Source organism: Helianthus annuus, chromosome 8 (genome assembly GCF_002127325.2).
Source record: "Helianthus annuus cultivar XRQ/B chromosome 8, HanXRQr2.0-SUNRISE, whole genome shotgun sequence".
In the NCBI taxonomy this organism is placed as follows: Eukaryota; Viridiplantae; Streptophyta; class Magnoliopsida; order Asterales; family Asteraceae; genus Helianthus; species Helianthus annuus.
The window spans coordinates 87778682-87850770 of NC_035440.2; the positions used below are offsets into that span (position 1 = coordinate 87778682).

General features: G+C 40.4%; 2 protein-coding genes and 2 long non-coding RNA genes across 5 annotated transcripts; 1 reads left to right on the forward strand and 3 right to left on the reverse strand.

The window, feature by feature from the left end:
* Positions 1 to 658: 658 nt before the first annotated feature.
* Positions 659 to 1603, forward strand: LOC110871329 (embryo-specific protein ATS3A). The gene is made up of 2 exons (XM_022120148.2): positions 659 to 855; positions 948 to 1603. Exons 1-2 carry the CDS (start codon positions 742 to 744, stop codon positions 1398 to 1400), a joined length of 567 nt encoding a protein of 188 aa, XP_021975840.1. The 5' UTR covers positions 659 to 741; the 3' UTR covers positions 1401 to 1603.
* Positions 1604 to 7092: 5489 nt separating this feature from the next.
* On the reverse strand, positions 7093 to 7768 carry LOC110871326. 2 transcript variants are annotated; one of them, XR_002553648.1, is made up of 4 exons: positions 7739 to 7768; positions 7485 to 7571; positions 7296 to 7357; positions 7093 to 7203 (listed from the first exon to the last, which is right to left on the reverse strand). It is a non-coding gene; the product is annotated as an uncharacterized LOC110871326 (long non-coding RNA). The 2 variants fall into 2 exon arrangements; XR_002553649.2 differs by having other exon boundaries at positions 7700 to 7766.
* LOC110871328 lies at positions 7768 to 9010 on the reverse strand. Its single transcript, XR_002553650.2, has 4 exons — positions 8936 to 9010; positions 8758 to 8850; positions 8417 to 8545; positions 7768 to 7841 (listed from the first exon to the last, which is right to left on the reverse strand). It is a non-coding gene; the product is annotated as an uncharacterized LOC110871328 (long non-coding RNA).
* Positions 9011 to 11310: 2300 nt separating this feature from the next.
* Positions 11311 to 11871, reverse strand: LOC110870324. Its single transcript, XM_022119511.1, has one exon. The coding sequence runs from the start codon at positions 11869 to 11871 to the stop codon at positions 11311 to 11313; it is 561 nt and encodes a 186-aa protein (XP_021975203.1).
* Positions 11872 to 72089: the final 60218 nt, after the last annotated feature.

Consider the following 72089-nt stretch of genomic DNA (forward strand, 5'->3'; position numbering starts at 1 on the left):
CTTTTGAATGCTTATTTTTGTATATTAATTTTTTATTTTAGTAGTTCCTTTTATTTTTAAATCATGTTTCCCTTTTCATTTAATTTAATATTTATAATAATTTATGTTGATTAACTTTTTCTGAAACCTAAGTACGTAGTTGTCTTTAATTTTCCTTGACATTCCGTTATTAATTTTGTTAAAACGAAGTTGTATTCAAAATAGAGTTTGTATTTGGTATCGTAAAACGGTATAATGATGAATTGAAACCGAACCGATTATGACGGTTTGACTTTCTAAACAACACCCTTAAATTTCAAATAACATTTGTTTTACATTAACATTTGCTTTGTTTCGCTGCAACGCACGACATAAAGAAATCTAGTTTTAATTAAAGTTGTGTATACATTATTGTACATTTTAATAATCATCCAAATTATTACCATAACACCTACCTATAGTTTTAATTTAACAACCATTAACTTCTTTTTTACCTAAGACATCATTTCTAATTTTAAATTATTCTTTTTAGCTAAGACATCATTTCTAATATTAAATTAGAAAAAAAGGTAACCGAAGAAGGAGGCTTTAAGAATATGAGTTTTGAAGAAAGGAATGAGTGATGAGAAGAACCACCTTCACATTCTATATATTTGCATCTTCAATTATTATGTTATCCATATGTTTCGAGCTTAAAATATATCTTATGTCCATCTTATTAAAAACTAGAAAAAAAAACCCAAAAAAATAGAATAAAAAATCATGAAGTACAATTTCGGAAGCCCCATCATTGTGTTCTTGATTGTTGCTATTCATGTTATGCTTCCAAAACATTTGGCAATGGCATCAAGGGCCACTATCCCTCTTCATCTAAAGGTAAATATCAAATTCTTTATTTTTTTGTGTTTTTTACACTACTAATATCTATAATTTCTAACCAACAAAAAATGTTTAACACCGCGTCACAGAGAAATTGCACGTATGCGATTACAATACAAACGACTTGTACAAAGGGTGCAGAAACTTCCAACCATGTGAGCATACGATTCGGGGACTCAAACTCAAACGACGTCTTGGTGTATCGTCTCAACTCGAAGCATGTGAAAAGGCTTGATCCATTAGAGCCACAAGTCCTTAATGATGTGCCAATAAAACCGTTTGAAGTTTGCACGATAGACCAGTTTGAACACACAAGCAAGTGTGTGGAGTTACCCGTGTGCTATTTATACCTCAAGTTAACAGGTGATGACGATTGGCGCCCTGGTTTTGCACAAATCCGAGTGCTAGAGGGTCCACATCTTAGTTCAAATTACTTTTATTTTCGTCGGTATCTGCCAAGAAATATGTGGCATGGTGTTGATGTTTGTGACAATAAGGGTACCCCTTTTGGGCCAAAACACAAAAGGAAAGTGTTTGACTAATAGCTTTAGATCTTTTAATCTAGCTTAAGCATGTTTTAAGTAGAGTTCTAATAAATATCATTACCAATGCTAAAATTAGGATATAAAACAATGTGCTATTATGTTCTAAACATTCATAACTGAGCTGTCAGGTCATATGTTACAATGTGCTATTATGTTCTAAACCAATTTGTCGTTTTTTATCGCCTTTTTTTTTCACAAAACTAAGACTCTTTCTAATACGTCGGAATTTCGTAGGAAATGTGTCGCCATTTTCGTTTGTAGAAAATGCGTAGGAAATTTTGATAGGAATAATAGCAGTTTTCTAGTAATGTTAAGATATACTCTTTGTCTTTAATGTCAGTTCGAAATATAAGGCTCAATCTACAAGTTCAAACAATCTAAACCTTGGAAACCAACCAAGAAAAGTCAAACAAATTTTTATTAATAACTTTAAGGGGGGAGTATAATCAGTAAAAATGGAAGGAAGAGGGGTGCATTTAGCAACACCCTAATAATATTAGTTATATTTATATCTCCCCATAGAAAAACCTTAATCTTGAAATAAAATAAGGAAAATGAGAAGTGTGTGTCTTTCATTTACCAACCACACATATATATACAATGATTAGTCAAAATATAACTGAACATTTATGTAGTCAAAATGTAACTTAAGAGGGGAATTAGGAGGAGAATTAAGAGGGGAATTAAGAGGGATTATATCTGTATTTATAACACTCCCCCTCAGATATATATTATTATTTATTATACACAGTTAATAACATACTTCAGGATGATATTAAATAGATACTTCAGAACCTATATAATAAACTGATACTACTGGATCAGTTGTACTGCCTCATTAAAAACCTTACTAAGAAAACCCAATGGGACAAAACTTAGTTAAGGGAAAAAGAGTACAGTGTGTATAATTCTCCCCCCGAATTCAACAAACATCTTTCAATCTACGGAGACCGATCTTGTGTGATAATTGCTCGAAACTGTTTCTTGGTAAAGATTTTGTAAATAGGTCAGCTAAATTTTCACTTGAATTGATTTGGCAAACATCAATTTCCCCTTCTTTCTGCAAGTCATATGTTGAGAAGAATTTTGGTGAAATGTGCTTTGTTCGATCACCCTTGATGTAACCTTCTTTGATCTGAGCTATGCAAGCAGCATTGTCTTCATAAATAATTGTCGGCTCCTTCTTGATCTGTTCTAATCCACATGCTTCTTGTATGTGAGTAATCATTGATCTCAACCGAACGCATTCTCGACCGGCTTCATATAATGCAATTAGTTCGGCATGATTTGATGACGTTGCTGTAAGTGTTTGCTTAGTTGACTTCCAAGAAATTGCTGTGCCACCATATGTGAATACATAACCTGTTTGAGATTTTGCTTTATGTGGATCTGATAGATATCCAGCATCAGCATACCCAACAAGCTGGGACTTTTGATCTTTCTGGTAGAAAAGACCTAAGTCTTGTGTCCCACAAATATATCGGAATATGTGTTTTATTCCATTCCAGTGTCTACGTGTTGGGTTTGAACTGTATCTCGCTAGTACATGTACCGAGAATGCAATATCAGGTCTCGTGTTATTTGCAAGATACATAAGAGCACCGATCGCACTTAAGTACGGTACTTCTGGACCAAGTACTTCTTCGCCTTCTTCTTGAGGGCGGTAAGGGTCCTTTTGAGGATCTAGCGGTCGGACAACCATGGGTATGCTGAACGGATGAGCTTTGTCCATATTAAAACGTACTAACATCTTCTGGATGTAATTTAACTGATGTATGAATGTACCGTTGCGCAAATGCTCGAACTGCAGGCCGAGACATAATTTTGTTGTGCCAAGGTCTTTTATCTCGAATTCTCTCTTTAATATATTAGTAGTTTTTTCTATCTCTTCAGGAGCCCCAATGATGTTTATATCATCCACGTAGACTGCTATTATAGTGAATTTTGAGAGTGATCTTTTTATAAAAACACATGGACTAATTACATTAGACTTGTATCCTTCTTTTTCAAGATATTCACTGTGCCGATTGTACCACATACGGCCAGATTGTTTAAGACCATATAAAGATCTTTTTAGCTTTATAGCACACATGTCTCGAGGTATTGATTTTAATGCTTCGGGCATTTTTAATCCTTTAGGGATTTTCATGTAGATGTCATTTTCTAGTGTCCCGTACAAGTATGCAGTGACGACATCCATAAGTCTCATTTGAAGTCCTTCTGAGATTGCAAGGCCAATTAGAAATCTAAGGGTTATCGCATCCACTACAGGGGAATACGTTTCCTCATAATCAACTCCTGGGATTTGGGAAAACCCTTGTGCTACAAGACGTGCCTTGTATCGTACAATCTCATTCTTTTCATTTCTTTTTATAGCAAACACCCATTTATAACCTACTGGTTTGACGTCTATGGGTGTTCGGACTACAGGTCCGAAAACATTTCACTTTTCAAGCGAACCTAACTCAGCCTTTATGGCCTCTTGCCATTTTGGCCAATCAACTCTGTGCATGCACTCTTCTAGAGTTTTAGGTACATAATCATTTTCATTGATTACATCCGTTGCTATAGCATATGCAAATATATCATTAACACGTGTTTCATTTCGGTTCCATCTTGTACTATTTTGTACATAATTGATAGAGATCTCGTTTTCGTTTAGTACCAGTGTGTCTTCTGGATTTTCATTTTCCTCTGGAGTTATATTTGTCTCTTCTGGGACATTTACCTCTTCTAGGTTTCAGTTATTAAATTTTCACCAACTGATTTATTCTGCTCTTTTCTCTTACGTGGGTTTTTATCTTTGGAACCTATTGGTCTCCCACGTTTTCTTTGTATGGTAATCGCTTATGGGATTACTTCAATTCGAGCAGGTGCATTTGATGCTGGTATATGTGACTTTGTCACCCTATTTGTGTCTGTGAATGCATCTGGTAGTTCATTTGCGATTCTTTGCAAATGTATAATCTTTTGGACTTCAGATTCACATTGACCACTTCGGGGGTCGAGATTTGATAATGATGATGCATTCCATGTTAACTCTTGTGTTACCAGTCTTTCTTTAGTCTTATCTTCCCCTAAGACTGGGAATACTGTCTCATTAAACTGACATGTCACCCGTTAATGGTTCTAAATATTTAATAATAGAGGGGGAGTTAAAACCGATGTAAATGCCCAGTCTTCTTTGTGGTCCCATAATGGTACGTTGTGGTGGCGATATCGGTACATATACCGCACAACCAAATATTTTGAGGTGGGACAGATTTGGTTCTCTTCCGGAGACCAGTTGTAATGGGGAGTATTCATGATCGGCAGTTGGTCTTAATCGGATTAGTGCAGCAGCATGTAGAATAGCATGTCCCCATGCAGAAGATGGCAATTTGCATCTCATCAGGAGAGGCCTAGCGATTATTTGTAATCGTTTAATTAATGATTCAGCTAAACCATTTTGTGTATGAACATGAGCTACTGGATGCTCAACCTTTATCCCAATCGACATACAATAATCGTTAAAAGCTTGGGATGTGAATTCTCCTGCATTATCCACTCGTATGGTTTTAATTGGATTGTCAGGGAAATGAGCTCTCAGGTGTATGATTTGGGCTAATAGTCGGGCAAATGCTACATTTCGGGTAGATAAAAGACTCACATGTGACCATCGCGATGAGGCATCAATTAAGACTAAGAAATAGCGAAATGGATCACAAGGAGGATGTATGGGCCCACAGATGTCCCCTTGGATTCTTTCCAAAAATGAGGGGTTTTCTTGTGTCAACTTAGTTGGTGAGGGTCGAGTAATGAGTTTGCCTAGAGAGCATGGCACACATGATAAATCTTGTGATAACAAGACTTTTAAATTCTTAAGAGGGTGCCCATTTTCACTTTTAATTATTCGCCTCATCATTATGTTACCAGGGTGACCTAGTCGGTCATGCCATATTGTGAATGTGTCTTTATCTAGTACCTTACTAGTTTAAGAACCCGCGAGGTTCGCGGGTGGACTAAAACACAAATGAATAAGTTTAATTTATTAAAGTAATCGTTATTACCCGTGAATACTCACAACGTAATGATTTAATTAAAGAAATGAAAATACTTTTAATTGTTCAAAATTAAAAATAATTTTCAAATATAGAAACAATGTAATGATTTAATTAAAATGTACGATGTGGGGGAAAATAATTATATTTATAAATTAAAGAAATACTAACTATTGAAATGTTAATATTAATATTATCATGTTATAAAAGAAAACGATATAATTCATAAATTTATAAAGATTTATAGTTTAAGTCAAATAAATAACATACTTTATTGACCAGTGTACTTCATTGGTGTGTACTACATTGGTTGAATCACAATTCTAATGTCAAATAAAAAAATGTTCATGTTATGGTCTAACTTTCGTCCCTTTCATTGTTGAATATTTATCTAATATTACGAATTTAACCTGTTAAAATAGAGCACAATCCAATCAAACACAATAAAAACAAGTCAAACTACCACCTCTAGATGTATCTATTATTACCCGGTCCACTCATGTATTTTCGCCCACGTGTTGTTGCACATTAAATGACATAGCTGGTTAATTTTGCATGACGTGTTCGGACGCTTCAAAAGATTATATTTTTGTTATAAAGTTCATCAAATAAATACAAATATAAAACTTGGTATATGTTTCACTATCAAATATACATGTATAATAGATAATAGATCTCAAAATCTATTCCACTAATCAATGCTTAGTATCGAATTTTAAGGTCACATGGTTACCAGTCTTCACATGTATTAATGCTAACACCTTGTCCATGTGTCAATATCAGTTATAGCCAATGGCAACTGCAACAATTAAAAGTAATGAGAGATTAAAAGTATGCATATTAATGTAACTAAAGCGACTTTTAAAAAGAAACTGAAAGGCGATTTTATTAAAATCAAACAGTACCCAGGTACATAGTCTTGGAATTTCTCCTCAACACTTGTACTTAAACACTATATGATTTCTCTAAGTACTTCATTTTCCAATACTCGATCATAACCGAAAGAATGACACAAATTGAAGAATCATATATACCGCCACTACCGATTACTTTTGGTAGAAAAGTTTTATGTTATTTATCGTAAACGAACTGTACGCATGAACTTATTATGGCAATCTGAATTTAAAGATTCAAAAAAACGAAGCATCGTAGTACAAACATAACAAAAGGGAATTGAAAAGTAAATGTAAGAAATACGGTTTTCGGGTTTTAAATATAAACTGAAACTCTATTATTCTAACACTTCTGCTTGCTGGAGTTTCGTAACCAATAACCTCGATTCGTTTTAGACCAGTTGAAAAAACAATCATCACCTAATGAAATAACCTTCAAAGACGTAACATCATACGCTCATAAATGCGAAGATTTTAAGAAACAAAGATTGTGTTCTATGACCGCATACTAAGATATTGCTTTCTGAAATGAAAATACCTTAGTTGTCGCGCTAATAGATATAAAAACTCAAGTTTTTTGAACGCATACAAATCAGGTTTGACTTTGACCAAATGACTTCATTATTTTATAAATTAAGAAGTCAAAAACACCGACCTATTGACCATATGCATTCCCATATATCCTGAAGCCACATTTCCACTACCATAAACCAAAGAAACATTATTCACATCACAAAAATATTTAGTCTAAATGTCTATTGTGAGGAAATTTGTAATAATAGCCATTATTTCCACTACAAAAGGATAACAGTTTCATGCAATAAGTTGATTCACTTCAAGATCCCACTCAACTCTATCGTCACGAATCTGCGATAGAAAAATAACCTGTATTTTTTTACCATGTCTCTTCACGAATCATATGTTTAACGCTATTAAATAATATTACAAAAAATGAATACCTGCTTCTGAGAGCCAATAGAATATTTACCATTTGGATGGAAAATATATATGCTCCAGATGCCTAACACAAATAAATACACCCTAATGAGGGGGCTCATTTTTTAACATGTACAAATATACAATTGTTAGGTAATATAACAAAAAGATAACGAAATGAAATGCTATAATAATAGTTATAATAAAGTTACCTGTAGCCCTGGAATTCCATCAAATGCAGCATAAAAGGCATATGATTGCTTCAAAGAGGCATCAATCTTTCATAATAAAGCATTAGTCTGGTAAGATACACAATAAATTATCAAGCTCAACCATGTTTATACATGTCCTAATATTATAATTTGGTGTAAATGAGCATAACAGTTTAATGAACCATGTGTTTTCTTTTTGTTTTATCGAAAAGTACCCGCATATCAATCATAGCTATGTATCTTTGCAAACGAACCTCATATTGACAGACCAGTTGCATCACCCTCTTCTCCTAATTTCCATGATCAACAAATAACCGTGTACGCGCCTTTCGTGTTCTGCCCTCTGCTTGATTCAACCTGTAACAATACACCAACACACTTCAACAATTTTTAATAAACACATGTGTTTCAGATGCTTTGAAACACGATCAACAGATATTAGTGTACGAAAACTGAAAAGCGAGTATGGTGAACGGTGGCTTGCAAATAATCTGATCGTTGGCATAAGACCCGTCTCATCAGCCATTGAAGGTTCTATACCATCATCCAGAATGGAACTAAGAATATCCTATCCCTACGTCAATATTGGGTCATAATTTATCAACCTCACTAATGATCTCCTCCTTCATCTATATTGGGACGAAAACATACAAAATATAATCCAAGTTACTATTTTGTGTTATCATATTGGGATGAAATCTAAATCCCTAAATATAGTCGTTGGCAATGATTATACAAACGGACACGAAATATAGAAAATTAATATTAAATTATAGCTAATCAAGCAAAACAAAGCTCTTGATTGAAGCAACACCCACAAATTTAACCCTCTATACAAAGATAAAACTAAAAATAACTCAAGTAAAACTCAATAAATCATAATAATTAACTTCTGCAACTTCAGTTTTAAACATATGGTGATATCAATTTACCTTGATCCATAGATTTTTCATGTGAATTAGGTAATTGATGGCATCGAAAAAAAGAGTAGGAATTCCCTGTGAATGATACCCACATCTCTCCGATAGTGTTGCTTGAACCACACCTGATCTTCTACTCGACTATTCGTAAACAATCAAAGCTAATTAAAATCCATGTTTTATTCATCAAAAAGTCATGAGAAAACAGGAACAACGAAGTTCTTATAATATAACCAAATAGGTACACAAAAATTTAGTTGAAAAATATGTATTAAAAGTTCCCAAAACAATTGATGATGTGACAAACGTATTTTTTTGTAAACCATCGATATTAGATTGCCATTAACGTTTACCTCAACTACCGTCATCGATCACCAATGGCAGCGGTGGTGTCAATACTGAGGAAGTCTTGAGTACATTGGAGACTTGAAATTACCAAACTCCTGCTGGTATAGTTAATATTTTAGAACATAAATCTATAAAGTTAATGTATTGTCCCCAAAAAAAAGTTATTAAAACTATCATTTTTACCAAGAATGTTGCTGATAGTCCCCGTGGGAAGTCAAACTCGCTCGAACAAAATCGACAATAGTGAGAACCACCTATGTAAGAATAAAAACAACCATCTCATTGCATATTTTTAATTCGTTGATTAACATGCAATTATGTACTAAAGTTACAAAATAAGACATTTAAAAACCAACCTATATATATACAATGTAAACACTAGTTGTTGATGCTAACCATTAATGGGTTTTTTTTTTTTTTAATATTTCAAGAGGATCAAATGTAAGAGCTGCTAATAATAAGAGCTCTGCAAACAAAATGGAGATGGTATAGTCAACAAACTGACATTGAATCAAAAGAAGATATAAAATTCAAAAAAATATAAAATATTAACGGGTCATGACGTGTTACCCAACCCGCTCAGTTTATCTTATCTCATTTTTATGTCAGCTATAACACAATATGTATCCGAACACTCAGAATGGCCTGAATTAGAGGTGGTGGCTAATACGAACTGGAATCAAACAACCTCAAAAAACATAACAAACACAAATAAAAATAAAAATGCAGACATAAAAATCAAAAGATGAAAACATACCTGCATAACAATACGACAAACGCTGAGTTGAATGCAGAAACTACAGCTAAAAAGACAACGACACGCCAATCAAACCTCAATCGCAAAGCAATAACCCAAACCCCCAAATCCCCAACGGAAATGCTGAACCAAAACCTTAGTTCACAACACGTACCTATTAACCTGTAAGACCAAATATCCAAGTATGGATCCAAGTATCCAACACGTGTAAGAAAGGAATTTCCTCATTAGTTTGATTACTATGCCTTTTATCATTCTTGTTAATTTCCTCATTAGTTTAACTTGAGTTGCTTCTTAATAGTTCATTATTCTCAGATTGCATTTCAATTGAATAAAGCCTGTTAAATCGTTTTTTTTATCAAATCCATTATTCAACGTATGAAGAATTAACAGTTGTCCCAAAAAATTGAAATTTCTCTCAGACATTTCATCAAACAGTTGCAGTGCATCTAACACCTTTCCATCTTACAATTCACATTACAAAACAATACCGGTAAGATAAGAACAATTAAGGTTGAAAATCAAACATTTTACAACCATGAGAAACATTTTATAGATCTTTCCACTACATTCTTACTTTTCCATACCTGAAAAAAACGTGATCTCCAAAACACCCTTTCATAAGGCTTCAATATGTGTTTCCAATTGGATCCTAAACGATATGCAAAACAGATTTACAAATCGAAAAAGAAAAGATGAAAATCTTACCAGTTGGATCCTAAACGAATGTTTATTCAAGAATCGTATGAAATTGAACCTGCATTATATGAAATCGAACCCTAAACACATGGTAAAATATGAAATCATACGAAATCGAACCCTAAATTATACGAAGATACTAATTGAAACCCTAAAAATCACCTTGAACACCCTTAAACTCAAAGAATTATCCGTCAATTTCGATAGAATGTTGTCGCCGATGGTACTGAGAGAGAGACGCAGAGGATTCTTATTCAACAGAGAGAGATTAGGGTTTTCTAGTAGATGAGGAACGATTAATGAGAGAGAGAGAGAGTATAATTGAAGCGTACATGAGGTATATTGCCGCTCAAATCACAATTGTAAGGAGTATTAAGTTGCCAGGTGGTAATTAGTGGATTAAATTTATGCCAAGTGGCACTAAAATGTTTTGTTTTAATATAGATAATAGATAGTTACTCACTACCATGTATGATTCAATAGGAGTAATATTGGTACAATATAATCCAGAGGATAAAGCTTTTAGCTTTTCTACAATGGTATCTTTACCATTTTCATTTGAAGTAATTTGTAAGTATTCAATATTATTTTCGCATGTTGTTTTGAGGTGGTAACCATTTTGTCGAATACTTTTAAAACTAAGTAAATTTCGTCTTGATTTACTAGAGTATAATGCATCATTTATAATTAGTTTAGTACCCGATGGTAATATGATGCTTGCTCTTCCAGAGCCTTCTATAAGATCACATACACCAGAAATAGTACCAACAAGTGTCTCTGCAGGAGACAACTCAGAGAAAAACTTCTTATGTTTGAGAATAGTGTTGGTAGTACCACTATCTACGAGACATTCATCACCAATAATAGCTTTATTGGAGCTTGTAAACATATTTCCTCTGGAAATAATGAAATAAATTAATATAACGAACTACTTGCTTGAGTAAAAAAAAATCACATCACACAAATATGAATCAAACATCACAAAGATTTTAAGTGAAACCATAACAATAGTTCAAAACATAAAATAGCACTAGAGTTGAAATAAAAACCAAACAAAGAAAAAAAAAATATAGTCTAAAAAAAATCATCACATAACACGCATTTAATGATTTTGTAGTATGAGCTTGTTGTTTTGTTCCGCGACCAACAAACATGACATTAGCTCAGAATATTTTTTAAAATTACGTTCCCTATACTGCTGCACCAGGAGCATGTTTGATAAATGGAACGTTGAGATAGTTTGCTCAATCATGTCTTTGTCGGTGATTTGTTCACCACATAATTTAAGATCAGAGGTGATGCGAAGAAAGGCAGAGTTGTACTCACTAACAGTCTTATGATCTCGTAGCCTTAAATGAACCCACTTGTAGCGAGTTTTAGAGAGAAAGACCAACTTCAGGTGGTCAAATTTTTCTTGAATGTTTTTCCATAACTCGAGAGGGTCCTCGATAGTACGGTTTTCCCTCTTTAGGTCTTTATGAAGATGAAGGCGAAGGAATGCCATAGCTTTAGCTTTTTCTTGAAGGGACGTTTTATTCCCATCAATGATTGTCTCCCCCAAACTCATTGCTTCCAGATGAGTTTTAGCATCAAAAGCCCAAGAGGGGTAGTTGTTGCCCGAGATTTCAAGTGCAGTGAATTTGAGATTTGACAAGTTCGACATTTTTTTTTAGCTACAAAGGAAAGATTCATGTAAAAAAACGAGCATGTGTATAAAATAAATATTGCATGAGAACTTCGAATTCTCTTTTGCTAGAACTGCAGGTTCTAAACTTTAAGTATGTTTATAAAATAAAGAAGGAAAACAAACTCGTTTATTAACTTTGTATTTGTAATTATGTTGTAACATTATAATTATGCGTGTCAAAAATTAGTGTTGTAAATTAGTAATATTCGAATAAAGTAAAAACTCCATAACAAATTTGAATTCAAAGGTATATACGAAAATATATATATATATATATATAATAGAGTAAGGTTAACATACAAAAAGCCTTATCATACATAACGTAGGAGACAATGGTAACCGTTGGATCAGGGGTATAATCACGCATGGGACCACATAATCACACATGGGACCACATAATCACGCATGGGACCACATAATCACGCATGAGACTATAATCACGCACGTTCTATGATAATAACGCACGTTATATTTTTTGTCATGTATGTTAATGTAGGTTAAGCCCTGATGTACATTATACTTTCTCATATATAATATATATGAAACTTTTAGTGTATAGAATCTTGTGATGGAATACTCATGTTATGCACAATATCTATTAAAGTATTTTATTGAATTGGGTAAAAAAGACTTGTATTATATTATGTAATAGTTTTCGATCAAAATCAATTATTAAATAATAATAATATGAATTATAGTAATCGTTAGTGGGGGACAAATGTGATAGTGTTGTACAAGATATTTTATAGAGTAATGCATTTAAATATAGAGAAAACCATAGTCTCAATTTCTTTTTAATTTTGTTGGCTAGAAAAAAAATATGTAAAAGAAACTTTTGAGTTTCAGTTTCAAAAAAAATTAAAAATAACGGTAGTGGGAAAAAAAAACGTGTCCGTCGCTGGATCAGTTTGGAAAATGTGGTCTTAGTCATAGATTGGGAAAAATAAAATAATATATGATAGGGTATAAGGGCTTTCAACAAAACAAAACAACCGACTTGAAAAATGCTATCACATTACTTCTTCCAGAAAAATCGCTCCGATGGTTTTATCTTCTGGTTCTAATATGAACGGTTGTAGGCCGTAACTGTCGCGTAAAACTCGCCATCATGGGTGTGGTGGGTGGCGACGAAGCTCGTCACAATGGGGATTCCCGGAAACAAACCAGAGAACTTGAAAACGAGAAAAAAAAAACAAATATCGATAAATTCTCCGGTAATGGGTTTTCATCAGCAACCCAAAACTTAGGGTTCCGGCGCAGCAGGTACGTTAAAAACGGGATCTCCATATTCACATCAAGGTAGGATATATGATGGTTGTAAGTAGTTGTAACCATCGGACATATTCTTGTAAGACCCCCTTTTTCTTGTTAAAAAAAAAAACTTGATCTAAAAGCTTGTTTCTTTTGTTCTGAATGGAAGAGAAACGGTTGTTGATGATTTTGTTAACTAAAAATGATTTTGTATAATCCTTTGTTGGTTCAGTTCTGTTTGTGCATGAAGGAAAACAATATAAATCATACCTGTCACCGCAGACAGTGCAGAGGAGAATCCAGTGAGAGAAGACGACATGGAGTTCGACATCTTTGTCAAGGTGATCTGGTTCCTCCTTAGGGTGCTAACTGATGATGGGGACTTAGAAACCGAAAAGGGTATCGATTAGGAGAGGAGGTTTCGTGATGATGTTATGGCTAATGGGGTGTGTGAATTGTGTAATTGAGTAACCCCAAAACCTCCACATAACTCTCCTTATATAAGCACTCAGGAGGAAACCTAATTAGTTACTAAGGGTAATATGGTCCATCAACAATTATCAACTAATTAAATAATAGGTTCTAATATATTTTGATCTCTATAATGTAAATGATTATGATGGCTATAGATTAAATATTAATACGTAATATATTTAATCTTACATTCTCCCACTTAGCCGAGTAATCATTTACTATGAGTATTAGATAAGCCTGATCAGGAGTTAACACTCATTTTAGCCTTAAACAAGTACTATAGCAGAAAAATACAGCCGTTGAATCATTATGCGACTCAGGACCCCCATTAATCATACTATAGCCTTAATTTAAAACCTAATCATCATGATCAAAATACGCGTAAGCCCTTTGTTTGATTTGTAACTTTTATTTGTCTATATGCCATTATACCGGTTGAACATATTCTAACAGACATACAAAATCAAACTTGAGGAAAATTAACTAATACTTAGTCATTCATAGTACGATATGCGGTTGCGCATGGCCATTTATTAATACCCGTCTATGAGCTCTCTTAATAAGACTTATGGGTAATAGCCCTTCAGTTATAGGATCCTTAAGCATATCATGAATGTATTCGATACAAAACTTAGTTTCCTCAATTCGTTCATAAACGAATAATTAATTGCGTATCGAAACTTAATGCAGCACCTCTTGAACTGTTACTGTTCAAGGAGTTATGGTAGCTGACTTTATCACACTAATTCTTCAAAACATTATATGGAGTTAATAAACTTATGAGTCCACTGATTAAATTTCCAACAACATTTAGTGACCATGTTATGTCGTTATAACTTAGGTTGTTAATATCAGTGCATTATGACTCCTCCATGAAATAGGTTTTGTCTGCTGACATAAAGATATACCTGAAACTGCATTTTATAATCTTTGAATATCTCAAAGTTAGAGTAATAAACCGGTTTTAATTCTCACTTCTTCTTTAAATTGTAGTCTCTCGTTTCTTTTAAAGATATTGTAATACTCCATTAGATGCTACACATTAATCTAGACATATCTAGTGTGTTGCAATATGAGTAATATCTAAACGAGTATAGACTTAAACTTACATAAGGCTTCTAATTAATGAAGCGTAAATAAATAATCTCATTTATCCTATTATCCTCTAAAGGAGAGCAATATTGATTGTTACATATGTAAGGACCCATTTAATGTTAAACTTATGGAACGAAACTAATATCCCATTGGGTCTATCTCAGTATGTTATGATATCAATCACGTAAGAGATATCTCTGAGTTTTATTATATCAAAGTTTGTGTTAACAATGCTTTGACTTATGTAACATATGCTTGTCAAAGAATGTCATCTATATAGACAAGTTTATTTTAGTTGCTCCCACTCATCTTGAGGTAGGTACATTAATCCACTTGATTCTTGATGAAAATAATTACGTTAGCTTTTCATCACATTATGATGTTTGCATTAACCCATACATGGATATTATTGGCTTACAAATAAAGTGTTCTTTAACCTTCAGTTTGAAACTTTAGGTTGTTATCTAATGAACATGTAAATGTGTCAGCCATTTATTAGGGAAAATCGTTTTAATGTTCATCTAATGTAGCTTAAAACTATTATAAGCTACTAGAACAGTGATGATCCTCAAAGAAATCTTTTGTTAGATATGCAATAAAGAGTCTTTAATAACTTATCTCTTCCTGAGTACAACCTTTGACAATCAATCATGCTTTTGAGTGTCTTAACGCTTATATTAGGATTTGGTTTAGTCATGAACACTCTTAGGTAACTTAATCAAATCCCAAACGTTATAAGAACACACAAAGTCAGTTTTACTAGAAAACTGTTTTATTCCATTCAAATGATTGATTTACACTAATGGCTTAATTTGAAGAGATAGGATCAGTAAACATTTCCAAAATCCATTTCAACTTCAATTAGGGAGGTTATGTAATCATCAAAGTTAGTAGGCTTTTAAACCTAGATGACCTCCTGAGTTGATTATTGGGTTCATTAGAAGTTTCAATTTTATGGATTAGCTCTTGGTTAGGTTGCTATCATTTTCATTCTAAGTTTGTAAGAGTTGGTGCAGTATAGTGTACAAGAGGTGTAATCGGAGTTAAATTCGGAGTGAATTTAATGACACTCTTCCCCCCGCCTCTTGTATTCCTTGCAAGTTATAATAAGGACTTTGACTGCTCCCACTAACCTTAGAAATCTTTAGGAACTCAGCATGCTTAGGGTCAATACTTAACGACCAACAAATTCTAATAGAGAAAACAAATTAATGACATTAGTCGTTGTAGTTTCTCTTGTTGAGGATTATGTTAGTTTAGGTAAGAAATCTAAGTGCGCCTACAATTAAGCAACAATGAAACTTTTGTAAGAGTAGCATTAGATTTAAGGAGATAAGGTTTGATTGAACAGTGTCGTGATGGAGCGATGTCTTGTACAAGAGGTGGAAATTTAAAATTTTCAATCCCCCATTTCTTGCAACTATTGCAAGTTATTATTAAGACACTTAATGCTCCCACTGATCTTTAATATCTCTAGAATGCTACAAGAGAAGTTTCAATGAGCTACGTGACGTGGGAACCTATCACATATACGTTAGACTTTATTTGATTTCTTTAATGTCCAGATATCATAAGAAACTTTAAGGACATATTTAATAGAAATCTGATTAACTACATATATGAATAGAGTTCTTCTAAGACCGTAGGCCATATGCGACCAAATTTAGATACAAGTTGATAGTCTTTCAAATGATAAATGAATTATGTCTGAATATTCCATTTGGAATAAGTTCCACGAATGTCAATGAATGACTTATGATGGACCCATACTTATTCCTTAAGCCAAGTAATATTTAGGGCTGTAACGTCATGATTTAGAATCACTGAAAATGAGATTAGATGAAAAAAATCATCCTCATTAACCATGTTATGATTTCTCATGAATTTTGGTTCTAATGGATGAAATTTATAAGTCTCATTTTCCTTTTGTCAAATTCTCATTTGCATGATGACAAAAGTTGTGAAAAAGTAAGGTATCATCTAGTTTCATCACAGTAATGTTTCTATCCAGATATTTAGAACAAATAAGATGAGAATTTAAGATAAGTGTGACTTTATGTTGACTATGCAAACCTCACAACCTTCATAACATTGCTTAATTATGATACTATATTCTGATTAATCAGAATATATAAGGTATCGAAAAGCGTTGTTGGAAGACTGTTCATTATGGTTCTTATAGTCTTAACATTTAATTTTGTCACTAACTCTCATGTTAGTTATTTGTCGAGTTCTGGTAAGGAAACGTATGGAACTAGAGTTAACTAATCATGTGTTAGTTGGAATATTAAAATTATCAGACTTAAATATCATTAGTAAGTTACTATCTAATCAATTTATCCAACTGTTCTTTAGAATAATGGATAGTCTCGTTGCTTATGCCTAGTCTAATGACATAATTATGCAGTGAGATTTTCCCTTGAAGAACCTTAACGTTGGGATTAGCACTTGTAATTTGTCTATGGACCTTAGAACAATCCTCTTGTAAAGTTCTTAGTGGTTGTAAGGTGAATAACATCTTATTTTCCAGTTTCAAACATTTATTTCTATGTACATATGTTGCTTATCAACACACTCGTTATACTTTGGTACTTTTGAGTGTTATAGCTGATTTATAATGCATCAAATTGTACAAATGAAAAAAAAAACTTAGTATGTAATGTACTGGAAAATGTACTTATTTCCATGCGTAAGCCCTTAACTTTACAGGTCATGGTATTGTACATTATAATATATTCACATATACCACTTAACCTTATAATTTATAATTTAAATGAAGACATGCACCTTAGGAGTTCTTGTGATTATTCCACAATTATAGATTAGTCTTAGGAAAAACTTAATCTGGAATAACTTTAGTGATAGCAATTATGTTAGAGAGTTCTTGATTATCATAAGAGACATCATGTTCGATTTATCCTAATCATCATGCTCTACTTTTCTTCCGTAGTGCCTTATCAGAAGAGAGCAATAAGGTTATCGTGTCTTAAGAGATAATCAAGGATTTAATTTAAGAGCTAATTCTTATAGACACTTTAAATAAAGCAAAACATTTTAGGCTTAGGAATTAGAGTGGATGAGATATAGATTTATAGAAGAAAATTATAGTGAGTAAAAATATGGGTACTAAGAATAAGGCAGACAAAATGATCACAAAATTAATTGAGGATCATTAATATAAGGATCATTATGTGAAGAGGTTGTGATATGTCTATTACTAACATCAAAATAATAGACTACTTAAAGTTCTACTTAAACGAAGACAAAACAGCTTTGGCCAGAAGTGTAATCATTTAAGCATATGTGCAAAGTGGTTGTAACAAATCAGCTTTGGCCAGAAATTGAGACAAACACTTTAGTTATGCACTTGTTGAGTATGCCATCTATGAATGAATTAAATCAGCTTTGGCCAGAAATTAAGACATTCATGCTTATGATGCACACACAACATAGCTTTCGTAATACTTGGATGATAAGTAGATGCATCAAGTCAGCTTTGGCCAGAAATGATGCATCAGAAGCTCATTCAAGTAAAGCCATTTTGGTTTTGTAAAACATTATTTGATCCTCATTAATTAACTAAATAATTACAAAAACCAATCATTTAATAGCAAACCACCCGTTAGCGCGGATCGAACTATGGTCTCGAGTTATCACGTTATGGTTTCGAGTCGCAACCACGGTCTCGAGTAATGACGTTATGGTTGCGAGTCGCAACTATGGTCTCGAGTTATCACGTTATGGTTGCGAGTCGCAACCTTTGTCTCGAGTTATCACGTTATGGTTGCGAGTCGCAACCTTTGTCTCGAGTTATCACGTTATGGTTGCGAGTCGCAACCTTTGTCTCGAGTTATCACGTTATGGTTGCGAGTCGCAACTACGGTTTCGAGTCGCAACCTGATGATCTCGAAACTTCCTGTTACAGCTGTTAATTGTGATGACATAACTGAAAATTCGAAAATTGAGAATTGTGATATAGTTTCCAATTATAACATTGATCTATTTTATCATAAAATTTCGAAAACATAATCTGTTTATCCTTTTAACAGATTTCGAAAAAACTTAATAGACAAAATTAGATCAAAATTAGGGAAACATTTAACAATTCAAATCACATTCCAAATCATAAAGGAAAAATTCGAATTTTGACTAAGAACATTATGAACCCTAAATAAAAATTACTCAAACATTCATCCGAAATCTCTGAAATATTATTACACATTTAAACATATTGACTTCGGAACAGTAAAACTTCCTGAACATATTCATCCGAGATCCATGATTCATGATTCAGATCCGAGATGGCATAATTCAGATCCGAGATGATATTTCGGATGATGATGACGAAAAATATTATGGTTTTATAATTCTGTTTTCCAGATTTATTCCAGATTTCGGATACAAAAACAGAACCGACTAATCAACATATGCTCTGATACCACATGTTGGTTCAGTTCTGTTTGTGCATGAAGGAAAACAATATAAATCATACCTTTCACCGCAGACAGTGCAGAGGAGAATCCAGTGAGAGAAGACGACATGGAGTTCGACATCTTTGTCAAGGTGATCTGGTTCCTCCTTAGGGTGCTAACTGATGATGGGGACTTAGAAACCGAAAAGGGTATCGATTAGGAGAGGAGGTTTCGTGATGATGTTATGGCTAATGGGGTGTGTGAATTGTGTAACTGAGTAACCCCAAAACCTCCACATAACTCTCCTTATATAAGCACTCAGGAGGAAACCTAATTAGTTACTAAGGGTAATATGGTCCATCAACAATTACCAACTAATTAAATAATAGGTTCTAATATATTTTGATCTCTATAATGTAAATGATTATGATGGCTATAGATTAAATATTAATACGTAATATATTTAATCTTACATCCTTTAGAATGAGATAAACAAACAAACAAAACTAAACTAATGCTCAACTATAAAGAAGATGACAGCCGGTTTTTGTTTGAAACAATTAAAAAAAAACTTATCAATTTCCAATCAGAAGATGTAGATCAGTGGGTTTGACGTGTGCGCTGTCAACCCAAATCAAACAGTGTTGTTTTTTATTTCTTTTTAAAACTAAGATATATGCTATCTATGCACATGTTACGTGTCTATCTAATAAAAACAAGTATATCATCCAAATAAAATAAACCGGAGATTTAAGGCTGTTACATACCTGAATGGATGAATCTGGAAAAAAAAACTGAACGTATGGAAATAGTGGAGTCAAGTACAGCAACTAGCAAAAACACCAAACTAGAGAATGATGGATCTTCAACAATCAAAGAATTATAGAGCAGTCGTGCTGATAACGTGAAATAAAATAAGGAAAATGAGAAGTGTGTCTCTTTCATTTACCAACCACACATATATATACAATGATTAGTCAAAATATAACTGAACATTTATGTAGTCAAAATGTAACTTAAGAGGGGAATTAGGAGGAGAATTAAGAGGGGAATTAAGAGGGATTATATCTGTATTTATAACAAATCTTTATTTATCACCATGAATCAATTATTAATTCTCTTGCAAGTTTTCATAGTTTGATTGTATGTTTGACCTTTTAGTTCTTATAACACTTGTGTTGGTGATTGTATTGTTATTATCTTCATTTTACTACAACTAGATTTTGCTTGAGAAAAAAATATGAATTAGGAGTTGTGTAACACTCGTTCATTGCTATTTTTATTTCATGTACCAATAAACCCGAGAGTTGAAGGCAGAAGTGATCCCTTGGTGGGGTCTTGGGGGAACTCCCCAGACGAGGTCTAGGGGCGGCATCCCTGGTGGGGGTCTTGCACTGTCTAGATAGTGAGTGTCATCCTCGGTGATTTTTTTGTTACCTTATTAAATACCACTTGATGAAACAATGGTTAACCGGGCAGGGTTAACACACTGGTCTCGTCAAGAAGGGTTAATCCCTTCCTCTCGAGGATCGCTGGCTGGATCACCGGTGGTTGATCTCCTGCACAAGGAAACAAGCCGTGACTCGTAACAAGGAGGATGGGGTGGGGGGTGCTCCTTGTTACCACTCTCCGGCGTGAGAATCAGTAGTTTGCTTGGGAAGCAAAGTAAGATAGTAGTAGTAGTGAGAGAGTTGTGAAGAGATACCTCAAACCTGGTTTGGGGTTGGTATTTATAGCCGAGGAGTGAAGGAGGATGATGATGGATGGACTGACGACGTGCTGTACCTTTGCAGGTGTGTCAGGCTTGTCGGTTGTGGAGGTTACGCCACGTCAGTCCATTGCTTACGTAGCTCTGACAGGTAACTGCCATTGGTGCCACTTGCACTGTGGTGTCAGTCCCACTTGTTTGAGTGCATAGGATGCGGTGCAAGCCGCATCGCTACGTGCGGTAACATCTGAAGTTACCGCGTCTCCTACTTGTGATCAAGGAATACGCGAGATGCGGTGCTAGCCGCATCGTCGTCTTGCCTGCATCCCTTGTCGTGACGAAAATGCCCATATGGTGCGGTGTCAGCCGCACCGTTACGTTCATCTTCTTCTATGCCTAAGGTAAGGCTTTCTTGTATTGATAGAAGTGTTCACTGGATGCGGTGCGATGCCGCATCGCTGTGAATACTTCCGTTTTCATACACCAGATGTGATGCTATGTCGCATCACTCTACCGTTCTCATGTTCCATGTAAGTCCTCCTTCGTTACTAGATAGATTGGATTCAACCCTTGTGCCGACGCGTTCTCGCATGGGCACAAGTAGGTTGTTAGCTAGTGGGGGTTTTGATAAGGGTAATGGTCACTCGCGGTCAATGCTGACGCGAGATCTGGGACCATACCCCTTCAAGTCCCCCCAGTCTAGTGTTGCTGCCACATACAAGTTGTATGTGGGAGGAGTACTGGACTATGGTGTTTGGAAGGTAGTTTGGAGTCTGGAGAAGATCCTAGACCATGTGTGGTCTTTTCTGTATGTAAATCAAGCTGGAGGTCTGGAAGGGTTATCTGACGCCTCTTCCGTATCGGTGAAGGAATCTCGTCGGACGCGAAATTCTCAGCCGATTTATGTCACCAGGTGGCTTGCCACCTGCTGTTGTGCCGAAGGTCTCTTGGAGACTTTGTTAGTAATGCTGCACAAACTTCGAACCAACCTCTGAGATGGTGGTTTGAAGGTATGCAGAGGTTTCCCACCCTTTAAAGGTGGTCTTTTCTTCAAACCAATTGTTGAATTGGTGCATGAAGAAGAAAAGAAACTTTTGGACCAATCTTTGAGACTGGGATCAAAAGTAGTTGATGCTTGCAAGTGCTTTGCTCAAGCTCTATGTTCAGCATCTAGTCATGAGATGACGATCCCTTTTTTGTTGGGTTTTCGTGTTCGTCGTCATAGCTCTCTAGTAACCGCACGTTCTTTGCGGTTACCTCGTTGCGTCATTGTTGGCCATGTTTGGTCGAACAATGAATATTCGTACTATGGGTAAATAAACATGGTCATAGGCAAGGGTATGCCCACCATTGTTTATTCTATCCGGCCCATAGGCGGGCAAACAAAGTCATAAGCAGACTTGTTACCGCTGTTCGGACGCTTGCTGTTCGACAAAGGCTCGTTTAGAGCGCTTATCTGCGTTCGTTTTGTAGCCGCTTACCTTCCCGCTCCAATACCGAGTTTGCCTTGAAGTAGCATTGCTCGGTGATGTGGAGTGAGCTTGGCTCTTCCGTAGCAACCACTCTGCGGAAGCTATGGTTATGTCCGTAGCTCCTCGTGAGTGTCTGTGGTTTTGCATTACCACATTCGCTCGAAGCGGGTGTGTTGCTCGGATGTAGCTCTTGAAGGTTCAGGAGACAGGGTTGCTGATGTGCGTTCGCGTGCATTCCCTTCCTTCCTTTTGTTAAAGAAGGTGTTCATGTACCCTCTGCGGTTGTGAACCGGACAGGAGGGATTTGAAGCTTGAAGAGAATGAAGGCAATGCGGTTCCCCTGTGTCTGAGATGCGGTTCAGTCCAACGGACAACGCTGGTTCTGAGCATCTGACACATCTGAACGGGCTCGTGTGTGTCATGTCCGCATATTCCACGTGTGCTCGTGGGTAGTGCGGATAGGTATTATACCCCCTTATAGTGTAGAGATATATATAATTACCTATTTTTAGGGGTATGTTAAAAAACGACATGCGGTATGGGTTATGGTGCGGTATACCAGAGAAACCGCATGCCGCTTATAGTTGGATAATGTAGTCGCTTTTTGTTGCATACGTGGCTGATCACACGTGTGAGTTGGTGGAAGTTGGTGAGATCTTCCTGGCATGTGCTGAAATGAAAGGACGTTTGCACTGCCCGAGGCATTAAATGCACTGTAGCAAAGAGTGTAAACGTCTCTTTTGTCAGGCGCGTGGGCGGCCACGCGCGCGTGATAACCGTCAGCGAAAACGGCGCTCGACACGTGGTGTCATACGATTCGCTCTTTTTGAACGTGATGATTTGTTTTCTCCCTCCGCATTAATTGCGATGGGTATATAAGGGGAAACCGTTCGTGGTTTCCCCTCACTTGATCGAAATTTCAAAAATTTGCCGTTTAAGAGAGAACTTGCTATCTGTCTTCTCCGACGATTTTTTTTCGAAATTCCGGTGAGGTTTCTAGTTTTTCTGTTCACCATCTTCTGTTTCTTTGATATTCTTGATGGCTGAACCATCTAGTCCACACAATGTGGAGGGTGAAAACCCTGAACAACCGGTAGTGGCTGAAGAAGAAGAGGAGGGGGCTGCCGGTGGTGGATTACCGGCGTTAAAGTGGACCAGAAAAAGCTTTGATCGTCTTATGCTTGATGTCCAAATGCCCCCTGAGTATGGGGCTCAGTATCCATCGGAGGGTGATACTGGTGCCGACGCTCCGGCCGGTTATGTGACCATGTGGGCCGACTTTTTTGGTGACTGTAATCTCCGGTTACCGTTGACGGTGTTTGTTGTGGATGTCTTGGAGTGGTACAAGGTCCACATTTCTCAAGTGAGTCCGTTTGGTATGATTCGGATTCGTAATTTTGAGTTCACCTTCCGTGCTCTTGGTATAGAGCCTACCGTCGGAGATTTCCGACGGTTTTATCAGATGACTGTGTCATTGGGTTTCTTTTCTTTCCGTCAACGAGACGGTAGCCCCAAGCTGATGACTCCTCCCAAGGGGATGACGATGTGGAAGAAGAAATTCTTCTACGTCAAGGCTGCTGCCATTGTTGCAGACATGACGTTTCGGAACGTGACCGAGACGATCATAGGGGAGACCATTGCGATGCCCAGCTTAAAATCAGTGCAGTGGTTTCCGCAGCTTCAGACTATTGAGTCTGTGAAGCTGACCAACACACAACTGTGGTTGTTGCGTATGATGTTGACGAGGAGGAATAAGAACTCGAGACCCGTGGTGCGGGAGAAAAGCGGTGGTACGTACTCTTCATGTGTTTAAGTTCCCTATTCTTTTTTGCGGTACTGACTTTATGTTTGTTATCAGAGGATGCTCCCGCATGGAGGATGTTTGCCCCGGATTTCCTTGGTACGGTTGAGACCGTAGTTTGTGCGGATGGTGAGGAGGATCATAATGCTATCATCCGTAGTAACTTCCGGGTGCCTACTGAGGCCGCACTGGCAGTTGAGTTGCCGCCCGGCAAAGGTATAATTTGGAAGCTTTTTCACTTGTGATGATAATGTTGGTTTATTGACTCACCCTTTGGATTGATTCCATGCAGGTGATCTTGGGGCCTTAGGGGACCCCGAAGCGAAAGGTGTGCCAAAGAGGCAGACTGTGAAGGGCGTGCGCTTTCGCCAAAAGAAGATAAAGGAGGTCACTGCTGTGCCTCATCTGGTGCCGCAGGCGGCAGGTATCTCTCACTCTTCTTTGTGTCGATACATGGATTATGTGATAGTATCTGATACCCTTGAGGGTTTGGGTACAGCTGCGGGGTCGCGTTCTGGTGCTGCGAAGAAGCAGGCAGAAGAGACGGCCGCGGGAGGGACAGCTGCGGGTCCCCCTGTTATTGGTGAGAAGAGAAGGCCAGAGAAGAAAGCTGCTGGTGGTGTTGAAACCAAACGTCGGAGACTGGTAACCAAAAGGTCTGCTCCGACGCAGAAAAAACCTGCGGTTGTCGTTGGTAAGTGTAGGCTAGCTTGTCTTAACTGTTATGTGTAACTTGTTTTGATAGCTATTTGACTTTGTTTTTTGTAGAGCTTCAAGATGAAGATGTCTCTATCTTTGATGCTCCAGTGTCACCCCCGCGTGCCACGGATGCGGGTGCAACTGAAGTGCCATCGACACCCCCTGCCAAGGTGGTGTCGGAGTCGACGGTGCGGGCAGAGGGTACCGTAGAGAATGCTGCGACCCAGATATTTGACATTGTTGACTCGTCCAACAATCTGATCTCTCCCGATGAGGGAGACAATTTGAGTGTGCGGTTCGCCGATACTAGGAAGCAACATTCTGCTGCCGAACCGCAAAAAACTGGCGCTGAAGCGCGGCAGCATGATGCTGAGCCGCAGAAGTCTCCTGTTGATAAGGGTACCGGCTCGTCTGCCGGTGGTGCGGGGTATGATGGGCCTCCAATTCAGCCTGGGGAGTCTGAGTTGGAGTATTACTATCGCACTTACACCCAGGGTCGCAGTACTGTGTATCACCGACCCCCCTGGACTGTTATGCAGGGGGATGATATTTCCAATGACCCTTCTACATGCAAGGAGATTTTGGGTGGTTTGGGCACCCCTTTTGAAGTGGAGCGAGCCCGCGCTGCACCCCGTGAGCTGCGCATAAACCAGCTCTCAACAATGTTAGTAGGGTCTTCTATTGTGGCGAATGCCATCTTGGAAGACTACAAGGTGTTGGGTCGCCGCGAGGAGGAGGCTGCTCGTATGCGGGCGGAAGCGGAAAAGTTGGTCCAGGCTGCTCGCGCGGGTGCGGAGCAGCTCGAGAAGGACAAGGCTGCTTTTGAGAAGCAGAAGCAGACTTCTGAATGGGCTGCCACTGCCCAGCTGAAACAGGTGCGTACCCTTGCTAAGCTTCTTGCTGATGAGCGCAAGAGTTGGAATGAAAAAATGTCCAATGAGCGCAAGAAGTGGAATGAATCTTGGGCTAAGCAGAATGACATTCTGTTTCATGCTCGGCAGGAGTTGACAAATGCCAGGGCGGCGAACGTTACCTTGAGCCAGGAGAAAGCTGCGGCTGGGGCCATTTCTGTTAAAGCGCTGCAGGCGAAGGCCGACGCCCTGAAGGCGCTTGAAGAGGCCAAAGAAGCCGGGGCTCGTGCCGCGAAAGCCCTTGAGGAGGCTGAAGAGAGGGAGAGCCGTGCTTCTAAGGCTCTTGAAGAGGCGAATGCGGAGCGCATTCGTTTGGACAAAGTTGTCGCCAGCCTGCAGGTATGTTTCTTTAACTTTGTTACTTTCTTCCTTGTGTCGTAAATGTTTATCGTGTAAACTGTTTACTGTTTTTTGACAGGCTGAGGTTCAGGCCCGGGAGGTCGCGGTTACAGACCTTACTGCCCGCGTGTCTGTTGCGGAGAAACGGGCTGACGCCGCTGTTGAGGCCAAGGATGCCTTGGTGTCCTCTTTTAACCAGCTGGAGGCTGACCGTGAGTGGTTGCGGGCTCACGGTATCGCGCGTGTAAGTATCCCTTTTCTTTAGATTTGCTTGGACGAATATCCGAGACTTATGATCCTTGTGTTGCAGATTGTTGAGGCTATTATGAATGCCCCTGAGACCGCGGCTGGTTTGGATCTGGTCAGGGATCGCGCGCGTGATGCTGGCTTTAAAGCTGGTTATAACCGCTGCATTGGGCATATCAATGTATTATCCGCAGGCGGTTATACTGATAAGCGATCCGGGTTCCAAGGTGTGGACACCGAATCGCTTCTTCAGGCGGCCGAAGCCTCCTTTTATAATACGTCCCTTGCCTGTGTAGAGGAACTGGACGATTGTTTGGATGCTGCGGACTATGTTGACCGCTTGCGGATGCTTTATCCGGATGCGGAAGAGGAAGAACCCGCTGGTGGTGCCGGAGGAGATGCGGGAACCAGCGGTACAAAATAGGGTTTAGGTTGGCTAGTGTGCCTCCTTTTTGTGTTCCTCTTGTATAGAATAGGAACTTTATGTAAATTCATTAAGCATCACATGGGTGCTTGAATTTTTTGAATATAAAGTTTTTTGTTCAGTTTGTACAAGTGTTTTAAATTCTTGCATGTCTGAACGTATGTATGCGTAACTCTACCCATTTGTGAATGGGGTCAAGTAGACTCCATACTTTTTGTCGTATGAGGACGCGTCAATTCTGTTATTTACCGCGTTAGGGTTTTAGAATTGTGTAAGCTTTGTAAAAGCTTATATGTCCGGAACTCTACCCATTTGTGAATGGGGTCAAGTGTACTCCATACCTTTGTCGTATGAGTCCGCGTCAATTCCATTGTTTGCCTTTTGGGCTCAGGAATTGTGTTAGCTTTGTAAAAGCTTATATGTCCGGAACTCTACCCATTTGTGAATGGGGTCAAGTGTACTCCATACCTTTGTCGTATGAGTCCGCGTCAATTCCATTGTTTGCCTTTTTGGGCTCAGGAATTGTGTTAGCTTTGTAAAAGCTTATATGTCCGGAACTCTACCCATTTGTGAATGGGGTCAAGTGTACTCCATACCTTTGTCGTATGAGTCCGCGTCAATTCCATTGTTTGCCTTTTTGGGCTCAGGAATTGTGTTAGGTGTTAACAAAAACTTGTTGATCCGGCCGGATAACTATGCAAGTCTTTTTGCCTTTTGCTGGCCTATTACAATATTTGTGTGTGGTCACCACTTTGTATGGGTATCGCGAATGAAGATTTTGCCAATCTGTTTTTGGGATACCGCAAAGTGGAACACGCATTTGTAATAGTAATATCAAACAATAATGTGTAAAATTGCTCATTTATTTATTTGCAAATGGCCTGCGGCCCGATAGGTTACATAGAGAAGTGTAAGAACATGGCTTACATATAACAGCGTCGAAGCTGTTGAGCATTCCATGTTCGTGCGATAGGTTCTCCTTCTAGCGTTTGTAATTTGTACGCGCCTTTCCCTAAGACCTCTTTGATGAGGTAGGGTCCTTCCCACTTGGGGGCGAGTTTGCCTGGGCGCTCGGCATTAGATGCCTCATTGTCGCGTAGGACGTAGTCTCCTGGGTTGAAAGTACAAACGCGGACGCGCGTGTTGTAGTACTTTTCAAGTTTGGATTTGTATTTGGCCTCATTGATGGCAGCGTTTTCGCGCCTTTCTTCCAAGAGATCCAAATCGATCCTGCGTTCCATGTTGTTGTCTAGTTTTTCAATAGCCAACATTCTAGGAGAGGGGAGACCTACTTCTGCGGGGATCACCGCTTCTGAACCGTATACTAGGCTGAAGAGTGTTTCCCCATTGCTTGTTTTTGGGCTTGTACGGTGAGCCCATAAGATACTTGGGAGTTCATCGACCCAGCCACGCCTGGCCGTTCCCAACCGCGCCTTGATCCCTTCGACTAGGCTTTTATTGATACTCTCAACTTGGCCGTTCCCTTGCGTGTGTGCGACTGATGAGAATATGTGCTCAATATGTAGTTCTTTTAGCCATTTTTGGAATTCGTCGGCAGCGAAGTTGGTGCCGTTATCGGTGACAATGCACATTGGTAATCCGAAACGGCAGATGATGTGTTCCCAAATGAACTTTCTTGTTATCATAGCAGTGGTTGAGGCGAGCGGTTTTGCTTCCACCCATTTTGTGAAGTAATCAACTGCTACTATGATAAATTTAACCGCACCCGGAGCGTCAGGGAATGGTCCCACTACGTCAATTGCCCATTTCTGAAAGGGCCATGCAGTTGTGACGGGGACTAAGTTGTTCTTTGGCCGCAAGGTTTTTGGAGCATGACGTTGACAGTCAATGCACTTGCGCAACTCTTTGACGGCGTCCAGGTGCATGCCGGGCCAGTAATACCCGGCATTCATGATTTTGGCCACTACCATGCGTGGTCCAGCATGTATGCCACATATGCCCTCGTGTATCTCTCGGATGAGGTATGTGGCATCCTGGGGGTTGACGCATCGTAGTAGTGGCCCGAGGTATGATTTGCGGTACAAGATACCGTCTCCCATTTGATAATGGCACGCTTTGTATTGTAGCTTGCGTGCTTCTGATTTGCTTTCGGGAGTCACACCTGACTGTAGATATGCGATAATAGGTGTCATCCATGATGTTGAACCGTATTGAATGACGTTGACTTGGCGGAGGGGTACCGAAGGATTTTGCAAGATTTCGATGCGTATCTCCTTTGCCAAGTGTTGGAAGCTGGTAGATGCAAGTTTTGATAGTGCATCTGCGGACTTGTTTTCGCTTCGATTAATATGGCGAATATTGAACGAAGCGAATTTGGATTTTAGTTGCAGGGCTTGTTCGAGGTAGAGGATCATGATATCCCCTTTTGCGGCATAGTCGCCGCGTACTTGGCCTGCAACTAACAAAGAGTCGACGTGTGCTTCCAGATGTTGCACGCCGATTTTGACTGCTAAACGTAGCCCCGCTAACAGGGCTTCATATTCTGCCTCGTTGTTTGTGCTTTTGAATTCGAGGCGGATTGCATATGTGAGCTCTTGGCCGTCAGGGCTGACGAGTCGCAGACCTGCACCCGCACCTTCGTCGTTGGAGGCACCATCTGTGAATAGTGCCCATGTCCTGGAGGAGGATGGCGTTGGTGCAGGAGTTTGTGCTTCTTCGCATTCTTGGATGCGATTCACCGGTACTTCGGCGGCGAAATCAGCTAAGATCTGGCCTTTAATCGCGGGGCGCGGTTTATAGTGTATCGTGTGCGCGCCCAGCTCGATTGCCCATTTTGCTAATCTCCCAGAGATGTCGGGTTTGGATAGGATCGGGCCGATCCTGTAATTGGTTAGCACTGTGATGACGTGGTTTACGAAGTAGCGTCGCAACCGTCTGGAAGCGTGCACTAATGCTAGCACCAATTTCTCCATTATTGAGTATCTCGTCTCTGGGTCGTTGAGCATCTTGCTGATGTAATAGATGGGTGTTTGAACCCCCTTTCGCTCCACTATTAATACCGCACCCACCGCGTTATCCGCGGCGGATAGGTATAATATGAGTGGCTCATCTTTGCGTGGTGCGGTTAGAGTTGGGAGTTGTATCAAACACTCCTTCATTTCCCGAAAAGCCTGTTCAGCCTCTGCGGTCCACTGGAATTGTTCTTTCTTTGAACAGCTCCACAGGGTCTTGATGAACGGATAAGACTTAGCTGCGTGGTTGGCTAAGAATCTGTTAAGTGCCGCTAGCCTGCCGGCTAGCCGTTGCATATCCTTCATCGATGAAGGCGATGGCATGCGCTCGATCGCCTGGACTTTCTCCGGGTTTACCTTGAATCCATCTTTAGTGACGATGAACCCAAGGAATTTGCCTTCTTCCATTCCAAACGAGCATTTTCCTGGATTGAGCTTTATGTTAACGCTGCGCAGAGTTTGGAATGTTCTTTCAATATCTGTGAGCATGGTATCCTCTTCCATGCTCATGACGACCAGGTCGTCCATGTAGATTTCGACACTTTTGCTTATTTGGCCGCGGAAAGTGTCGTTCATCAATTTTTGGTAGGTTGAGCCCGCGTTGCGCAACCCAAACGGCATTTTTGTGTAGCAGTAATTTCCGGTGGGAGTCCGGAATGCCGTTTTGTCTTCATCCTCGATTGCCATTTGTACTTGATGGTACCCTTTGTAGCAATCGAGGAAACACTTCCACCTGAATGGTGCGAGATTATCGACTTTTTCGTCGATTTCTGGAAGCGCGTAACAATCCTTGGGGCAGGCTTTGTTAAGGTCTTTGTAATCGACGCACATGCGCCAGCCCCCGGACGGTTTTTCTACCATGACTGGGTTGGATAACCACGTCTGGTATTTGACTTCCCGCAGGATGCCTGCGGAGAGCAGTTCTTCGATCTGCTCTTGCATCGCCTGATTTTTAGCTGACCCAAGGTGGCGTTGACCTTGGATCACTGGCTTAATACCTGGCAAGGTATTCAAGTGATGTTGCGCCATATCACGTGGGACCCCGGTCATGTCTGCGGGTGTCCACGCGAAGATGTCCTGGTTCCTGAAGAGAAGCTGCTTCAGTTGCGCTTTTGTGGTCGGGGATAAGGCGTGACCCAATGTGACCTTTTGTTCTGGTATCTCGCATTGAGAACCCATTTTTCTGGTTGGTCGTTAGGAGTGGGCCTTGCGACCTTGGTCGGACGTACTTCGTCCGACATCATGACGTCCCTGCGGGCATAGATTATCGCGACCCCCGATTCGGTTGGGAAACCAACCGCAGAGTGGGGGACGGACGTAATCATATTGAAATCTCCTTGGGATTCTCTCCCGAGGAGTACGTTATATCTGGAGGTGTGAGGTAAAACCATGAAGTTTACCTCTTCTGTCCTTGTGCGGTTTCCGCTGGAAAGACGCACAGGGAAAGTAATCTGGCCTAGGGGAAAGACAGTTTCCCCTGCGAACCCGGTTAACGGGTAATCTACTGCTTGCAACCGATCTTTGTCCTCCTGGTCGAACTGGTTGAAGCATTGTTCGTAGATTATATCAGACGTACTGCCCGGGTCGATGAATAGACGCTCGGTGCAGTAGTGTGCCAGTTGGCCTGAAATGACGACGGCGCGCCTATCGCGCGGTCCGCCTCGGACTTTTGGAAAGACGACTTGCTCGTCTTTCCAGTCACATTCCGGCCTTCTTGCCGCTTTGCGCGGCCTGCCCTTGCCTCCGTGGATCATGTGGGTGGAGCCACGTGCATGGTTCTCTTCCCGGAGGAGGTACCTTCGCCATGAGGGGTAATGCGCTTGGTGGGTTTTTGCCCACCTGGCAGAAGGTGTTGCAGTTTCCCCTCCTTTAAGGCGCGCTCAATCTCCAGCCGGAGACTGATGCAGCTGTTGGTGGTGTGGCCCGAGTCCTTGTGGTACTCACAGTAGAGTGTGAGGTCCTGATTTTTCTTGGACTTCATTGGTTGGGCCAGTCGCAAGAACTGTGGGTCCGCAAGGAGGACCTCACTTGGCGACATGGTGATCTCGGTCCAGTTGCGGTCCCGAGAATCTTTTTTTGACGCCCGACTGTCTCGGGCGGGGTTGTAGTTCTTTGGGTCGAACGTGTTGGTGCGCGGGAAATATGGTTTGGAAATATCGCGATTTCCAACGTCCCGGTTGCGTTTATTGTTACGCTTGGACCCTTGGTGGGATGTTTCGGCTTGGGGCTTTGCCTTTGTCACATGCGGTTCAAGTGACCGCTGTGTCTGGGCGTATGTCTTGACCGCGGTCATGACATCTTCCCATTTTTTGGGCAAGCCCTCCTTGCCAGAGATGGTCATGATCATCTCTCTGTCTTTGACGGCCCGGATGAAGTGGTTTCGTGCCATCTGGTCTGCCACGTCACCTATCTCCAGGCACTCTTTATTATATCGGACGACGAATGCTTCGAGCGATTCGTCGTCCCTTCGCCAGATGTTCATGACGTCCAACGAATCTCGTTCGTGGCGTCGCTGCTGGCTAAAATGGGCGAGGAACTTGGTACGCAAGTCCTCGAATGAATCCAGTGATCCCACTGGCAAAGAATCGAACCATGCCCTGGCCAGGCCCGTAAGGGTCTGGGGGAAAAAATTACACCAAGTGGGTTCATCCCACTGGCCGTTGATGCCCGCACCCATGAAGATGTTCATGTGGTCGTCAGGGTCGGTCGAACCACTGTATTTCCCAACGTTGAATGGGAACTTTGTCGTGGTGACATGGGCGTTGGCAATCCGTGTGCCGAACTTGGAATTTTCGGCCGCTGCCTTTGGCCTGTATGGCTCGTTCGCAGGGCGCTTTGCCGCCCTAAGGTATGTGTTGCGGGGGTGACTGGGAGGAACATAGTTGCGTCCTCCCGGTCTGTTACTGGTGTCATGCGAATCACCGCGGTAGCTATGGTCGTCAGGGTCGGTATGACCGTACCCTTCGGTGTATGGTTGTGGGCCCAATCGGCTCTGAATGCCTGGGCCGCGTCGGGAGGTTGATCGCCTCCTGTCCTCGCCATGGGGGCCAAGGCGGGTATGTACCGGTCCTCTGGTGTGGGACCCATATGAGGAATCATCCTCGTTGAGGGTGTGGACCGAACAGTAAGACGATCCCCGTTCTTCACGTCGACTTCTTGAAGCCGGGCGTGAATGTATCCTGCCGTCGTATTGTAGAATACGCTCAACAGGGGTGTGTGGTGCTGGGGGAAGCCCAGCTCGTATATTCGCTTCGGTACAAGCGCGGTTGTATGCTGCGGTCAGCATGACTGCCTGTTGCTCGTACCAGGTATGAACGGTCATGCCTGGTGGGATCACAGATGGGAACTGTGATAAGTCATGTCCAAACATAAAGGAGGGACTCCTTTGTGTGGACGTGCCGATGTGTCCGGGTTGGGAGGTCGAGGCATTGACCCCTACCGGAGATGGGATTGGAGGATTTTGGTTATCCGTAGTGTTGTTTTGGTGATCAGTCATGATCGTGAGAGAGGAAAAAGGATGGTTTAGAAAATGCTAAGAGTAGCGGTGGGCGCCAATGATGAAACAATGGTTAACCGGGCAGGGTTAACACACTGGTCTCGTCAAGAAGGGTTAATCCCTTCCTCTCGAGGATCGCTGGCTGGATCACCGGTGGTTGATCTCCTGCACAAGGAAACAAGCCGTGACTCGTAACAAGGAGGATGGGGTGGGGGGTGCTCCTTGTTACCACTCTCCGGCGTGAGAATCAGTAGTTTGCTTGGGAAGCAAAGTAAGATAGTAGTAGTAGTGAGAGAGTTGTGAAGAGATACCTCAAACCTGGTTTGGGGTTGGTATTTATAGCCGAGGAGTGAAGGAGGATGATGATGGATGGACTGACGACGTGCTGCACCTTTGCAGGTGTGTCAGGCTTGTCGGTTGTGGAGGTTACGTCACGTCAGTCCATTGCTTACGTAGCTCTGACAGGTAACTGCCATTGGTGCCACTTGCACTGTGGTGTCAGTCCCACTTGTTTGAGTGCATAGGATGCGGTGCAAGCCGCATCGCTACGTGCGGTAACATCTGAAGTTACCGCGTCTCCTACTTGTGATCAAGGAATACACGAGATGCGGTGCTAGCCGCATCGTCGTCTTGCCTGCATCCCTTGTCGTGACGAAAATGCCCATATGGTGCGGTGTCAGTCGCACCGTTACGTTCATCTTCTTCTATGCCTAAGGTAAGGCTTTCTTGTATTGATAGAAGTGTTCACTAGATGCGGTGCGATGCCGCATCGCTGTGAATACTTCCGCTTTCATACACCAGATGTGATGCTATGTCGCATCACTCTACCGTTCTCATGTTCCATGTAAGTCCTCCTTCGTTACTAGATAGATTGGATTCAACCCTTGTGCCGACGCGTTCCCGCATGGGCACAAGTAGGTTGTTAGCTAGTGGGGGTTTTGATAAGGGTAATGGTCACTCGCGGTCAATGCTGACGCGAGATCTGGGACCATACCCCTTCACCACTGAAAGTTGCTTTGAATTTGCATCATTGATGGAAAATTGTAAGAAAACGAAATTAACTACGATATTTTGCCTCGATTTCTTCTTTCACCTTCTCGTACATTTCTCTATCTTCGTCTCCAAGGTGATCGTTTTTCATAGCGAGGAATTTCATATCAGATCGTTTTTCTTTCGACAAGTCATTCTCGTTTTTCAAATTTATTTTTCGTTCGAAAACCTCTAGAACTTTTTCTTTGTGGGTAGAAGAGACTGTGGTAAAAAATGGTTGAATAGATTGGGTTTTATAAGAGTTAATAATTTTTTTTTAAATTGAAAATCTTTTTTCTTAAAAAATAGTTGTTGGGGTCCAACAGTTATAACCTCAGCCAATTGAACCACGCCACCTCATCATCACATTTCACTCCACGCCGATGAAGATGTTGCCACCCACACACAACACCGCCCTCCACATCGTTCGCATGCCGACGTGCCCGACATGGAAAGGCCACAATGCCAAAATTCCAGGCTCACTTCGTGTGTTCTCATGTTTTGCCCATTTTACCTGTCAATTATATAAATCTATATAAATAAAGTTTCTAAACGAATGGAATTATTTAATTGAAAGTTACTACACGTGTACCTCGAAAGAAAAGGTTAAAAACATTCCTGTTGGATACGAATTACCACGATTAAAGTGGATTGTTATGTTCATTCAACTCTTTTTCTGATTTCATTTAAGGAAGTGTCATGTTGTCTCTCAATTCATTCATAAAGATCCATAAATAATTGAATTACTTCTATGTACCTTATGACAAAATGTACTAGTTAAAATATAATTTAATAAATTTTTAATTCATGTTGTACAGTGTCCATATCACAAAATTGCAAAACAAGAAAAGAATTATGTCAGAATAAAAAAAAAAAAAACTAATTTATCAGTTATTATGTAATAGATATCAATGAGTAAAAGTAATTACATGCAGTTTTAGATCAAACAAATCGTAAAAATTTCGTGAAAACTTACAAGGTGATGGGTTTTTTATGATTCATTAAAAAGTGAGTTTTGTATAAGTAGCTTAAGAATGATTGTGGAAATGATATGTGACACTCGTTATAAGTAGGATGGAAGGACATTTAGGTCCTAAAATACAAACTTTCACCCTTTTGTTTTCTCAAAAAATACAACACAAATTTTAGTAAAAAAAAAAAAAGTAGCACAAAAAATTTAGTACAAAAAGTTAAGTTCAGCATAAAAATATAGTACAAAAAATCCAGCACAAAAATATACACAACACAATTTTTTAGGTTTTATAAAAAAGTTATGAATTTTTAAAAAAAGTGAAAAGGGTTAGTATGCATGTGTCTTGCATGTGGAGAAAAAAAATCAATAAATAGGTTATTCCAAAAATATCTTACCCCTCTTTTTCCTATATATTCATCTTAGTCATTGATTTTGAAAAAAAATAAATGTTAAAATCTTTTCTCATCCTATTTAGGCAAAATGAATTTTTTATTTAATGATACTCGTACTAAGTTAGAATTGACTAAAAGAGAAAAAAGAAACCATATAGGCAAATGTTGAATCAAGTAGTATAGTGATTCACACGGTTCTCGCAAAGAGAAAGTACATTGGGCAAAAATTTGAATTCATATTTTCTTTTGACTTTACTTAAAATTTAAGAGAATAAAAATACACTTTTTTTTTTCATTAGCCAACCAAGCATATTGCTGATATTGAACCAAAAAAAAAGAAACGGTAGGTACAACTAGGCCGTGAACAACCAACCATCGCATTGTAAAAGTTGGATAGGTTCGATCTATGGTCATTGAGTCCTGCTAAAAGATCTACTAAATTCATCGAGTTGTGTTGGAAATTTTGGTGAAAATGAGTTTTCACGAAATATTTTGGACATCAATAATTATATTTATATATGTGTGGTATAAATAATAATTAGTGGGTTTGTGTTCTATGTTGTGAGAGCATCATAATAATGAGTCAAACTATGTCCAAAATGGAGCTAAGATGAATAGAATATCGATGCTCGAAGTTGAGTGATTGAAGGGAATATTTCTAAACTTTGATGACTCTAGTATAAATTCATCCTTGTCATATATTGGTGGTTTTATGACTTTTAATCTCTATTCAAGAGTCATGATGTAAGTTTTATCATGTCTTATTATTTTATTTAATATGACATTAACATGAAATTAATCCTTTTTGACTCATAAATCATAATGAAGGTTTTTATTGTTATAAATATCTTTAAACAATATAAATTAAATATAGAGTTTTAGTTTTGAGTTTAAAATGAACCTTATGACTATTTGTTGGATGCAAAAAGAAAATAGAGAAAACTTAGATGAAAGAGATATACTAGAGAAAAGTTTTATAGAGAGGAGTATTATCTAATTCTTCCACCATCACCAACTTATATTTTTTATTCTCAGGTTATTAGATTTTAATAATCCTAAGTTTCACCTGTTGGCCGATAATAATCCCAACTTTAAAATTTCCCTCCAATAATCCCAACTTGTAAAAGTTTGGCCGCCATTGATCCTTTTCTAACATAGGTGCACTTAAATCAATTAAGGAGTCTCTATATGTAATTGAATCTATTGAGGATACCAAATTCTTATATGTTTGAAAAGGATCAATGGTGGCCAAACTTTTACAAGTTGGGATTATTGGAGGGAAATTTTAAAGTTGGGATTATTATCGACCAACAGGTGAAACTTAGGATTATTAAAATCCAATAACCCTTTATTTTCCCACATAAATTAGAACCATGATACCCGATGCTATCTCGGGCGCGAGTGCCATCTCCGGCAGTACACATACTGTTCCGGTTGTTGTACCCTGGGAGACAGAACCGTCTGAGAGGAGGTGCGGAATCTGTTTTAAGGAAAGCGTGTTGAACACGTGACTCAACCAAAACCGTCAATAATTTTGCTTGTCTTGCAACGGAGTTTCTGTTAGTGCATATGTCTATTGACTTCGTCTTGTATCGAGTCATGTAATAGGATAGATAGACCAGGACACGTAGTACGAGAGAAACGGGAAACAGGTCTGAACCAGCCACTTCACACGAAGTGACCAGTTCGTGCGACCTGGACCAGATCGTATGGACTGTGGTTCGTGCGACCGGGATCTCTTATAAATAGTGAGTCTTGGGTCTTCATTTGTAACTTCTGATTCCGGTAGCGAAGCTTTGCCGAAGTGTCGCCAGCTCGTGTAAACAGTATCAAATCAATACAAACGACATTTAACCTACTTCTAAGTGCAAATCAAGCTGCAATAACATCAATACGTCTGATTCCGCCTTTCGTATTGATCGAGAGCTCTTCTGAACGTCTGGTTTGATCGATTCACCGATCCTACAAGTGGTACCAGAGCTCAGGAGGAAGAGTTCTTACCATTTCAGCTTGATTTCTTCAAAATCAACTTCTTTCTACACTTTTTCTTCAAAATTTCAACGAATTTACGGATAAAATGACCTGATTTTGTGATATAACACGTAAAACTGATTTTTAAACAATCCTTGAACAAATCAGAACCTAATTCAACCTAAAACCTGATCAAATTTGACAAAATGATGAACTTTTGAACCAAATCGCGCGAAAACCCTTCAGATCGTGTGAAATTGAACCAAGTCGTTTGAATTCGGTTCAGATCGCTTGAAATTGAATCAGGTCGCACGGTTTGAAATTTCAGGTCGCACGGTTTGACCCAGACATCACGAGTTGTTCCAGGTCGTTTGAGTTTTTCATCTCAGCCCGTACGAGTGATTCAGATCGTTTGAAGATTAGTCCAGTTCGTTTGAAATCATTCAGATCGCACGGTGGGAGAACTCAAATCGTTTGAAAGTATCCAGTTCGTTTGAGGGTATCCAGGTCGTACGAGTTGAAAGTATTCAGGTCGTACGAGGAAGGTTAAGATCAGATCGTTTGGTTTTGTGAATCCAGACCGCACGAGGAGGATTAAGAACATTCAGGTCGTTTGAAATTATACCAGACTGTTTGAACTTCAGGTCGTGTGAATCTTTTCATCGAAACATGGACAACGAGTTTTACAACGCTTTTGCTACTGCTCCGGTTGCTCCAGTTACCGTTGCCGAAACTGTCGGTATCGAGAACGAAACGGGAACTTTCCAAAAGCCTCCAAAGCTTATGTACATTGAGAACTTTAAAGGGTGGCAAGATCGTTTTGAAAACTGGATACAAGCGAACAAGTTTGATGCATGGGTTTCTTTAGAGAAAGATTATACTTTACCGAAAGATGACCTTGGAAATGAAAAACAATTAAGTCAATTTTTACCGGATGAAAAATTAAAATACACAAGTGAAAAAATGATGATTAGCATTCTCCAACAAGCGGTAAAAGAAGATATTTTTGTTTTGCTTCAACATGAGGGAACTGCTAGATCAATTTGGAAAGCGTTGATTAAAAAGTTTAAGGGTAGTGCTGATATGATAAAAAATAAACGAGCATTACTAAAAAAGTCTTTTGATATGTTTACAGCTCTTGAAGGTGAAACAACAAGAATGATTATTGAGAGATATTGTCATCTTGTCATGGAAATGAAAAGATTAGACATCAAGAAAGAAGATGATGAATGGGTTGATAAGCTAGCCGACACGTTACCACAGAATGAATGGGGAACATATCTGTTGATTTTAAAGCATAACCGACAATTTGAAGATATGAATTTGAGTATGTTTATCCAGAAATTGGAAGAACATGAGCTAGCAATTCGAAAAACTGCTACGATGAGAAGTCCGGGTGCTCAACAAGATGTTAGTTTATACTATAGAGGAAGCAAAGTTGAGACCACTCCGAGTCCAAAGATTCAGACTGCATTTAGTGCTGATGGTACTTCCGGAACAAATGCAAACAAGACAAATCAGAGCAGTGGATATTCTTCGTCTTATTCAAGTTTTGAACCGAATTTCTCAACACCAAGTTCTCAACAACAAAGTTCAACAAACTTTAATGGTCAAGTTTTGCAATGCAATGTTACATTAAATATTCAAAATGGTCAAAATTTCTCTCCAGATATTGCGAAGCAACACATGGCATCACTTGTTACTGTGTTAGAGTCGTATGAAAGCTTGGTTGCTGGACGAATTGGCAATCCGATGCTCACTAAAGAGGATTATGACCAGATTGATTCTGAGGAACTTGAGTTGATGGACATCAAGTGGTGTTTAGCTAGCGTTTTGAGAAGAGCAGAAAAGTTCAAACAAATCACCGGAAGAGATGATCTTCGTGAAGCTGCAACATCTCAGCTAGGTTTTGACAAATCGAAGGTTACTTGTTTTCGTTGCCGAGAAAAAGGGCATTTTAAACGAGAGTGTACAAACAGAGAAGCAACCGGAAGACAAGATCCTTTCGGAAACAATGATTATCATAGAAAAGCAATTTATCATCAGGTTGCTCAACAACCATATCAACAATAATCTTCACACTCACATACTATTTCGATTGAAGAATCAAAGGGTAAAGCTTGTTTTGGTCTATTAGATCAAGAAGATGAAAGGATTCCGAAAGATTTCAATTGGGATGACTATGATCCTTCTAGACTTTCAGTTTCTAAAGCATTTGTTGCTCGATTCTTTGAAGATTCAAACTCTGAAGAAGAAACAATCAAATCTAAGAACAGTCCTAGAAGACAACCGATTTTTAAATCTTCAGGAAGTGATGCTGATACTGATGATGAGGAAGAGTATATTAACAAAGCTAGAAAACAATTGGATCCTTATAGTTTTAATTTGTTTTTTTGCAGATAAAATCGAGATATTGAAAGAGAAAAGGGATGCTAGATTGAAGAGAGAAATGGAAGCAAGAAGGATTGCTGGAGAAAAGGCAAAAGTTGAAGATAAATCGACATAGAAGGTCGAGGTTGAAGAAAGTGAAGTGAAGATAGAAGTTGAGAAAGAACCGATGGTGATTGAAAAGGTGGTGGAGAAAATAGTTGAAAAAATTGTCGAAGTTGAAAAAATTGTTGAAGTGGAAAAGATTGTAGAGGTTGAAAAACCTTGTGCTAAGTGTTTAGAATCTTGCAAAGATTGTGCTGAAAAAGATACAAAATATGCTGAATTGGAGAAGCTCAAAGAGAACTTATTGCATAATGTGAGAAGCATAAAGGAATCATATGATCTACTCAGCAGCAAAGTGAACTTGTACAAAGGAGCTAGTGATGAGGATATTCAGATGAAGAATCTTCTGAAAGCAACAGTTCTTCAAAAGCAAACTGCAATCAACAAATACATTGAGATTGTTGCAGGGCTAAAACAAGAATTGGCAGCAATGACGATCGAAACCGAAAGAGTGAATTCTTTACTTTAAAGTTATCAAAGTTCAGATTATGTTATTGATCGCATCTATCCTAATGTGGCAGCTCATAAGTTTGCAGATGATGAAGAAAATTCTGGTAAGAAAACTGGTTTGAAGTATAACAGAGTACCAAATCCAATGTGGGATGGCTATACCCCCCGACACTTTGGAAAGGTGGCTGAAGCACTCAATCTGAATCTGAAATCCGAGTCTATCGATGGGTTACCAGATGATATTGATGTCACCTTCACAGCGTCTGACACTGATCATGAGTCCGAGATAATTAAGAAAGTGGTCGATCAGGTGTTGGATAAAGATGAAGAGTCAAATTCAGAGTCTAAATCTGAAAATTCGATTTCATCTGACAGAAGTTCAAATTTACCGGTCAAAAGGGTTTACAATAAAGATTTTCTGATGTCACAAAATAATTTGAATGGCGAAACATTCAAAGTAGCATATACTTTGAATGATTCCGACAAATTATATTCTGATGAAGAATTTCCAATAAGAGGTGTTAAAACTGAAATGATTAACAAGGTTTTCAAATTAATAGAAATTAATATTTCTAAAATAAAAGATGTAAATCTTACTGAAAAACCTAAAAAATACACTTCAAGAGTTCAACAAAGATTGAACAAGAAAAAGGGTTACAGTTCTGGTTCGGATTATCGAAAGAAACCAAACCATAACAGTAATTTCAAAAAGAAAGGATTAGGTTTTATTCCACCAGAAAATCATAAAAATGAGAAAAATTATAAACCAAAAACTAAATTTGTTTCAGGAGCAAGTTCTGAAGAGGAGAAGGAGAAACCTTTCTGGAAACAGTCAAATAAGGAGTTTCTAGCCGAAAAACAAAAGAATGTGTTGAAGGAATCTAAACAGAGAGTTGAAAGAAGAACCTGTTTCAGATGTCAAGAGGTTGGACATATTGCTTGGAATTACCCAAAGTCCACCAACACAAAACAGGGAGTTTCTTCTAACTCTAAATTGAAAGAGAAATGTGTTGATAAAAAGGAACAACCAATTGAAAAATTTAATGAGTTTAAAAATTCTACTTTCGAAGTTGGTGAAAGTTCGAAACATTTTTACAAAAGAAGAGCCAATTTAAACAAACAAAAATGGGTTGTCAAGAACTCAGAGGTTGTTTCTGGCAATGAATCTGATTCGTCAAAGTCAGAGAAGTCATCTGTTGTGCTAAATGATGAGAATTCAGTTCCAACAATGGATGATGAAAATTTTCCACCATTGTCGAATGGAAACTTGAAATCAAAAATTGGTAAGATTGAGATTTCAGATCAATTCTTTTCTGATAAGAAAGAATTTGATGCTGAAAAAGCATTTAATGGTAAAATGCTACATATTTTTGGTAAGATGGCTGATGGAAAGGTGAAGGGAGTGAAAGAATTTTATGAATCGAAAGTTGTTAAACCAAATGAGGATGATTCACCCATGATTGATCAGGCATGGGTGAGATTCTTTAAAAAATAAAATCCTGACTTGCCGGAGCTCTCAAGTTGGTAATCGTGGAGTATGAATCAGCATCATTCTTGAAAAATGTTTTTGTGAAAAACCTACAAGTAATAGTTTTTACAAGTGGTTGAAAGAACAAAATGATGAATTAAACCCCATGATGTGTGAAATCAACAAAACTAATTTTTCGGAAAAACCATTTTGATTAAAACAAACTTAAGTGTTTTGAAATCATAATGGGAAAATAGTTTGTTGTCAGGGGGAGTTCTGATTGTTTAAGCCAAGTAAATGGAGAATTGAAGCAATTCACATTAGTTTGTCATTTTATTTGTACAGTTTATTTGAAAGTAAAAGCATATCTTTCAAATTTTCCCGGAAAACCAAAAATTGAAACATATTTTTGATTTTAGGGGGAGTAAAAAATTTAGAAATTTTGATAATTTTAAAAATCCAAAAACATGATAATCTAAAAATCCAAAAACATCAAAAAATCAAAAATGAGATTTGTTGTGAAAAGAGGAAATAATAGTACATCAGTGGACTATCACAGCATGCTAAAGAATTGGAAAGTTAAATATGTGATAAACGATCTTACTGATGATATGCCAGTAGATTTTTACACGCTTAGTAGATTGTTTTCGAGATATAAACCTAAATACGAATACTTACTTATCTCGTGGGGAACATCTCTCGGATATATGGGTAACCCCCGAAATCTTGTTTGAGAGATTGCCTGATTCTGAGATACTAGGTCTTTATACTGTTTGATATCTGGGGTTTTATACTTGGTTTTTTGATATTGCGGAAGCAATGGCCTAGACTTCATATAATACTTTACGCGCTTTAAAAAGCTCACCCTCTGCACAAAGATTGAAAAATATCGAAAGATATGAATCAATTGCAATTGAAGAAAAGATTCTCTAAAGGGAACACACCTAAAGTCGAGCCTTCATCTCTTTGATTGAACGGAAGTTCATACCTGAGCTCTCAAGGTCTCGCATTAACCCAGATACAGATATCAGATTGGTATACTCACCTGTAAGACTGAATCTAGGGAATTTTGATACAGGAGTATATTCTGAGGTGGGACACGCGAATGAGTTAAGTGCTTAAAACACTAATTCTCGTATCTCGAATCAATTGAACTTTGTGTGAAAATTTAAATGGATCAGTATACTGACAATCCAAGTGAATCATTTAGAACTTAAAGTGTTTAAAGCTCAACGGTGTTAGTGATTTGTCTCAAAAACTGATATGATCCTCTTACACAATCTCACAAAAATATTGTCTGTAAATATTTCTTTATTGCATTTTAACACACCGAAAATCTTAAAAAAACAAAAAACAAAAAGAATGTGTTTTAGCATAAAATTTTGAAAAAACAAAAAGATTTTATTTCGTCTTATTTTCGACAAATGATGTTGAAAAACTGATTTTCAAAATTCCAAGTGCTAAACATGACGAACAACAGTGAATTGGGAGAGTGTGATTGAAATGAAAAATGAAGTCAAAGTTTGAGATAATTTGAAATATTTAAGATAATCTTACAAATGATGCTTTGAGAATGATTTTACTGTTAGTTAATCAAGGTCATTAATTTGAACTTGATATAACTATTGTTGATGTTGAATAATATCTACAAGTGGTTTCTAAATTTGTTAAATTTTAAAAATTGTGAAATTTACTTTTGGGTAGAGGTTTGTGCAGATCCCCGTATTTAAGCCTGAGCAGAGTTTGAGCCAGGACACGATCTTAGAACGAGTGCTATGTCAGATTGCGATCCCGGATCAACTTAAGGGGGAGTCTGTTAGCAAAAGGGGAGTTTGAAGTTTAAAAGAGTCAGACTCAGATTCTGGAACATTGCTCGAGATAGAAGCTGCTGATGCTGATGAGCTTAAGGAATCAAGAGATCTGAACAAGAGAATTTGAAGAGTCAGGTTGAGATTCTGAGCAAGAAGAAGAAAGAGATTGAAGGATGCTTACAGAGAAAGATACTTTGGAAAGAGTGAGAAGACCGATCAAGACTGAAGACTCAATACACTGAAGACTCGTCAACATCCAAGGGGGAGTTTGTTAGTGCAAATGTCTGTTGACTTCGTCTTGTATTGTGACACCACGTAAAAACGTGTCCAAATTATATATAGACACGTGTCCTGAACTTTAAACACGTGGAAATTTCGTGAAGGACTTAAAGTGTCAACATGCCAAACATGAGCCTCTGAATGACAATAAGCGGATAATATATTCTTAATCAAGTGATTGATTGAATATAACGAGCCGTTTCTAAATATAATCGGGAGATTATAAAGCTACAGGGATTAAACGTGTCAACATGTTAATGCTACCTCTGAGTGACCTTTTGATATTCCTAAAGCTTTGCAAAATATAAAAATGCACCCTCATACATAGCTGTTAATGAATCCAAGAATGCGGCCGAATTTGGGATAATACATTCAATTTTCATGAGATAAGTTCTCACATGACAAAAGCCGACAATACTTCATTATGGCAATTTCTAAAGAATCCAAGGAAGACACAAATGCATGGCATCATATTCTAGCAAAGTAGAACTGATTATTTGGACTATTACACAGAGTTATGGTTCAAGTTTCGGACAATTGAAATGCATGGTGAAGTGTATGAAAGTTTGAGAATTTTTGTCCTCTGGTCATCGGTTACGGACCGTATGGCCCTAGGCTTACGGTCCGTAAAGAGGTAACTGGGCGATGCAAATCAGGTTCGGTTACGGACCGCAAACACTTGGACTTACGGTCCGTAAAGCAAAGGATACGGACCGCAAGAGCTTACCCTTGCGGTCCGTAAGCTCGTCGCTGGGCAGAATTATGGACAGATGTATGTTAAGCTGATAAACCGACTTTAACTCTTAGTTTTCGAAACCATGGATCATTGGACGGTATATACAAACCACTAGGACACCTGGGGTGATCCTAGGGCCTTCCATAACAGCTGGGATTGATCCAAGAGTTTGTGAACAAGTATATATAGGACTTTTGAATTGAGCTCTCATACTTCACTTGCAACTTTTGCTAATCAACATCACTTGGAGCTTTGCAAGGACTTGGAGAAGACTATCAAGTGTAGAAAAGATTGCTTGGACCTGTAGTAAGCCTCTAATTACCTGATTAGTCTTTGTAGTTAGCTTAATTTCCTAAAAGTCAAACTTGACGTAATTTAAGTTTGACTTTCGTTTTAATCTCATGTGGTTTGACTACTGATCAAATTGAAAGTAGTTATAAGACCACATTAGTATAGGTGATTAACCCTTAAAAGGGCATCTCCTAATTATCTCGTTTGACCAATTAATTGTCGGGTCAAAGTAGTTTGGACAGAAATTGCAAATGTGATTAAAACTGATAAACCAAAGGTTCTAAATTATATTCTTGCATTCTAATAACTTGGTAATTAATATTTAAACATGTTTTATCAGTCCTGACCCGACAATTAATAGTCTAAGGTCAGTTTATAACCGAAAGTCGCAAAAGCTTGACTTTTGCTTTGACTTTCAGTTCTGACCCGTTCAAGCTTAATTCTTCTATGTTTTAAGCTTCTATTAGGACCACATTACTTAGTAGTATAACCCCCTGGAGTTATATTGCATGGTGCCTAGTGGTTTGAATTATATGCACTTGATCGTAATTATGCTTAATAATGCCTTAAACGCCCTTTTTGCATAAAACTGAGATTTTTAGCAATGTGAATTGACTAATACCTTTGCTACTGATATTTAGACATGTCCCGAAAATTTGACATCAATTTGAGGTCTAGAATAGGAGTTATGCTCAATAGCGTAATTAAGGAGCTTTTTATTATTTAAAAGGCGTAATTAGCATAAAGCCCATCTAAACCCGATTTTTGACACCAAACTTTTTACTTACTGATGCTAAATAATATTTTGGGATTTTTGAAGATTTTTAATTATTTTTAGGTTGAGCATAACATAGGATTATAGCTTGATTTCGGTAATTGTCGGTTTTACCCTTTTCATGTATAAAATGAGTTTTACATAACTTTTTAATGCCAAACTTCTTGCTACTGATTTTATATGAAATAGAATATTTTGAACCTTATAAACTGATCAAAAACTCAGATTTCCTCTTTTAACCGAATACCCCTTTAAATCGACTTTTAAGCATTTTTAGCATCTAGTATGGGTCAAAACTATATTTGGCATATAAAACTCATTACCTAATGATGTTTTAAGCTAATTTATGTAATTATATAGTAAGCCAAAGTTTTTAAACTCAGAAGCCTGTTTTGACTTTTAAAAGATTATGTGAAATTACCAAAATGCCCTACAGCGCATAGTTGGTTATAAAAGATATATTTCTCACATATATAGTAACCTACTGATATAACTTATAAAAATACATGTTTTTACTAATTTAATCAGACCTGGAACTCAGTTTTATAATTAAGCTCTTTTATGGGCATTAAAATTACCAAAATGCCCTTATGGGACTTATTTTGGTTTAAATCACTTTTTGGGCATATATGTTAATATATTACTGATATATTAACATACTTTGAGCATAATAATGATTAAGACCTGTATATAATTTATTTGGTTACCCGTTACGCTTTTACGCGTTCGGATCGGTCTACGTGACTAGTTTACGTAAAATAGCCGAAACGGGCTTAACCTTATCATTTAATTCTCATTTTCCAGAATGTGTATAGTTTACCCATATTATACAAGTATCCAAGCTTGTCGGGTCTAAATCACATTCTATCTCGGTCTCCGCTTAATCTAGCGTTTAGAACCGTAAGGTTTCCTTCTAGCTAGCCGGTCTAAGTCCTTGACTTAATTAAAGACCCGTTAGCATCCTAATAGGCTAATTAAACCTTCTATACATATTAAATAGCTTCCGGTAAAAAGTGCCTTTCAAGAACCTTAGGAATTTTACTGCTATCACCAGGTAAATACTTTTAACTTATTTTCCCTATACGGGCTTGGGATACGGTATAAAATTAATATCGTTTGGTTGGGTATGGGATTATTTTGTTGGATTGTGATTTAATAAATCTGCATAACCCGTTTAATCTGTATTGTTTGGTAACATAAACATTTGGGGGTTAACGACCGTGTCCTGGATATCCTCGACTCATTTAAGTTATTAATGGCCACGACCTATGCACGGGGTGCAGGCATGCACCCGACAGATGCAAATGCTAAATATTAAATTACCCACAAGTTGGGGATAACTCCTTTGTGGGTTCTATAAGTGGTGAGTCAGTTAATCATGTCCGGCTTACAAACCGGCCCCACATGTATGACAAACATGTAAAACTGTATACAAGATTTTATTAAAAATTGTCCCAAGTTATAAATTATTTGTGCCATGTGCACCTAAACCAATTTTCTAAAATGCTTTCAAAATGAGTCAGTTAAATTGTATTTACCAGTGTAAACTGACGTATTTTCCTAAAGATTGATTGACAGGTACTTCCCGAAATAGGCTGGAGCTATAGGGTGTCATAGAGGATCTTGCAAATCCATAAGATACCTGAAGTCTGTAGTTTTTGTTTCTTTGTACATTTTGATCCGCCTGTGGATCTTATTACATTCCCGTCTGTAACATTCGTACACTTGACATTCAGACAGTATGGTTTGTAATAGTTAATTACCCAGCCTTCCGCTGTGCTATATTATTGTGTGTGTTGACAATGATGATATCAACTACGTCACGATACTCCCCGCCGGGCCCACCGGTAATCTGTGGAAATATCGGGGTGTGACAGGTTGGTATCAGAGCCAACATTGAGTGAATTAAACACTAACATTTTGTGTTTAATCTCAATGACACAATAAGCACAATCCTTAGACTCTCGAGTCTAGGCAAATGACCTAGGATGTATCTTTAATTTTTCCTTTGCTGTTATTTTATTTTATTTTATTTTGTTTTGTTTTCTTGTTTTAACAGGAAGATCATCAACATGCCTCCAAGAGTAAGGGGAAGAGGCAAAGGTCCCATGCGTGGGGGACCGTCGACAGCAGGACCATCTCATAGACGCACTCCATCGGCGTCCTTTTCTACCTCTGACTCTCACGATCTGTGGGGTCAACCTTTTGAGCCGGCAAGACATTTTGTCTCGCTAAGCTCTTCGCCTTCTTTCCACCCGTCTTTTGGGCCGCTAGTTCTAGATGAGCCCCAACACTCACACCACTTTCAGTAATCTCATCATTCTCACGAGTCTTACCAATCGCACCGCTCTTTGCATTCCCATTCGTTTCACCATTCTGATTCCCTCTACTCCCCGGGATAATTCAACCCGAACGATGATGTTAACGACTTGCTTGGCTACAACCCATTGGGCCCTGAGGACCATTTTTCTCAGGAAATGGAAATGGATGACGAACCCGACCCAGAGATGCAAACCGGAACCCCAGGCTACCCAATCAGCATATCTAGTGGGTCTCCGTTTCAAGGATCCCCTTACCGTGGGCCCGATTCTTTCCAGGAGAGGATGGGCACCTATGATTGGTATTTTACTCCTTCATACCATAGCTCTCCAGCCCAACCACCTTTGGTTGAACCCCAACTCCAAGCTGTTTCACCACCACCACTCCCTGTAGAAGAGCCACCTCAGCAGCCACCTCCCGAGCCTCCGAGGCGAAGGAGGAACGCACGTATATCCGTGCGGGGAGGACCTTGATTCAGTTCTCCCCAGGGTTCGAGTTCTTATCCCCCTATTCCGGAGGACCCCCAGATGGGTGGGCCCTCGAACGCGGCGCCGGACATTGAACCTCCGCCAGCTTCTTATGCACCATCACAGCCGCCTATGGGTTTTGATAACCCAATCCCGACGTACCCAGGTTCTTCCGGGTACAATCATTTCGAGAACCCATCGGGGTACCCAGCGGACTATGGAACTCAAGACCCGTACCTTACAGCTGCGCAGTATCATCACCTTTACTCTTCTTCTTACCCTCCGGTTCATCCAACTGGATACCCGGTGCAGGGTTATCAGTACCCGCCGTACCAGCAACCTCCTCCACCACTACAGCAGCAACAAACTCAGGAAATCCTAGAGAGGTTAGATAAGGTTGAGCACAAAGCTAGAAAGGCCAAGGAAAAGTATGGTAGCTTCATGAAGGGCCTTGCAGACCTTATCAAAGGGAAGAAGAAGTAGGGGATTGTTTATTTTCTTGGTTGTTTGTAATCGTGTCCCTGTGAGGACATTTGTTTAATTTCTGTATCAAAGTCCCTGCGTGGACTTATTTTCCTTTCTGTAAGCCCCTGCGCGGGCAGGTTGTCTTTTCTAAGTCCCGTTTAGGGCACTTGTATTTGTTTTCATGTTTAATGAAAGTTATCTTTGGTTTTTAATTATGTATTTTATTACATCATGTTATATCTTTTAAATTTATAATTGATCCGCCAAAGAAAACTCTTAGAGGTATAACCTAGCCAAAGTATTAATTGGCTATGATGGTACAACCTTTTTAAGATAGCAATTCTCTGTTAACATCTGAAAACATGTTAATATTCCTAGCTGTGCGGTACGAAAAACCACGCAAGCTTCTAAAAGGTACTTGGACCTTTCCAAGTCACATATAGCCAAAATGATCAATGCGAATCATGGCTAACAAACATCAATATGATGTATACACCAAGACATCCTTTAGAGATGTATGCTTATAAGCGAAGGTGTAATAATGACAACGAAAGTTCCATATATAAACTTCTTGTCAAAAAGGTGATGAACTTTTTCGACCCTTAAAAAAATCACAGATCCAAGAGATCGGTGGTTAGATCTTAAGTCGTCCTTGCGACAAGCTTCCTAGGATATTTAAATGTCCTTTGAGACGAGCTTAATGATAAATAAAATGTCTTTTAAGACATCGGCAGTTGTGAAAATTCCATCTTCCCCTGCTTAATAGTATGAAGAATAGTGAATTCTCTTGATCTTTGCATATTATTTAAAATGGTCCAAATGGTTTAATAATACCATGACCATCTGATCATCAATGCGATGTATCTATACATAATTTAAATATTATTATTGTTGTTATAGTATTCAGAAATGGCTGGCTTAGATGAAGCAAACAGTCATCCTGCAGAAGGCAACAACAGGATTAATATCACTGGTGCCGAACTTCAAGCACTGATCACCGCGGCAGTTTCTCAGGCGGTAGATGCTAATTTTAAAGAGCCGAGTGTGGTTCGGTCTCAAACTCACTCAAGAACCCATTCCCAACCTCATACTCATAAGAAGAGTGAGTCTCAGCACTCGTCTAACCAGGGTAGGGAACCCAAGAAGCTGATAGTTCTTGAGCCGACCCCTAGGCACGCCAAGGGTTGTACCTACAAGTATTTTATCTCCTGTAAGCCGAGAGACTTTACAGGAGAAAAGGGGGCGATTGACTGTATGAAATGGTTAGACGAGATGGAGACTGTGATAGACATTAGCGGATGCGCTAAGGAGGATGTGGTCATGTTTGTATCCCAATCTTTTAAAGGCGATGCTCTCACGTGGTGGAAAGCGTTAGTGCAGTCCACTAGGAAGGTTCACTTGTACAATCTCTCGTGGGAGAAGTTTGTTGACTTGGTGAAGGACACTTATTGCCCTCAGCACGAGGTAGAGAGAATAGAGACTGATTTCCTCACCCTTGTAATGAAGGATCTAGATTGTAGATCCTATGTGACTAGTTTCAATTCCATGTCAAGACTCGTGCCATATCTAGTCACTCCTGAGCCCAAACGCATTGCGCGTTTCATTGGTGGTCTGGCCCCTGAAGTAAAGGGGAATGTAAAGGCTTCTAAGCCAGCCACTTATAGATCCGCTATGGATCTATCATTGTCCCTCACGTTGGATGTTGTAAGGAGTCGGGCGAAGAAGACCACAGATGAGGGAAAGAGGAAAAGAGAGGATGATCAGTTTTCTCCAGCAAACAAAAAGGGCAAGGGGAACTCTGGTTCCAAAAAGGGGCAATCAGGCGATAAGCCCAGGTGCAAGACTTGTCACAAGAGGCAATTTGGAAAGTGCAATCGAGACCCACAGGCCAAACCATGTGGGATCTGTAAAAAGAAGGGGCACAAGTCTGTTGAGTGCCGGAATATTAAGGATGCAACCTGCTATGGTTGCAATGAGAAGGGGTACATTAAAACCAACTGCCCCAAGAACGCAAAGAAGCCTGAAGAGGCAAAGAAGAACAATGCCAGAGTGTTCCAGATGCAAGCAAGGGCTGCGGTGAATGACGAGAACGTCATAACAGGTACCTTCCTCATCAATAATAACTATGCTAGAGTCTTGTTTGATTCCGGTGCTGATAAGTCTTTCGTAGACCATAAGTTCTGTAAGATACTAAATTTGCCTGTTAAGACTCTAGACATAAAATATAAGGTAGAACTTGCTGATGGTACCTTAGAAACAGCTTCAACTCTTCTTGATGGATGTTCCATATCCATTAAGAATCATTCTATCCCGCTATCCCTCCTGCCAATGAAATTGGCTGGTTTTGATATAGTTTTAGGCATGGATTGGTTGTCGCATAACCAAGCCCAAATTGCCTGTGATAAAAAGCTTATCATTATCAAAACCCCCTCTGGTGAATCAGTCACTATTCAAGGAGATACACAATATGGGTTGCCCAGCAATGTGTCTATTCTCAAGGTATCCCAGTGTTTGAAAAGTGGATGTGTCATTTACATGGCACAGGTGACTGTGAATGATCCAAAGCCAAAGATTGAAGACATTCCAATCATCTCAGAGTATCCCGATGTCTTTCCTGACGAGTTACCTGGATTACCTCCTGAGAGGCAAGTAGAATTCAGGATGGACATCCTTCCTGGATCTGCGCCTATCGCACGAGCTTCGTATCGTCTAGCGCTTACCGAAATGAAAGAGCTCAGAACTTAATTAGATGATTTATTGGAAAAAGGTTTCATTTAGCCCAGCTCTTCACCTTGGGGAGCTCCAATTCTGTTCGTGAAAAAGAAGGACGGATCAATGCGCTTATGCATTGATTACCGTGAACTGAATAAGGTAACGATCAAGAATCGTTATCCTTTACCCAGGATCGATGATTTGTTCGATCAACTTCAAGGAGCGAGTTATTTCTCAAAGATTGATTTGAGATCTGGGTATCATCAACTCAAGGTTCGAACTGAAGATGTTCCAAAGACGGCATTCAGAACGAGGTATGGACATTTCGAGTTCTTAGTGATGCCTTTTGGACTCACTAATGCACCTGCAACATTCATGGACCTAATGAATAGAGTCTGCAAACCATACTTAGATAAGTTTGTCATTGTCTTTATAGATGACATACTTATTTACTCTCGTAGTCAAGTGGAGCATGAAAAGCACCTTCGGTGTATCTTAGAACTGCTTCGACAGGAGAAATTGTATACCAAATTCTCCAAGTGTGAGTTTTGGCTTCGCAAAGTCCAGTTCCTTGGACATATTGTCAGTGAATAAGGTATCCAAGTAGATCCTGCCAAGGTAGAAGCTGTTATGAATTGGGAAACACCCAAGACACCTACGGAAAAGTTATGCTGATAAGAGGCGTAAACTTCTAAAGTTTGAAGTAGGCGATAAGGTTTTACTGAAGGTGTCACCCTGGAAAGGTGTGATGCGTTTTGGTAAAAAGGGCAAGTTAAGCCCTAGATATTGTCACACCCTGGCTTTTGCGGAAGCGTGGGTTTATTTGGTGTGACTTCTTAATACCATAGCAACAATCACAACAATGCTATATGATAAAAATATATGATGTTCTTCCATTAAAATAGTTAAAAATGCATAACATTTTGTCTTAAAACATCAACCACAAAATGCATTACAAAACATTACTTGTTTAAAACGAGTTCATAAGACTCGACAAAAGACTACCAACAACACGAGGATTTGAGACATGCAACCCATCCAGGAAGGAGTTACACTTCCCAAACCCTACAACTCTGGATGGCATCCTTATTAAGTACGCAGCTTGTCTAACATGCAACACTTGCCAGATCCAAATTAATTCCCTGAAATACATGTAGTTTAAAAAGTCAACAAAAAGTTGAGTGAGTTCATGTGTAAGTCTGTGTGTATAAACCGTTTAATATGTCTGTAAGTAAAAATAGTCCCTGGTATGTAGCAATAAGGAAAAACTGATCACCATTTGGTTGCAAAGCCAATAGTATACGTGAATGACGCAGGAAGACCCAAACCTAGCAAATTTGTCTCTGGTATGAAGACATAGTCACCACTATGGGCCCCCGGCCTCATGGGTGTGGGCTCGCTACACCCAAATAGATCTATCACTCATGTCCCGTGGTCCTATGATGAGGATTAATGGCCTTAAGTGTCATGCCCACCACTCACTTGATCGCGTAATAAAAGCCCTCCTTAAGCTAACAATACCATGTATAAGATGTCTGAAATAAATTGTAAACATGTATTCCACCCCCGAAGTATAAAACGGAAAACAGTAAAAGAAAAGGGGGTCATGAACTCACTGTAGTGCGTCTTGACTCGAATCTCAACTCTGTCCGCTACATGACAACCTACAACGTACTAATGTCTATTAGACGAACGGGCCGTGCCTTGGCTTAGAGTTTAGTGTTTTGAGTTTCGTTACTTTGGTATTATTTTGTTAAAATAATAATAATTATTTTAACTTAACTATCGTCTTTAGAAAATAGTTAGGCAACTATTTCGTATCTATATTTCTCGAATATTTTACTAAGTGTTCGGATTTTCGGAAAATTTCGCCATAGTCTCCTTTGTAAATAGAGGTGTCCATGCTAAATTAGCATATCATTTTCTTTTACGTACATCCCGTAGTTCATTTTCAATAATCAAACCGACATATAGACATACAAAGCATTACTTACTTTATTTCAGCTTCATTACTCAAAACTGGACTGTTTTCAAGGATTTTTATAAAATAGTTAACCTTTTCCAAAAATTCCCAAATTTTTACAGAATGGCTCATACGATCCAAATTTTATTGTGTAAAAATATCGGATCCAGTTCGTTACCAATATTTTATAGAAATTTATTTACCCGACTGCAATCAGATTTGTTACTTTCTGATTGCAGTTTACGGAATAATTCACTAAAAATTAACCGTAAGTCCGATTGACGAAATTCCAGTTGGAGGATAATTACGACTACGGTGTCCAACTACTGTAAAAATTTCATGAGTCGATTCTACACAGGTTTCAAGTTATGACTTTGAATACGACAAACTTTTTCTGCAGTAAAAACACAGCTTGAGCTGCTGTCCGAAAACAGTCCCCTAAAAATAGTAAACGACCTTGAAAAATTACGATTCTAGTGCCATTTGTTTGGTTATTCCAAAATGCATATTTTAGGCTTCAGAAAATCAGTTTTTCAATTTAAAACGGTCCAGTTACAGCCTGTTGAAGTTGGATGGAAATACAAATCAGCTTGCTGTTTACAACGTAAAAGCTACTAAAAACGCATCAACAAAGGTCCTAACCACGGTTTATCGATGATTTAATGTTCAAACCTCAGTCATGCTTTAACCAACCCTAAACCAACCATATTTCAACTTCATACAAACTTTTTATGTAGGGTTTTTATGAAAAGTTTCATGTTCATCTTTTTAGTGTTCTATTTCTTGTGTTACTTGAATATTTTCATCCTACTATATATCATAACAAAGAACAAGATGAAACAATGGTGTGAAGGGACTTACTACTAGCACAAGGCTAGGGTAGAAATCTTAGTGCAAGGATGATGAAGAAATGATGATGATACGGTTAGAACAAAGTTTTCTTGAGAGCCCTTCAACTTGCAACTTCTACGAATGATCTTCAAGCTTGGAAAGGGGACTTGTAGTGAAGATGATGAGAGTGTGCAAGTGATGGAGGTGGGTTCGGTTATGAAGGGAGTGAGGTTGGAGTGTGGTTTTTGAAGAAATGATGGGATATCTATGCATCCTACCTCTTATAGGCCATCATGTATATTTTGTTTAGTTTGTTAAGCCTCATATCTAATATAATAATCAACCAAACAACAAGTAGGAGGTGAAGAGGGGTTGGGTTTGGTTTTGGTGAGCCGAAAATGAGAGAGAGAAAGGTGAGGATAGGGTGTGATCTTAGGTGAAATGATTGTAATCCAAGAACCAAATTCCCATAAGATTACTTACACATCTTAGCAAGTCTCACAAGTAAACAATCTTATTATTTTAATCAACCAATTTACAAGTATAAAATGGAGATGTGGTGGGTCCACCTAGGACCAAAAATTCGGTGGGGGGGGGGGGGGGTTGATGTAAAAGTTGTGACTAAATGGTAACTAAGTAGTTAAATTGTAAGTATGGACTTGTATGTGTAGTGAAAAGCTTTTTAATGCTTGTTATGGCAAACGGGTACCATGACTAGCCAAAAATAGTAAAACAATGTCGTTGACAATAATTTGGTGCCCCGGGTAATGTCCGGTTATTCGGTTAAGTATCGTTCCGTTAAAGTGTTAAAGTGTACCGTATAGTGTCTTTTATGCATCTTTTTGCAACGAAATCATTCCTGGCACTTAGGAAAGTATACAGGACCACTCTGCCATATTTGTGTATTCTACTGGTATAATAAAATGCTGAATTTTATAAAAGAAAGCAGAATTCTGTATTTAAAGTGTGTTTTAGGCACTTCCCGGCACTATATCTATCACCTAATGACACAGTCTTGTGGTCCTCACTTCCCTACACTCCATACTGGTGTAGTGCTTTATCTCTGGCCCATACTGTGACAACTCGAACTTTAGACATGCTTTGATGTAACGTTACGTGCTCATGAGAACTGAATTATATGATTTTAAATGAATAATTGTTTACGTGTGTTGTGTATGTATGAATGTTATGTGTTGCACGAGCCCAAACTACACAAACCGGCCACACAAAGCCCTTTGGGCCACTCCTTGTGCACGCGGACCATTAGACAACCAAGTGGGTTCGGCCCACTCCCCACTCGCAACACACACAAAACCGAGTTAGGGGTTTTGTTTTACCACTTTTGCAAATCACAAACACAAACACACACACAAACCCTAGCTAGTTTCCTCTCTCTCTCTCGGCTTGCTTGGAACCCGACGGCACACACACACACACTTTGAAGCTTGTGAAACGAATCGACCCTCTACCTTCATCCGGTTAGTGTTATTGTGCTGATTGAATGTTTTGGTTGTATGTTGTTGCTATTATACGTGTATGCTAACCGAGGATTCTGGTCCATATGATTGTGTTTGATGGTAGTTAATAATGTGTTGTTGATCGGTTCGCATATACAAATCAATCTAGGTTGCATGATGTAGAATCAAACCGGTATTGTATGATGATGATGATCCGCTGTTATGATTGGATAAACATATTGATGATTCATTAATAGGCTCTATGATTGTTAAACCGGGTATGTTTAAGGGTTTTGATAGATTGTTCTTGATTACGGGTTGTTATGATTTAAGGAATGGTTATATGGTTCATATGTTTGATTAAGGTTCATATGTTTTGGTGTTACAATTGTCCTGTTGATCGATGATTGCTTGAATGGTAAACTGTTAGTTGGTAATTGATTTTTGGAAACTGTCAATGATAATTGAATTGCCTAAATGAATTGCACGAAATCAGGAAACCGGTTACACGTTCGGTTGCGACTCGGATTGCGAGTCGGAACCCCACTCGAGACCACAAACAGCACGAGCCGAAACCACGGTTGCGAGTCCCGTTGCGACTCGTAACCAGACCATGATGAACCGAGATCTCCATTGCGACTCGCAACCAGCTGTTGCGACTCGTAATCTCCGGTTGCGACTCGAGATCTCCGTTGCGACTCGAGACCATCGTTTACACGCACACTGTTGGGCCTTCACTGTCACGGGCCCAATCTATTGAGCCCAACGAGTTGAATTGTGGACTGTTTATTAATGGACTTGTATGTGTTTGCTATTTGGGCCGATTGAGAATCTGGACTGTTTTGTTATTGGGCTGCTTATGTCATTGGGCCGGGTATGATTGGACTTAGAACAATTGGATCCTCACATGCTATGTCTTATCTGCTTACGTGCGTACATGTTTGCCATGTCTATACGTGATTACTATATACGTGCTATATACGAACCTGACTCGTATAATAACCATGATAGGACGTGAGTGATCATTTACTTGCTACTTGTACTTTCTGTGTATCTGCCGAGCAAACCAAGGTGAGTTCACACAGCCAAGGCATGGGATTCCCGGGTTGGGAATTGGGTTGGATATGATGGATATGGAATGATTACTCGTACTTACGCATATACCAGACTATAGACCATCGTCCTCAGGTTAGTCAGGACACGTTACGTAAAGCCTACGTAACCCAGTATATTTTCCATATGTCTCCCGGGTCGGGAGGACACGTTACGTAAAGCCTACGTAACCCAATACCATCTACTGGCTTCCAGGTCGGAAGGCCACGCTGCGTAAAGCCTACGTAGCCCCCACGCGTACCACTGTCCTCGGGGAAGGGCACGTCACGTAAAGCCTACGTGACCCTGTACGTTTTCCTGTTCTCGGTAAAGAAGAACACATGGTCGGAAGTTAGTCTAGTAAGTACCGTTAATGAGAAGCCCTCATTAGCCAGGATGAACATGGGAAACCCCCACCTTTAGTACACACTAGTATGGGAAGCCCCCACTAGCTATACTTATGCATTACATTATGAACTTACTTTCTGTGAACTCGCTCAACTAGTTTGTTGATTACTTGCTGCATGCCTTGCAGGACCTTAGGTATACTGGAGCTTGCACAGGGAGGAGCAGGTCGTTGTGGGATACGGATCGTGAACTATTTATGAACTTATTACTCGTATAACTATTTTGAGATTACTTACTATGCTTCCGCTACTTAAACGATGTTGGTTTTGAAACATCAATCATGTCATGATGATTTACATTGTTTACTTTTATATTAAATGCTATGTTTGATATGATTGATGGCTTGATCCTGGTCAGTCACGCTCCCAAGCGGTGGTATTCCGCGGGTGGATTTTGGGGGTGTGACAGATTGGTATCAGAGCCATTGGTTATAGAGAACTTGGTTTTAATATGGGGAAAACGTTTTTATTAAAACCGGACTATAACCAGTACAGTGCTCTCAACGATCCACAACGACGCTTCGCTCCACGTGCAAGACTCGACATACTAGGTAATAAGGTTTATGTTTATTGCCTGTTTGCTAGAACTGCTTAGAACTTTGCTCGCATTACGCTTAGATACACATGATACTATAGCATGAGAACACCTATATGCCTACGCTTTTCTGTCATCGCCCTATTCGCGAACCATTCTTACGTATGCTACTTGTTACTATGAAGATCATGTCTGGACGAATCAACATGACACAAGCCCAGCTAGAGGCTCTCGTTCAAGCTCAAGTTGCTGCGGCAGTTGCAGCAGCTCAAGCAGGTAGTATATCCTGCAGTATAGGCACACACTAGGATCTTTAGATCCTACATTAACGCTCGTATTTAACCCTCGTCCTATTCGTACACAATAGGTCAACACGCGCAGCAGCCTGTCTGCACGTTCAAGAATTTCATGGACTGTCGTCCAAACTCTTTCAGCGGCACAGAGGGGGCAGTGGGACTCCTCCACTGGTTCGAGAAGCTAGAATCAGTATTCGAAATGTGCGAGTGCCCTGAGGCTCGCAAGGTCAAGTTTGCCACCGGTACTTTGGAAGGGATAGCACTGACTTGGTGGAACGCCCAAGTCCAGATCTTAGGGTTGGCAGCTGCTAACGCCACCCCATGGAACGATTTCAAGGAACTCATCAAGCGTGAGTACTGTACGCGTGAAGATATTCACAAGCTGGAAGACGAACTGTACAATCTGAAAATGGTTGGATCGGAAATCGAAGCATATACCAAACGGTCTAACGAGCTGGCCGTTCTGTGTCCTACTATGGTGGACCCTCCATACAAGCGCATTGAGTTGTATCTCAAGGGATTGGCGCCAGAAATTCAGAGCCACGTGACGTCGGCTAATCTCGAAAACATCCAGGAAATCCAACGCCTAGCTCATCGCATCACTGATCAGGCAGTGGATCAGAATAAACTGCCCAAGCGTGTTAATGCTACTGCTAACGTCACCACCTCAGTTACTCCTGCTACAACTGGTGACAGTAAAAGAAAGTGGGATGGGGATTCTAGCAAAGGTTCGGCATCTGTTCAGCCACAAGCTCAGCAGCAGAAGATCGATCACTATCAGAGTCCCAGTCAGCAATCCTCTAGTGGTCACAGGCAGAGGAGATATCAGGGTAGTCAACCTAGGTGCCACAACTGCAACAGGCATCACCACGGCCCATGTAACAAGGGTCGTTGTCAAAGGTGTCTTAAGATGGGTCACGAGGCCAAAGACTGTAGGAGTCCACGGCCTGCGAATCAGAACCAGCAGCCTCAGCAACCAGCTCCACAGAACCAGCAGCAGCAACAGCAGCCACAGCGTGGAAACCGGGGATGTTTCCAGTGTGGGGCTGAAGGTCACTTCAAACGCGATTGCCCTCAGTTGAACCAGAACCGCAACAACAACAATAACAACCAGGGCAACGGCAACAACAACGGCGGGAACAACAACAATAATGGCAACGAGGCAAGAGGTCGAGCTTTCGTTTTGGGAAGAGGAGACGCAGTGAACGATCCCAACGTTGTTATGGGTAAGTTTCTCCTCGACAATATTTACGTTACTGTTTTATTTGATTCGGGTGCGGATACAAGCTATATGTCTGTGAAAATGTGTCAACTGCTAAAACGTGCACCAACACTTTTACCCACCAAACATGTAGTAGAGTTAGCTAACGGTAAAAGTCTAGAAGCCACGCACGTAGTTCAGGGTTGTAATCTTATCCTAGCTGGTCGAGCTTTCACTATCGACCTCATTCCCATAGTTTTGGGTAGCTTCGACGTCGTGATTGGGATGGATTGGTTGTCCCAACACCAGGCAGAAATCTTATGCAGCGAAAAGGTTATTCGCATTCCTCGTTCTGGTCAGGAACCTCTAGAAGTGCAAGGTGACAAGAGTGGTGCTGTGGTTGGCATCATCTCTTTCTTGAAGGCTCAGAAATGCTTACGTAAGGGGCATACTGCCATTCTGGCACTCGTTACAGACGCATCAGCAAAGGAAAAGAAATTGGAGGATATTCCAATTGTACGTGATTACCCTCAGGTATTTCCTGAAGACTTACCTGGCTTACCGCCTCATCGTCAGGTCGAATTTCAAATCGAGCTCGCTCCAGGAGCAGCACCCATAGCTCGCGCACCATATCGCCTAGCTCCATCGGAATTGGAGGAATTGTCAAAGCAATTACAAGAGCTCTTGGAAAAGGGTTTCATTCGTCCAAGCTCTTCGCCTTGGGGAGCTCCAGTACTCTTTGTGAAAAAGAAAGACGGTACGTTCAGGATGTGTATAGACTACCGTGAACTCAACAAGGTGACGGTGAAGAACCGTTATCCTCTTCCGCGCATAGATGACTTATTCGACCAGTTGCAAGGGTCGTGTTACTATTCGAAGATAGACTTGAGGTCTGGTTACCATCAGCTGAGAGTCCGGGATGAGGACGTCTCCAAGACAGCCTTCAGAACTCGTTACGGTCACTACGAGTTTCTCGTCATGCCATTCGGGTTAACGAACGCGCCTGCTGTATTTATGGATCTTATGAACAGGGTGTGCAAACCCTATCTTGACAAGTTCGTCATTGTATTCATCGACGACATCCTGATTTACTCCAAGAGTCAGGAGGAACACGAGCAGCATCTTCGCCTTATTTTGGAACTCCTTCGAAAGGAGCAGCTGTACGCTAAACTTTCTAAATGCGACTTCTGGCTTCGTGAAGTCCACTTCTTAGGCCATGTAGTGAACAAGGATGGGATCCACGTCGATCCATCCAAGGTAGATTCGATCAGGAACTGGCCTGCACCGCGTACACCGACAGAGATACGTCAATTCTTGGGTCTGGCAGGTTACTACAGACGGTTTATCAAGGATTTCTCGAAGATTGCTCAGCCGCTTACGTTACTGACACAGAAGGGTGTTACCTACCGCTGGGGAGAGCCCCAGGAGACTGCTTTTCAGCACCTAAAGGATAGACTTTGCAGTGCACCTATCCTCTCATTGCCAGAGGGCACAGATGACTTCGTGGTTTATTGTGATGCATCCATTCGGGGACTTGGATGTGTGTTAATGCAGCGCGACAAGGTTATCGCTTACGCCTCTCGTCAACTCAAGGTTCATGAACGGAACTACACGACGCACGATTTAGAGCTGGGAGCTGTTGTTTTCGCGCTTAAGATATGGCGACACTACCTGTACGGTACCAGGTGCACGATTTACACCGATCACAGGAGTCTCGAGCATATCCTTAAGCAGAAGGATTTGAATATGCGTCAACGACGATGGGTCGAGTTACTTAATGATTACGAATGCGCCATCAAGTATCATCCAGGCAAAGCCAATGTTGTGGCTGACGCCCTTAGTCGAAAGGACACTTTACCATGGCACGTGCGAGCGCTACAGCTTACGATTCAGTCTAGCCTTCCTACTCGGATACGAAATGCTCAGGTAGAAGCACTGAAGCCTGAAAACGTCAAGGCTGAAGCCTTACGCGGCTCACGACAGCAGATGGAACAGAAGGCAGACGGCGCCTACTATGTAACGGGCCGGATTTGGGTCCCTCTTTATGGCGGTTTACGCAAACTTGTGATGGATGAAGCACACAAGTCTCGCTATTCGGTACATCCAGGGTCGGATAAAATGTACCACGACATCAGCACTACCTATTGGTGGCCTAGTATGAAGGCCCACATTGCTACGTATGTTGGAAAATGCTTGACCTGTGCGAGAGTCAAGGTCGAATATCAGAAACCAGCTGGCCTACTTCAGCAGCCTAAGATACCTCAGTGGAAATGGGAAGAAATTTCCATGGATTTCGTTACAGGCTTACCCAGATCCCAGCGTGGAAACGATACAATATGGGTCATAGTTGATCGACTCACCAAGTCTGCACACTTCCTACCGATTAAGGAAACGGACAAGTTCTCCACTCTCGCAGACGTCTATCTTAAAGAAGTTGTCTCGAGGCACGGGGTGCCCACGTCTATCATTTCGGATCGCGATGCACGATTCACGTCAGAACTTTGGCAAGCAATGCACAAATCTTTTGGCTCAAGGTTAGACATGAGCACAGCATACCACCCTCAGACGGATGGGCAGTCTGAGCGAACGATTCAAACCCTTGAAGACATGCTTCGGGCATGCGTCATCGATTTCGGCAACGGCTGGGAAAAGCACCTCCCTCTGGTGGAGTTTTCTTACAATAACAGTTATCACACCAGCATTCAAGCCGCTCCATTTGAGGCATTGTACGGGCGTAAATGCCGGTCACCACTCTGCTGGGCAGAGGTGGGAGATAGTCAGATCACGGGTCCAGAGATTGTTGTGGACGCCACAGAAAAGATAGCTCAGATACGACAACGCATGGCGGCAGCACGCGACCGTCAGAAAGCCTACGCGGATAAGCGTAGAAAGCCATTGGAATTCGAGGTCGGGGACCGGGTTTTATTGAAAGTTTCACCCTGGAAGGGTGTGGTTCGTTTTGGCAAACGGGGTAAACTGAATCCGCGATACGTCGGACCATTCGAAATTATAGAAAAGATTGGCAAGGTAGCCTACAGGTTGAACCTACCAGCTGAACTCGGGGCAGTTCACAATGTCTTTCATGTATCGAACCTAAAGAAGTGCCTATCAGATGAAAATCTTATCATTCCTTTTAAGGAACTCACTATCGACGAGCGGTTGCAGTTCGTTGAGGAACCAGTTGAAATCACGGACCGGGATGTGAAGGTCCTCAAACACAAGAGAATCCCTCTTGTCCGAGTTCGTTGGAACTCCAAACGTGGCCCAGAGTACACCTGGGAACGCGAAGACAGGATGACAGAAAAGTACCCCCAGTTATTCGGGAACAAGGCAACCACTACTGAGGCTGAAGCTACTACTTCGGAATTTCGGGACGAAATTCCAGATCAACGGGGGGAGGATGTGACACCCCAGGAAAACCAGTGAACAGTACAGTTTACCTAGCTTCCTCAGTGAGTGCATACCAAATTTCGGGACGAAATTTCCAATTAGTTGGGGATAATGTGACAACTCGAACTTTAGACATGCTTTGATGTAACGTTACGTGCTCATGAGAACTGAATTATATGATTTTAAATGAATAATTGTTTACGTGTGTTGTGTATGTATGAATGTTATGTGTTGCACGAGCCCAAACTACACAAACCGGCCACACAAAGCCCTTTGGGCCACTCCTTGTGCACGCGGACCATTAGACAACCAAGTGGGTTCGGCCCACTCCCCACTCGCAACACACACAAAACCGAGTTAGGGGTTTTGTTTTACCACTTTTGCAAATCACAAACACAAACACACACACAAACCCTAGCTAGTTTCCTCTCTCTCTCTCGGCTTGCTTGGAACCCGACGGCACACACACACACACTTTGAAGCTTGTGAAACGAATCGACCCTCTACCTTCATCCGGTTAGTGTTATTGTGCTGATTGAATGTTTTGGTTGTATGTTGTTGCTATTATACGTGTATGCTAACCGAGGATTCTGGTCCATATGATTGTGTTTGATGGTAGTTAATAATGTGTTGTTGATCGGTTCGCATATACAAATCAATCTAGGTTGCATGATGTAGAATCAAACCGGTATTGTATGATGATGATGATCCGCTGTTATGATTGGATAAACATATTGATGATTCATTAATAGGCTCTATGATTGTTAAACCGGGTATGTTTAAGGGTTTTGATAGATTGTTCTTGATTACGGGTTGTTATGATTTAAGGAATGGTTATATGGTTCATATGTTTGATTAAGGTTCATATGTTTTGGTGTTACAATTGTCCTGTTGATCGATGATTGCTTGAATGGTAAACTGTTAGTTGGTAATTGATTTTTGGAAACTGTCAATGATAATTGAATTGCCTAAATGAATTGCACGAAATCAGGAAACCGGTTACACGTTCGGTTGCGACTCGGATTGCGAGTCGGAACCCCACTCGAGACCACAAACAGCACGAGCCGAAACCACGGTTGCGAGTCCCGTTGCGACTCGTAACCAGACCATGATGAACCGAGATCTCCATTGCGACTCGCAACCAGCTGTTGCGACTCGTAATCTCCGGTTGCGACTCGAGATCTCCGTTGCGACTCGAGACCATCGTTTACACGCACACTGTTGGGCCTTCACTGTCACGGGCCCAATCTATTGAGCCCAACGAGTTGAATTGTGGACTGTTTATTAATGGACTTGTATGTGTTTGCTATTTGGGCCGATTGAGAATCTGGACTGTTTTGTTATTGGGCTGCTTATGTCATTGGGCCGGGTATGATTGGACTTAGAACAATTGGATCCTCACATGCTATGTCTTATCTGCTTACGTGCGTACATGTTTGCCATGTCTATACGTGATTACTATATACGTGCTATATACGAACCTGACTCGTATAATAACCATGATAGGACGTGAGTGATCATTTACTTGCTACTTGTACTTTCTGTGTATCTGCCGAGCAAACCAAGGTGAGTTCACACAGCCAAGGCATGGGATTCCCGGGTTGGGAATTGGGTTGGATATGATGGATATGGAATGATTACTCGTACTTACGCATATACCAGACTATAGACCATCGTCCTCAGGTTAGTCAGGACACGTTACGTAAAGCCTACGTAACCCAGTATATTTTCCATATGTCTCCCGGGTCGGGAGGACACGTTACGTAAAGCCTACGTAACCCAATACCATCTACTGGCTTCCAGGTCGGAAGGCCACGCTGCGTAAAGCCTACGTAGCCCCCACGCGTACCACTGTCCTCGGGGAAGGGCACGTCACGTAAAGCCTACGTGACCCTGTACGTTTTCCTGTTCTCGGTAAAGAAGAACACATGGTCGGAAGTTAGTCTAGTAAGTACCGTTAATGAGAAGCCCTCATTAGCCAGGATGAACATGGGAAACCCCCACCTTTAGTACACACTAGTATGGGAAGCCCCCACTAGCTATACTTATGCATTACATTATGAACTTACTTTCTGTGAACTCGCTCAACTAGTTTGTTGATTACTTGCTGCATGCCTTGCAGGACCTTAGGTATACTGGAGCTTGCACAGGGAGGAGCAGGTCGTTGTGGGATACGGATCGTGAACTATTTATGAACTTATTACTCGTATAACTATTTTGAGATTACTTACTATGCTTCCGCTACTTAAACGATGTTGGTTTTGAAACATCAATCATGTCATGATGATTTACATTGTTTACTTTTATATTAAATGCTATGTTTGATATGATTGATGGCTTGATCCTGGTCAGTCACGCTCCCAAGCGGTGGTATTCCGCGGGTGGATTTTGGGGGTGTGACACATACTGGCCTAAAAATAGTGTATGTCTATGTGCTGGCATTGTCAGCATGTGTCTGAGTTATCCGCTCACTGTGGTAACTATGCTTTGCGCATCAGGTTTGTCACTAAGAGTCTGTATGAAATAAATGGAGTGACGGTATGTAAAAGATGCACATGTATGTATGTAACATGAATCAGTAAGCAGTTTAAAGTGTCAGATGTAATTAAGCACAGTCATTAAGCACAATATTAGGGTAAATTAATTTGTACAGTACCTGTAATTATGCGGGTTGTCACATTCTCCCTCCGTTAAGAAAATTTCGTCCCGAAATTTTAGGTTCGTCTTCTAGTTGCAGGGGTCTTAGGAATTAAATGTGGGTACTTGGCCTTCATACGATCCCCACGTTCCCACGTGAATTCTGGGCCGTGTCGCGCATTCCATCGAACCTTGACGAGTTTGACACTACTCCGGCGTGTCTTGTTAACCTTCCAATCCGTAACCTCAACCGGTTCTTCAACAAAGTGGAGTATGTCGTCGATATGAACCTCGTCAACAGGAATGATAACTGTCTCCCGAGTTGGACTCTTCTTCAGGTTCGATACATGGAATGTATCATGAACGCCATTAAGTTCAGCAGGTAAGTCCAATTTGTATGCCACAAGCCCAATCCTTTGTAGGATTCTGAAAGGGCTGATGTAACGCGGATTCAACTTCCCACGCTTTCCAAAGCGTGCCAAACCCTTCCAGGGTGAAACCTTTAACAAAACCATATCCCCAACTTGAAACTCTAAAGGTTTCCTCCTTTGGTTTGCATAGTCTTTCTGTCTGTCACGAGCCGCCTTGATACGCTCTCGTATCTGTGCAATTTTGTCTGTCGTCTCTTGGACGATTTCGGGACCAACAAGCTGCCTATCACCCGCATCAGCCCAGCATAGGGGTGATCGACACTTGCGTCTGTAAAGAGCTTCAAATGGTGCTGCTCCAATGCTTGTGTGGTAGCTGTTGTTGTATGAAAATTCGACCAAGGGTAAGTGTTTGTCCCAGCTACCACCCAGGTCCATTACACATGCTCTCAGCATATCTTCCAATGTTTGAATTGTTCGTTCACTCTGGCCATCCGTTTGTGGGTGAAATGCTGTACTCAGATTTAATTGAGAACCAAATGCTTCTTGGAAGGACTGCCAAATCCTTGATACGAAGCGTCCATCTCTATCAGAGATAATCGAGAGAGGCACTCCATGACGTGCAACAATCTCCCTCATGTATATTTCAGCAAGTTTACTCGTGTTGTCCTTCTCCTTGATTGGCAGGAAGTGCGCAGACTTTGTTAGGCGGTCTACTATTACCCAGATTGTATCATGGCCCTTGGGCGTCTTTGGCAATTTCGTTTTGAAGTCCATGGAAATCTGTTCCCATTTCCATTGGGGTATTACAGGTTGTTGCAGGAGACCTGAAGGTTTCTGGTACTCGGCTTTAACCTTGGCGCATGTTAAACATTTGCCAACATATACTGCGACATCGCCTTTCATCCTAGGCCACCAATAGAAATCCTTAAGATCTTGGTACATTTTATCCGCTCCTGGATGAATCGAGTATCGTGACTTGTGAGCCTCATCGAATATAACCTTTCTCAAACCCCCAAACAGAGGAACCCAAATTCGATTTATGAAACACAATGTTCCTTCCTAGTTTGGCACTAACTGTTTCTCCATCCCACGGACATACTCATCCTCAATATTCCTTTCTTTCAAGGCCTCTCTCTGCGCGGCATGAATGCGCAACGAGAGATCTGTCTGGACAATCATTTCTAAGGCCCTAACCCTTATGGGCTTAATCCTTTCTTTTTGACTTAGGGCGTCGGTGACTACATTCGCCTTTCCTCGGTGATACTTGATTTCACAGTCGTAGTCGTTCAACAGCTCAACCCAGCGTCTCTGCCTCATATTGAGCTCCTTTTGATCAAAAATGTGCTGTAGGCTCTTGTGATCAGTGAAGATTGTACATCTTGTTCCATACAAGTAGTGTCGCCAGATCTTCAATGCGAACACTACAACGCCTAACTCCAAGTCATGTGTGGTGTAGTTCTTCTCATGTACTTTCAGCTGGCGTGAGGCATAGGCTATGACTTTCTGCCGTTGCATCAACACGCAGCGTAAACCCTGACGCGAGGCGTCACAATACACCACGAAGTCGTCCGTGCCTTCGGGTAGAGCTAAAATTAGTGCCTCACAAAGTTTGTTCTTCAACAACTGAAACGCTTCTTCTTGCTTGTCGCTCCAATCAAACTTCTTGTCTTTCTGTGTGAGTGCGGTGAGGGGTTGAGCGATTTTTGAAAAATCCTCAATGAACCTTCGATAATACCCAGCCAACCCTAAGAATTGCCGAATCTCGGTTGGCGTTTTCGGAGACTCCCAATTCTTGATCGCCTCGATCTTTGTGGGATCCACATGGATTCCATTTCCATTAACCACATGTCCAAGAAACCGGACTTCGCGTAACCAAAACTCACATTTCGAGAACTTAGCGTACAACTTTTCCTTTAAGTAGCTCTAAGATAGCTCTTAAGTGTTGCTCGTGTTCTTCCTTCGTCTTCGAGTAAATCAAAATGTCATCAATGAATGCGATTACGAACTTGTCGAGGTACGGCTTACAGACTCTGTTCATCAAGTCCATGAAAACTGCTGGAGCGTTTGTCAACCCAAACGGTATCACCAGAAACTCGTAATGTCCATATCGAGTTCTAAAAGCAGTTTTGGGAATACTTTCCTCTTGTATTCTCAACTGGTGATACCCCGATCTCAGATCGATCTTTGAGTAGAAACTTGAACCTTGTAGTTGATCGAACAGGTCATCGATCCTTGGCAAAGGATATCTATTCTTGACAGTCAACTTGTTGAGCTCGCAGTAGTCTATACACATACGAAAACTACCATCCTTCTTCTCAACGAACAAAACTTGAGCTCCCTAAGGTGAGAAGCTTGGTCTGATGAATCCTTTATCTAACAGCTCTTGGAGTTGTGTTGACAACTCTTGCATCTCTGAAGGTGCAAGTCGATAAGGTGCCTTAGCCACAGGCGCGACGCCTGGAACTAAGTCAATGTGAAATTCGACTTGTCTTGGAGGCGGCAATCCCGGCAAGTCTTCTGGAAAGACTTCGGGATATTCCTTCACGACTGGAATGTCTTCGATCTTTGGCTCAGCGGCTTCCTTATCAACGATAGGTGCCAAGAAGGCAACACATCCTTTCTTCAAACACTTCCTAGCTTTCAAGCAGCTAATGATCCACAATGGCGTATCGCGCTTCTCTCAGTGAACTACAATCGTCTCTCCATCGGCCATTGGAATGCGGATGGTCTTTTCGTGACAAACCACTTCGGCTTTGTTGCTAGACAGCCAATCCATCCCTATTACCACGTCGAAGCTTCCCTACTCGACTGGCAGTAGGTCTAGCGTAAATTCGTGTCCTCCCAGTTCTATCATGCATCCCCTGATGACTTTACTCGTTTCCACTAGTTTCCCATTCGCCAATTCAATAGAGTACGGAACGTCTAACTTACTAGCAGTTAACCCAAGAATACTCTTAAATTCTAACGACACGAAACTATAATCGGCACCAGTATAAAAAAGAACAAACGCATAGCGTTGATGTTTTAAGACAAAATGTTATGCATTTTTAACTATTTTAATGGATGAACATCATATATTTTTATCATATAGCATTGTTGTGATTGTTGCTATGGTATTAAGAAGTCACACCAAATAAACCCACGCTTCCGCAAAAGCCAGGGTGTGACAGCTTGGTATCAGAGCCTCGATCATAGCGAACTAGGATTCCTTCTCTGAAATGTCTTTGTCTGAAATGTCAAAGGGTCACAATGCCCTTATCTAAAATGTCTAAGGGTCACAATGCCCTTGTCTGAAATGTCTGAAATGTCCTTCTCTGAAATGTCTTTGTCTGACATTTCAGACAAGGGCATTGTGACCCTTAGAGTACGGAACGTCTAACTTACTAGCAGTTAACCCAAGAATACTCTTAAATTCTAACGACACGAAACTATAATCGGCACCAGTATCAAAAAGAACAGACGCATAGCGTTGATGTTTTAAGACAAAATGTTATGCATTTTTAACTATTTTAATGGATGAACATCATATATTTTTATCATATAGCATTATTGTGATTGTTGCTATGGTATTAAGAAGTCACACCAAATAAACCCACGCTTCCGCAAAAGCCAGGGTGTGACAGCTTGGTATCAGAGCCTCGATCATAGCGAACTAGGATTCCTTCTCTGAAATGTCTTTGTCTGAAATGTCAAAGGGTCACAATGCCCTTGTCTAAAATGTCTAAGGGTCACAATGCCCTTGTCTAAAATGTCTGAAATGTCCTTCTCTGAAATGTCTTTGTCTGACATTTCAGACAAGGGCATTGTGACCCTTAGAGTACGGAACGTCTAACTTACTAGCAGTTAACCCAAGAATACTCTTAAATTCTAACGACACGAAACTATAATCGGCACCAGTATCAAAAAGAACAGACGCATAACGTTGATTTATAGGGAACGTACCAGTGACAACATTCGGATCTTGGCGCGCTTCCCTCGCACCAATGTTAAAAACTCGGCCTTGCGCTTGATTTAGCTTTGGGCATTCCCTTTTGAAGTGCCCAACGTCCCCGCAGTTGAAGCATCCTGACCCTCGGCCATTCCCATTACCATTCCCGCCTCGATTTCCGTTTGTTCCCCGGTTACCTGCTTGATTCGGGGCATTCCCACGATTTCCGTTTCCCCCGTTATTCCCTTGCGGCCTGTTTCCATTACCACGGTTGTTGTTATTGTAACCCCTTTGACCACCTTGGCCTGATCCAACCCAACACGTCTCCTTCGAATGGCCCGTCTTCCCGCAAGATTCTCATTTCCTGAGTCGGCACGGGCCGGGGTGATGGAACTGACATGTACCACACATGGGCAGAGTGCCCATGTAAACTTTTCCTCTGTTTTCATGACCAGTCTTGGCCCTGGTCGGTGTGTTTGATTCACTTTTCTTGCTACTGCTGCTGGTTCCTTACTTGAAGTTGGAAAACTTGCGTTTGTTTTCTCCCGACGACTCCACATGAGTCTCCTTCTTTTTCTGATCATCCTTTGAAAACTTGTTTAGCCTGATGGCTTCTTCAGTCAGTGAGATGCTTAAGTCGATGGCTTCAGTAATGGTTGCCGGTTTTGACGTTGTGACCATGCTCATAATTTGAGGTGCTAACCCCCCAGATGAAACGTTCGATACGCTTGAATTCAGGCGTGACCATGTACGGCACCACATGGGACAGATCATGAAACCTTTGAACATACTCAACGATTTTTGGACCTTCCATCCTTAAGTTCCAAAATTCGGTTTCCAATCTCTGGATCTCAGCCCTGGAGCAATACTTCTTGCGCATCAGTTCTTTCAATTCAGCCCAAGTCATGGCGTACGCTGCAGCCTATCCTAGGGTTTGTACTTGGAGATTCCACCATGATAGGGCACCATCAGTAAAAAGCCCAGTGATGTATGTAACTTGTTGTCCCGGTGCACATTTGCTCATTCTTATTGTCGTCTCCGTCTTTTCAGTCCAACGGGTAAAAGCCACGGCACCTCCAGTGCCATCAAAGTTTTGCGGCTTGCAATCTAAGAATTGCTTGAAAGTACACCCTGTACAAGCAATGTCATTTATAGGAATTATTAGCAGTCGCACAAGAATCATCTAAATATAGTGTAATGTGTCTCCTATGACTGATCATTACCATTCGGAGGGTTGTTGTTGTTGTTCGAAATGTTTCCGCTTGTTTCTCCTTGAGAAGCAGCATTTGCACAATAGCGGCAGCGATGATTCCTTGCAGTTCTGCCTGGGTAGTCGGCATGCGTGCTTCGCGTCGTGGAGGCATTTTCTAGAGGATGTTTCATATTGGTCAGGTCATAGTAGGTATAATAATCATACGTATATATAGTAACATTCATCATCCACATAACATCTCATGTCATAACCACAACACCAATAATTTTAACAAAACATGTAATGAGAATACTGTGACTGGGCTTTCATATAAATACAACCACAATACAACGTTTGTTCCCAAAAAGAAAGTATCGTACAACCCATGAGACTAAGGCGTCCTGCTGTAACTGCAGTGATGTGAGCATGTCCTCTATAGAGTATCCGACATGGAAGGGATGATAAGGGTCGGATACTGGCATAATGTGGGGTGATGACCATAGAAATGGCTCACCCATCGGGGCTGAAGCTGGATGTGTAGTGTGTGGGGTAAATGCAACCGGCGAAGTGGTATGGGGAGACTGAGACATGAAGGGGCAGTAGATGACACGGGTGGAACAAAATCAGGATAAGGGATCTGTGGCAAGAACTGGCTATCCCCTGACATAAATGGTGTGTGGCCGAAAGGCTGACTCGACGATCCCTCCCCAGGTTGGGGCAGAGGTATGTCCTGAAGGAAAGTGATCGGAAGGTCGGTACGATGGGTATCGGATGTGGGTGGAGGAAACAACGGTATATCGAGTGGTACAGTAACAGGTGCGGTTGGCGGAGTGACTGGGACTACATACGAAGGGTAGTCATCCTCCTCGATCCACCCATTGCTGGTGTTAGCGTATCTCGGGTCAATGTGGGTAGCAAACGGTGCCAGGTCATCAAAAATAATCAGCGGATCGGGTATGGGTG

Coding starts and splice junctions, on each gene's coding strand:
- LOC110871329 (XM_022120148.2), top strand. CDS start 742: ATGAAGTACAATTTCGGAAGCCCCATCATTGTGTTCTTGATTGTTGCT. Junction 856..947: donor CTATCCCTCTTCATCTAAAG/GTAAATATCAAA, acceptor ACCGCGTCACAG/AGAAATTGCACGTATGCGAT.
- LOC110870324 (XM_022119511.1), bottom strand. CDS start 11,871: ATGTCGAACTTGTCAAATCTCAAATTCACTGCACTTGAAATCTCGGGC.